This window comes from Cavia porcellus, unplaced genomic scaffold, assembly GCF_034190915.1.
Source record: "Cavia porcellus strain 051 isolate PalLab524CR breed Dunkin Hartley unplaced genomic scaffold, mCavPor4.1 scaffold_3, whole genome shotgun sequence".
NCBI classification, from domain to species: Eukaryota; Metazoa; Chordata; class Mammalia; order Rodentia; family Caviidae; genus Cavia; species Cavia porcellus.
The window spans coordinates 77,432,862-77,504,950 of record NW_026947486.1 but is presented as its reverse complement, the minus strand read 5'-3'; the positions used below and the strand labels follow the sequence as shown (position 1 = coordinate 77,504,950).

At 32.7% G+C, this 72,089-nt stretch overlaps 2 protein-coding genes across 3 annotated transcripts; one reads left to right on the top strand and one right to left on the bottom strand.

Annotated features, from left to right (window-relative positions):
- The first annotated feature begins 25,615 nt into the window (after nt 1-25,615).
- On the top strand, nt 25,616-26,769 carry Ct83 (cancer/testis antigen 83). Its single transcript, XM_005002715.1, has 2 exons — nt 25,616-25,696; nt 26,428-26,769. The coding sequence occupies exons 1-2, from the start codon at nt 25,616-25,618 to the stop codon at nt 26,767-26,769; spliced, it is 423 nt and encodes a 140-aa protein (XP_005002772.1).
- Nucleotides 26,770-28,229: 1,460 nt separating this feature from the next.
- Nucleotides 28,230-56,118, bottom strand: Slc6a14 (solute carrier family 6 member 14). 2 transcript variants are annotated; one of them, XM_063246304.1, is made up of 14 exons: nt 55,611-56,118; nt 54,493-54,658; nt 51,684-51,815; nt 49,845-50,009; nt 48,941-49,067; nt 46,777-46,909; nt 44,805-44,945; nt 39,652-39,880; nt 37,385-37,510; nt 36,081-36,199; nt 35,502-35,601; nt 35,132-35,241; nt 30,391-30,558; nt 28,230-29,352 (listed from the first exon to the last, which is right to left on the bottom strand). In XM_063246304.1, exons 1-14 carry the CDS (start codon nt 55,656-55,658, stop codon nt 29,197-29,199), a joined length of 1,920 nt encoding a protein of 639 aa, XP_063102374.1. In that variant the 5' UTR covers nt 55,659-56,118; the 3' UTR covers nt 28,230-29,196. The 2 variants fall into 2 exon arrangements, with proteins under 2 accessions (XP_063102374.1, XP_063102375.1); XM_063246305.1 differs by lacking the exon at nt 55,611-56,118 and adding an exon at nt 55,374-55,549.
- Between the last annotated feature and the right edge of the window lie 15,971 nt (nt 56,119-72,089).

Here is a 72,089-nt window from a genome sequence, read left to right as displayed (position 1 = left end):
AAAAAAAACAAAGTTATCATGATAAAAACAGTATAGTACTAGCAAAATAAGTCTGAAGATCAATGGAACAATCCATATCACCATCCATAGATGATGCAGATACAATCCCAAGGATACTCAGCCACCTTATCTTTGACAAAGGGGCCAAATGCATTCATGTAACAAAGATATTTTCTTCAATAAATAGTGCTAGAAAATCTGGCATTTGAGGTGCCAAAGACTAAATGCAGACATATGTCTCTCACCATACAATAGACTAAAATCAAAATGTATCAAATTTTAATTATTAAAACAGAAATACTAAGTCTGACCAAAGAGAAAATAGGTAGATCTCTTGAAACAGATTTAGGAAAATATTTGAAGGACAAAACACAAATTGCATGGAATATAACCCAAAGAATCAACAACTGGGATCCCATCCTATTAAAAAGTTTTGAACAACAAAACAAATTAACAATAGAATGAAAAGACAATCTATAGAGTGATAAGAAATTTATCCAGTTTTCCCTGAAGCAAAGAACTTATATCTAGTATATATAAATAATTTTTAAAAATCAAATCCCCCCAAACTTAAAGACCCAATCCAAAAATGCCCATCAGAGATAAATACTTTTCAGATGAAGAAATACAAGTTGCATATAAATATATGACAAAATGTTCAACATCATGGTTTATTAGAAATCTGCAAATTAAAAAAAAATTCTGAGATTCTGTCTCACTCCAGAAAGAATGCCTGTCATCAAGCAATCAACCGTTAATAAATGGTTGGATGGCTGTGTGAAAAAAGGAACACAACTCCAATGTTGGTAGCAGTGTAGACTGGGGCAAACACTGTTAAAATAACTGTGAATATCCCCTTAAAATTATGATTAGATGTCTCACTTAACTCAGCTATACCCTTTCTGGTTGTCTTCCTGGAAGAAATAAAGTAATCATATAATAACTATATATGTGCACCCATGTTTATTACAGTACAGTTTGTAATAGTTTAATCTTGAAAAACAACCCAAATGCCCATCAATAGAAGACTAGATAAAAAAGATGCATTTGTTTTTATTCAATGGCATACTACTCAGCCATAAAGAAGGATAAATGAGACATTTCTAAGTAAATAGATGCAAAGTGAGACCATACTCTTCACTGAAATAAATCAGACTCACATGTATAGGTATTTTACTGTCTCCCTGGTGTGAGAAACTGAAAGCGTGAATAATATCCAAAATGTATGACAGACATTGTGAAATGGGAAGAAATTTTTTCAAAATAAAAGAGATACTGGTGGTGGCAAAAGACAGGGGAAGGCAAAAAGGAGTAAAAAATGATAAAATGTAAACAAAGATTTGTAAATATGGAGGATAAAAGTTGAAGGAAGCAGATATATTTTGGCTTCTCTTGTTACCCTGTCTTAGTTGTTTTTTACTCATCTCTGAGACAAATTACCTGCAAAGGAAAGTTTTATTTCTTACAGTTTTTGGAGGTTTCAGTCCATACTCAGTTGGCTCCAAGGCAGGGTGGCATGGTGGGTCTGCAGTTCATGGCAGCTGCAAACAGCAAGGCAGAAACAGACAAGAGAGTGAGAGACACCTTCTTCCTGCCATTACATTGTATGTTGGCTCCACTCCTATGTGGGTGTAGCACTGACATCATCAATCCAAGCTCTAGACAATGAACCAATCACAAATGCATAATGCAAATGCATGGGGTGTGGAGGCCACAGACGTAAATCATGACATACCCCAATCCCCTGTCTTCCCTCGATGATAAATATTGTGAAATTTTATATTGTCAATTTTAGACAGATATACAACTTATTATCTAATTTCAATACCTAACACTAAAAGCATTTTTCATTACAGCTCATCATATTAGAGATACAGGTGAAAAACTCAGAGGTGATTTAAAATAAACTGTGGAAATCATTCAACGTAAAACAACATCACTTAAAATAACAGTTGTAATAAGCATCATCATTCAGATTGATCACTTTTTATTTTCCTATATGATGCAGTAGTATAATGTGTAAAATGAGGGAGAAGAACAAAAAATGTAATGGATTAGATTTGATTATAGCATTTATATGTTTACTCATTTACTTTTTAAAAACAAAAATGAATATAGTTTAACAATATTAACTCAGATGCAATGAATTTTAAATAGTTTGTCTCCACAAAATACTAATTTATATGTAATGATTTGTGGATTATAGTTTCATAAATTAATGAAGTATGGTATATTTTCCAAATATAATATACCAATTTTTTTACCATGAATTAAATGGTACAATTTCAAATATATGGTGATTGTAATTAAAATATAGATCAATCAAAAGTAAAATGAACTCACAATAACTTTTTAAAGTAAAATCTATCACTACAAAATATGTGGTCCAAAATATGTCAACATGTAAATTTTTAATTCATTTTTATCTTGAGTTTAAGTCCATTTCTCTAAAATTTGCCCTAAATTAGCTTCATAGGATGAAATTAATACACTTTTGTATCTATCAGCTAAAATTATACAAGTTAAAAGGGAAATATCAAATATATATGTCTAATGTGGTACTTCCTGTTGCATGAACTTGAAAAGTGGAGATTTTCTCTGGCCTTGTTCTGGAAGAATAGCAGTAAGAAGGCAAGAGTCATTTTCAGACAATCTTAACTAAGTCAACATAACTGGATAGTGTTATGAACAAACCAGCCTTCTATTTTTCTGCTTTTTTTCTGATCTTCAAATTTCAACAGACATACTCATAAATGATTGTGTTTATTTGTATTTTATGGGTGCAGAAACTGTTGAAATCCTGAGACAAAGCATCCATCCCCTTTTATAGATGTTACAGCATTTTACAAGTATCCCCATGATCACTTTTCTCTCTCCCTTCCTTTGCTGCATAACCACATTTTGTCGGCATATTGGTCTATCACTACAGTAATATTTCTTAGCCCTCTTTGCAACAAGTCTCACTCTATATAAATATATCCTGGAAAATAAAATGTAAGTGGAATCATATGAAAAGTTTTGAAAGATCCGTAAGAGATACATTCTTCTTTATCTTTCACTGGCTTAGTAACTGAGAACAATTTGGAGACTTTCTTGGACAATGATGTAGAAGATATACTTTGAAGAAGGCAAAGCAGAAATCCTGAATTTCTGAAATGTTTCTGAATCTCCCATCCCTTTGCTGGATATTTTGTCTCCTAATCACTACTTCTGTTTGTTCAACTTATTGCTATTTTGAACCTCTGTGATAGCTTAATGTAAACCTAAATGAAAGAGAGGAACTATTTGGGTAACAATTTTCAAAGGAACTATGACCACAGAGCTCTCAAAACACGAGCATATTAGTAGTCAATAGAAAAACTAAGCAAAATTTCTAGCTATTTCATCTACCTGTAAAATCAAAATGTACAAAGAATAAAATGATACAAATTCCCTTTACCAACTGTTTACATAACCTTTACTGAATTATTCAAATATATTGGTGTAGGATTTTCATTAAATGTGTTAAAATATATTTCATAAATATTAGCATAAATTTTATTACTACTGTATAAGATATAAGTTACATAAACATCTACCAGGAACTGCAGTTTGAGCTAAAGATGTATGACATTCTTTATAGATGTGTTTAAATATGTGATGGTGTAGACAAAAGAAATACCTGATCAATGAAAAAACCTCTATTTTGAAACTAAAATAAATAAACCCAAAACTTAAGTCACATAAATATCTTAGTGTGATTTCTGTCAGTTTTAAAACTAGAGAAAAGATGAGTTTTTGTCTCTGTACCTATGCCAAACACAGTGGAATAATGTGTTTGTAAAATGCTGCCAAAGGATCTGCATTTATTCACCTTTTCAACAAAAGAACAGAAAAACTGAAAACAAAATAAGTAATGTTTCTCCTCTATTCAAGTATAGATGGAGGCTGGGTAATGACATGACCCAGAAACCAGAGACTATTTTTATAATTAAATTATTCTGAGGTTTGAATCAAAACCAAAAAATTATTTATGCCAGTTTCCTATCATATTTACTTACAGAGTTGTTAAAAAACATTAAATCATGCAAATAAAGATGCTTTGAAAATCATGAAAATAGGAAACAAATGTAATGATATGAGTTGCTATGTACATTACTAGAGACACAAAACATTTTTTCATAAATAAGTAGACCAAGTGACAAGACACACTTATCTAACTTTCACTACCATTAAAAGCACTGTATATTATACAACTATATTGTACAAATCATATATATTCAAACACCAGCCTCAAAAACATTCAAGTTAAGTTCAAATATTCAATAACAAGGGGTAAATGACTGAGGAATATGATATTTTCAAATTAAAGTTGTTATTATATATGGCTTGGTTGATGTATGATTGACAAATACAAATACAAATTGTATACATTCAAGGTGTGTGATGTGATATTTTGCTATACATTGATACTTGTATTGATTACAATTTTAACGCATCATTAACATCTAGTTACCAATTTTGTGGACCTCAAATCAATAATCCAGTGTTACTACTCATGTTCACAATATTGTGTGTTATCTCCTCAGAGATTATCATAACTGAAAGTATTTACATTTTAAGCAAAATCTTTCAATTTCCCTCAACCCCCAAGCTGGCTAACCACTTTTTGGCTCTGTTCCTATGAGTTCCACAATTTTAGGTTGCACATAGATAGATTATATCTTAAGGTTAATTCCATGTATCATCTATTGTGAATATAGCTGCAAAGAACACGGGGGCTCAGATACTAATTTTAGTATCTTTGAGAGAATATTAACCAGAAATGGAGTTGCTGCAGCATTTCTATTTTTGATTAGTTTTAGGAACTTCCACGCTGTTTTCCATGATGGTGGTGCGAGTACATCACCATAATAGTGTACAAGGATTTCCTTTATTTCACATCCTCAACAACACTTACTAATTATCTATGTTTTTTATCACATTGACTCTAAATTTGTGAAATGATAGGCTGGAATTTTGATTTGCATCTTCTTGATAATCAGTTATATAAAGCAGCTTTTCATGTACGTATTCAATGTTTGTGTATCTTCTTCTGAAGCATATCTGTTTATGTTCCTTCACTATATTTTAATTGGGTTGCTTGTTTAATATTCAGTTTTATGTGTTTATATATTTTGGATACTAACTACTTCTAGGGTGTATTTGTATGGATTGCAAACATTTTCTTCAAATTTTTGAGTTGTATTTTCATTTTATTCTTTATTTTGCTATGCAGAAGTATTTTATTTTGATGCTTTTGCTTTTCTTGCTATTACTATTAGTCCCATGTCCACATTACAATTAAAAATGTCAGTGAACTTTTCTCCTATGAATTCTTCAAAGAGACTTTCAGTTTTATATCTTCCACATATCTCTTTAATCTATTTTGAATCAATTTCATGCATAGTGCAAGGCAAATATTCAATTTTTCAGCTTCCATAACACTGTTTATTGAAGCAAGTATACTTTCTCAGGTGTGTGGTGCCATTATTTAGTGAAAAATTATTTGATCATAAACCTCAGCTCTCTTAATTCTGTTCCATTTGCCTATTTTTCTCTTTTCATATCAGTACCATATTGCTTGCTTCTTTATAATTACAGTTTTGCAATAAAGTTTGAAATCAGGAAGCATAATGCCTCTGATGTTGTTACTTTCTTACAATTTCTGTGGCTCCTTAGGATTATTTTTTGTCCCACATGAACTTAAGTATTTTAAAACTTTTTTTCTGTGTAATACTTTCTTGGAAGTTTGGTGGCAATGTCGTTGGATTTGTAGATTTGATTACAATGGGCATTTCAAAAATTCTGAATCTTCCAACACATAAGCATGGAACATTTTTCCAGCCTTTTGTTATCTTTGGTTTCTTTCAATAGTTCTTACAGTTTTCCACATTGACATCCTTTCTTTGGTTAAATTTATTGCTATGTATATAGTCTATTATTGATGCTACCAAAAATTGTTTCCTTGATTTCATTTTCAAATACTTTAGAATGTATAAATGCACGACTAAATTTTAATATTAATTTCATATCCAGAAAATTTTTATTAGTTCTAACAGTTTTTATAGGTATTTTCCGCATATATAATGACGCTATCTGCAAAAAGAAATAATTTAATTTTTTCCTATTGATTAGGATGCTTTTATGGATTGAGAACCGGTGGTCATCTTAATAGCAGCTGGATTACATCAGCATGCATTGAGCAAAGATGCTCCACCTGAGGAGGGTTGCCAGGATAAACAGGTGGAGAAGAAGGGAGGTGTTGAGGGTTGAGGCATTAAGGCATTGTCGGTTCCCCTACAAGTTGCTGTCTGAGTTGTTGGTTCTCCTGGAGAAGCTTTGGTCCTCACATCAAGCATTGCTTCCTGGCTCCAGAGGGGAAGGCATGTGCTGCCTGGTCTCCAGGATGAACTCATCACGCTGCTTCCTAACACGTACCGGAATGTGCTTGTCATTGGAGGAGCTCAGGGCCTCAGTGTTGCTGAGGACAGCCATGGTGCCTTTCAGGATAGCCCTGGTCTTTGTTGTGAGTGTGACTTCTCAGCTGCAGTGTAGAACTCTCATCCCACTGGCATAGACTTTCTAGCTTCCACCGCTGACCCTTAGGTCTTCCCAGCATGGATACATAAAAGACACTGGTGTGAGTCCTTCTTGTGGGCTCTAGATCTCCAGTTGAACTCATGGGAGGTATTGTCCTGAGCTCTGGGTTTTTATCTGGACTCACGTGGGACATTGCCATGGGGTTTAGGCTCTTGACTAAATAATTATGTCTTTGGTGTTGTGGATAGATTTCCTGCATTTTCCTGTGTTAACTTCTGGTGACCATTATAAAAATATAAACTCCATGTCCTAATCCTAGTTGTTCGCTGTGTACAACCCCTGACTACAACAGAAATTGGTACCGAGAGTGGGTCATTGCTGTTGTGTTGCCTGGCCATGTGACTTGAGTTCCTTAGAAATTAATTTAAAAAGTTTTTGAGAGACTGGCCAAAGATACAGCCTTTGTGTGCTGTATTATTTTGGAAATTAGACCTTGGTGTCTTCAGGTCTCACCAAATTGCAGAGTAACTCCAGTAAGCTCTAACAGCATTAAAGAATGCCATTGTTATAATTTTGTTTCTCTAGGACCACTCCCAGTACCAAAATCTGTATTGGTCAGGGTTTTACAAGAGAGAACAGATATAACCAGGGATATACAAAAACAACAAGATTGGCTTACGATAGTCAGTCACAGAGTCTAATGAGGAAGCGTGCAGAGGGTGTCTATGCACTGCAGGCCGAAGGATTCAATCCAAAGTCTGGAGTTCACCCTAGTGTCTTGTGCAAGTCCACATTAGCCGGCTGATGGGTCTATGACAGAAGGCTAAAGGCTCTGTGATGAAAGGCTAAAGAGTCTACGCTGGAAAGTTGAAGAGTCTATACTGGAAGCCAGGAGGGGAAGTCAAAACCAAAGGCAAAGACTGGAGCTTCTCCCAAGAATGGAATGTATTAGTCCTTCATCCTCCCCTTTTAAAACTTGAGGTGGTGACCCACCCTAGGGTGGGTCTTCTTCTACATCCTTGGGTTTAGAATTGCTAAACCCATTTAGTTAGCTTCTAACTATCTCAAGTTGACACAATCAATCAACCACTACAGATGCCATTTACCTTTCTTGGCTACTCTGGGTATAATTTCTAGTACTATGTTAAATAAAAATGGCAAGAGTGTGGATATTTGTTTTGATCTTAAAGGAAATGCTTTCATTTTTTCACTTGTTAAGTGTGACATTAGCTGAGGACTTGTTCTTTATGGCCTTCCTTGTATGAAGTATATCCTTCCTAAGCTATTGCCTTACCATCTCTTAATATTCATAATTGTTCTTATTTGGTCTAACAAATAGGTATCCCAATGTTTAATTTTCATTTATCCTGAGTTTCTGTCAATGTTGTCAACCTTTATTAAATGTACCCCATATTTTCATAATATTTTTGAAAGTCATAAAATTAATTATTTTTATGACAAATTTAGTAATTTATAATATTCAGAAAATCTAAATCATTTCATAGGTCTTATGTTTTTTGATATTGTCATAGTATTTTGATGCAACAAATGGTATGTTTTACTGATTGCATTGTTTTCCAAAGGAATACACACTTGTGAAACCATATGTTTCATTGGATAACATGAAATAAATCATCAAAAGAAAATAAGGCCTGCAGATAGATAACAACTGGCTACAGAGGCTCCCTGAGATAGTCAACTTAGAATTCAACATAATACAGAGTGAGAAGCCCCTTACAGAGGGAGATGAATTCTCTCATCCCAAGAAGAAATTAAGGTGAGAAGAAGCAACAAAACATACAGTCCCAAGTGCTATTATTGGAACAGCTAAATGTTCAGTGTTTCTGCCTCAGCTGGCAACTTGCTGCGCTGTCCAGAGTCCCACTGCTTTGACTCACTGGAGGCGCAGTTACACTGAGATCGGGGGTTGGAGAGCTGAACAGAGAGAACTGAGTTAGCAGGGTGCCTGCATGGACCTGTAGTGAGTGATGGAAGTGGAGCCATTCCACAGAAAGGGGGGCTCTGGTGAATGACTTTCTGGGACCAGGCAGGACTGACAAGCACATGAGGCAGCAGTGACTTCAGTCAGTTGTTCCTTCCTGAATGGGATTGGTGGAGTGAGCTAGGCCTGGGTCACATGACCTGGATGAGACCCTATAGGTTATCTGAAATCAAGTCCCTGTGGCAGTGGCACACACTAACCCAATGAAGCCTCAGAAATTTGACTGACTCAGAGGAGAGGCAATGCAAAGTAATACAGTGCAGGCCACAGCAGCTCCTGAGGGGAGGGGCCAGCATATGCTGTCCCTGTCGGCAACTCACTAGCACAAGGCAGTGGGAAGGGTCATCTAGCCAGCGCACTTCAGAAGGATTTTGACCAACAAAGAAAGAAACTGGAACCTCCTGGAAGAAGCCAAAAGATGGGAAGAGGAAGCAACAAGAAAAAGTCCCCAGGTCCCAACCCTGAGAACATTTACCTGACAGGTAAATACAAAAGAGAATGAGAACAGCAAACATGCAACATCACATGGCACCAGTGGACATAAAGAGATATCTTTGGTACCTCATAGATGAGTTCAAAAGTGAGATATTTAGCCAAGTATAGCAAGATATAAGAAGATTAATAAAAGAGATACCAAGCACCTCTCAAGCAGACACAGACAGAAGAAAGGAAGAACTCAAACAAAGGAGAGAGTCATTTGATGAAGAATATAAAAAATGTAGAATACATGAAGCAGGTTCAAAGAAATTACCAGGAAATTAAAAACTCTATCGAAAGATGGCAAAACTGTTTGAAAAAAACTAAGGATAGATTATCCAAACTGGAGGACAATTTTGCAATGTGGTATTATGAAAAGGAAATATTTTTAAAAATAACAAAGAAACAAGCAGTAACAATACAAAGGCTAAAAGATGACAAGAGGATCTATAATTTGAGAATAAAGAACGTGAATGAAGAAGCAGGGGTACAAACAAAGAAGCAGGGGTACAAAGGCTATTCACAGAAATAATTAAGAAAAACTTCCCAAACATAGGAAAAAGAAATGATATTCTGAAACATGAGGCATACAGAACTCCAGCCACCTATAACCAAAACAGAGCTACACCCAGGTGTATAATAATTAAGATCCCAGAAATTCAATATAAGAACAGAATATTAAAAGCTGTTAGAGACAAGAAACAGATAACCTATGAAGGAAGGCCCATCAGAATAATGGCAGACTTCTCAACGCAAACTATCAAGCCAAGAAGAGCCTGGAGTGAAATAGTCCAAACTCAGAAAGAAAATAACCTCCATTCCAGATCCAGATTGATATACCCTGCTAAACTGTCTCCAGAAATTAATGGAGAAGCAAGATGCTTCCAAGACAAAGATGAACTTGGTAAATTCACAGCCACTAATCCAACTCTACAGAGAATATTGCAGTGCATTCTAGAGAGAGAGAAAAGTAGTAGGATTCCAGAACAGTGGCAGAGAGGCCTCAATGAATGGAGCAGAAAGATAAGCACGCAACTAATGGCAAAAAAGAGCATAACAGAAATGAGGCAGAGAAGGTTGGTTATAATCTCTAATATAGATGGCTTTGATACACTAAACTCAAAAAAATAAGAACCACACATGGAGTAGATCAGGAGGCAGAGTCCACCAAGATTCTTTAGGAAATTATAAGAAATATAATTAGCATGAAAAAGAGTACATTGACTGAAATCAAATGTGATAAAACAATGTTCTAGGTGACAGAGAACCAAATAATAGGGGCAACTAGACCAGTATTTGTGGATAGGTTGGAAAGACAGGCTTCAATGGTAAAGGAATACAATTTTAGAGATCAAGTCCAGGACACAGAAGGTTTGGAAACACTTAGGCAAACAGCAGGTTGCCCTCCCACCCCAATTTAAAATAAAGGTCTTGGTCAGACCCTGTGCCATGGGGAAGTTAAAGGAGAGGGAAAGTCTTAAATAAAGACAGCAGAAGATATTGTTAATACTGTATCATCAGGATTTAAAACCCCCATTACACCCACCACTCTGATTAGATTTTATTATATTTTCTTCTGAAAGATTTTATTCTTTCCCAGTTTGTCTACTTGTATTAGATTTGAGGGCACAGACAGCTATCCCAAAAACATCAGGATATAGCACAGTAATCCTCTTTAATTTCCTATTATCCTAATCTGGAGCCCTGTATGACTTATACTGTTTATCATGACTAATCTTAGTTAAATCTGGATTGTTTGATTGCTGTTTGGTATCAACAGATTTTATTCAAAACTGATATGATTGATAGTATCAAGTCTGAGAGTATAGGCAACTATACTGAAGATGACAAGACTCTGTAATACAAACTCTGGTTTGATAACTGCCGGTTTTTGAAGCTCTATACTATATACAAAGTTGTGTTTTTATTAATACTATTATGTACTGATATATTCAATTATACTATGTCTGATGATATAGCAAATTCTATTGGAGATAACAAGAGACAACACAGGAACCATGGTAGAACTCTTTGTACAATGGTCTTATATGGTTTTTTGTTTCATATGTTTATAGGAATATGTTTTGTTTTGTCTTGCTTTGTTTCATTTCTCCCTCTAATACAGAAAGGATAGAAATATATGTTAAGACTCATGCATGTGTAGAATCTATAAACAGTTTATGAGAACTGATCTTATGACCCATGATGAAATGAGCAGATACTTTGAAGAAAAAGAGATACTAAAATACCCAGTGCTGATCCTGGAGTGTCATAAAGTGAAACCTAGCAATAGTATTATTCTTTGTTCAGAGTGATATCAGCCTGCTTGGGTTTGTTCAATCTCAACATAATTGAATATATGGATAACTGCATGTATGTTTAAGTGTATAGTACTGATAACCATATTTCTAAGTATATGTTGGCTAGTTGGACAGAACTGGTTGCAATCTCACTGTTTGAATCCCCACTTTATACGCTCCACTTTAGTATCTTGAATAACTATTTGTAAGAAGATAATCTATAATCATCAACTAGTGATTTCTTACTATTTTTTTCTCTGAATGTATGTATTATTTCTACCTACTTTGTGTTTTGTTTAGTCTTTCTTTAAATAAAATTTTAAAAAAGAAAATAAGGCTTGGGAGATATCTCCCTTTTATGCTTTTTCCAAGGTAATAACTTTCCTGTATATGTACAGAGAACAAGTCACCACCAGGAAAAAAAAAATTTTTTCTTGCATCTCAGGTTTCATAAAGATAACACATTTGTCAGAAACATTATATAACATCCATAAAGACTTTAAGTGAGAAGTGGACCTGTAATTTGAAATATCATGATAAATAAAATCCTCAAGAGCAAGGAAGTACTATATATGTACAGAAAAAATTCATTAAATAAAATGAAAATCATGACATAAAATAGTGTATCACATACAATTGAAGCATCATTTTATAATAATGTAAGCATATTCCTTTAGACAAAAATTGAAGTTTGAAACATTCACAGATCATATTTTGAAAACACAGTGACAAAAAGTAAATATTAGAAACTTAGCTTTTCACAAAATAATTAACTAATGAACTTCACAAAATGATTTGACTGTATTCCACAAGTGGAGAGAGGACACGCAATATTTCATGATAAAAAAGTAACTGTTTTCTGTTGACAAAATATTTTGGAATTTGAAGAGAAAAATATCCACCTCCTGATTTTACTTTTGTATATTATTCAGACAATTTCCATTTAAGGGTTGTTAGGGTTTGGTTATTCTAACCTTATGGCAAACACAAACATACACATAAATGATCTATAATACTTAACAATGTGAAGTTTCAGTTTTGTTTTCAAAATGTAATTAACATTAACAGCACATGAAATAAAGTTTCTTATATTGAATTTATAATATGAATAAAACTAACAGTTGCTTTAATAAACAAAAAGAAATCATACCCATTATCTCAGATATGCCATTTTCAAAACAAATAATGCAACTTGTTTTAATTGACCCATTTATCTTTACCAGAATCAACCAAATAACTAAATCTTGCTTCTTTACAGAGAAAATTGAAGAATAGGGGATCAAGAAATATCTGGATTTTTTATATGTCATCATAGATTTAATATTTGTTATACAAAATTTGTAGCAACAGTAATAAACATTTATATCAATATTCAATGAGCCTAGCAAGTACAAGTCATGAGTTTGATCCCTGGTACCCCCCCAAAAAAAATCTTAAAATATATAAGTAAATAAAAATATTCTACGAATTTATGTTTTTAATTTTCAACAATTAGACAAGGAACAAGGAGAAATTAAAATTATAATAAGTAGTATTCTGTGTAATTATCTTGCTTAATTACTCAGAAGGCCAATAATATTCAGTATTTAGGTTAATTTACTATTACTAAATGCAAAATATCAATGCACAGTATGGAACTCACTTTTAAGGCAGTGTATTACCTTCTCAAGATTTGTACCATTATAATATGCACAATAATAAACTTCAAAATATATCCAAACCAAAGAATACAAAAAGCTGTTAAGAAAAGCATGAAGTAAGATATATAGTCAAGCCCATCAGAATGACAAAAAATTTTCTCAGTACAAACCTTAAAGGCAAGGAAAGTATGGACCAAAGCTGTTCAAGCTCCACAAGAAAACAACTTTCAATTCATATCAATATATCCTGCAAAACTATCTTTCAAACGAATAAAAAAAAGACTTTCTACTAGAAAGACCATCTTAAAAATTCACAACTACTAAACCAGGAAATAACTCCAAGGCATTCTAAACAGAAACAAGTTCAACAAGATCAAAGATCCCAAAGAAAAGAATGCAAATAGCAGGGTGATTATTGAAGAAAAAAAAGGAATAAGCAGTGGAACATAAAATGCAATTAGAGGTAGAGTAAATACCTAAGCAGTGGGACATGAAATGCAAATACAGGTGGAGTAAATACCTTTCAGTAATAATTTACCATGTAATTGGCCTTAACTCCCCAAACAAAAAACACACTGACACATCACAATAAAGTACCAAATCTAAGTATCTGTTGCTGGCAAGAAATACACCTGGTCCATAAGGAAACAGACTAAAAATGAAAGGTTGGGAAATAATCCTCCGTAACTGGAGTCCAAACACAAGCAGGTGTAGCTTTCCCATTTTCAAAGTGGACTTCAAGCCAAGCTAAACAGAAAAAAACAAAGAAGACCATTACATGTTGGTAAAGAAAACAATTCAGTAGGAAGAGAGAAGTATTGTAATTATATATGAACCAAATGCCAACTCACCAATTTTTCACAAACACACACACACACACACACACACACACACACACACACACACACTAACCTGCTACTGGACATAAAAGATCAGATAACCGTGAGTATAATCACAGTGGTGGTGGGGAAACACCCCATACCAAAGTAGGTCAACCAAACAACAAATTAACAAGGAAAGATCAGACTTGAATCACGTCACTGAAAAAAAATGGAATTAACAGACAGATTTCTGCAGTCTTTCATCCAACAACAGACTAAACTTTCTTTTTCTGAGCAGTACATGTAATTCTATCCAAAATATACCACATCTTAGGCCATAAAGCATGTCTGTCATCAATAATTTAGAAAATAACACTTTAAATTTCTTATACTAGGGAGACAATACAGTATTTACACATGTGAGTCTGGTTTATTTCACTTACGAGTGTGGTCTTTACTTGCATCCATTTACTTATAAAAGCCTCAAGTTTATCCTTCTTTATAGCTGAGTAGTACTCCATTGTATAAAAATTCCATACATATAGTGAAAGGGAAGGAAAAACTGGGACAGGGGAAGAAATAAAGAGGAAGAGAAAACAAAATAAACACACACACACATATATGAAATATATATATATATATATATATATATATATATATATATGATAGCAAAGATAAACATACCACTAATTCTATTAGTTCATAAATGGAACGGTTAACAGTCATAATGTTTGATCAAGTTTGCATACCTGTATCTGGTAAAGTGAACAACTATTTTGAGGAAAACAATATGAAATATAACAACCATTGTTAAATTCCGATTATCTTGTTTTTAAATCCTTTCAAATTATTGGTTTTTTTTTTTGTTTCATTTTGTTGTTGTTTGCTTTTTGATATTTCTGTGTTTCTATTTAAAATAAAAGCATTTAGAAAACAACAAATGCTACCAAGTTTATGGGGGAAAATGAAACTGTCTGCATTATTGGTGAGAAAGAAAACTAGAGTAACTATCTTAATTATGAATACCAGTATGAAGATTCTTAAAAATAAAAAAAAAAAAAAAGAAAAGAAATTCCATTTGCTCCAGCTACACCTCATTGGAATATCTTCCCAAAAATGGTAGCAATCATATCAGAGTGATACAAGCATACCCATATTTATAGCAGCACAATTCACAATAACTAATTCGTGAATGTGGCCTACATGCCCACCAACAGAGGAAGGATAAAGACAATACATTTTATAGGAAAATGTATGGATCACGAGATGATAATTCTAAGTGAATAGATTAGACATAGAAAGTTAAATATTGCATTGTTTTGCCAATGTGAATCCCAAAGTATAAATAAGTTAAAGAGCAATATATAGAGTGATGTTAAGAAGCTGGGAGACAGGCATTCTGGAGAAGGAAAGCAGGAGGTAAATGGGAAGGCTGGGGAAGCAGAGAAGTAAAAATGATTGGCATATGATATGAATATGCACAGATATGCAACATGTATACAATATCAATTCCCCCAGTGAATGTAATTATTGTGTGTGCAATAGCACACATATATTAAGAAAAAATTTAATTTAATTAAGTCATTCTGATTTGTCTGTAGTCACCCATTTACTGGGTATAGTATATGAATTATACTGTAACATAATTCATGAAACTCTTTACTGTTGAAATCATCCACAACTCTGAGTGTTTCCCTTTCAGGCTTATTTTGTTACTTATGAAATTGGAGCATAATTCAAAGCCAGTTTTTTTTTTCATTTTCTTTAAAGTATTAGTGAGAGAAAACATTGATAGCATACATATTTGACATGATAGAATATCCACAGTTTAATTTATTTTTCATATAAAAATGATTCTCAGTAAGATTATGTATTTCTCAAGACATCTGGGATAATTCTCAGTAAGATTATGTATTTCTCAAGACATCTGGGGTAATCTATTTAAAGCACTCAGCGAAATAAACTATCAATTGAATAATTTGTGTTTGTAAAAAATCATTGAAAAATAAGGGAAAAATCTAGAAACTCTGCCCCAAATTAAACTTACCATCAGACCTGCCATACAATAAATGCTAAATGGAATTCTTTGAGTTGAAAGGAATTAACTGTATTTTGCTAATTTGCTATATAAAAAAATAAAGGATTGTAAAATTATGGGCAAGTGTAAAAACCCAGTGGTTTGTTTGTTTGTACCTCCTCTTCCTATTTATTAGACCACTTAAAAGACACAATAATAAAAAAAAAAAAACTGAAAGTCTGTGTCATTGGGCATATACCTAATATCCAAATATGTATTTTGTGACATTAATAACATAAATTGGGATTTAAGGGTTTATAAAGATGCAAAATGTAATATAATTAAAGTTAAGTTGATGTCAATTTAAAATAAATTTAAATCAAATTGAAAAAATTCTTCATATAAAAAAATAACTAACAAACTACAGAAACAACTGACAGAATGGAAAAGATATTTTGTCCACTTCTCTTTAAATAGAGCAGTAGTATCTAGAATATATAAATAATTCAAAAAAGTTAGACATTCTCAAAAAAGAACCAGTCAAAACATGGGCACTTGAAATGAACAGGCCCATCTCAGAAATAGAAACACAAATGTTTAATAAGCATATTAAAATTGTTCAATATTTTTGGCTATTAGAAAAATGCAACTCAAAACAACATTGAGATTCTCTTTCTTCAGTAAAAAGAGATATTATCAAAGACTCAATAACAAGGTTATTGCGGGAAAGGAACATTTTTAACATTATCTGTGGGAATGTGAACAAGTACAACCACTGTGGAAATCAGTATGACGATTCCTCAAAATGCTAAGAATAGAAATTCCATTAAACAAATTGTACCTATTGTTGAAATGATCTGAAAAGAGTTAAAGTCATCCTATTATAGAATATGTGCATAACTATGTATATAACAGCACAATTCACAATAGCTAAATTATAAAAGCAGTCTGTATGTTCATAAATAGATAAAGAAAATGGGATATAAATATACAATGGAGCACTGCTCAGCTATAAAGAAAGATAAATTTTGTTTAGGAAAATAGATGGATCTTGAGAACATAATGCTAAGTGAAGTAAGTCATAAACAGAAAGTTAAATATGTAATAGTTGTTCCTATAAGGAAAACTTTAAATATAAATAATTTAAAGAGAAAATGAAAAGAAAGATGGTGGGGAACGAGGAGGTAAGCTTTGTGAAGTTGTGAGGTGATCTTATGGGAGTGGAGGAAGTGGATATGGTAGTAAAAATGATTATGATACAATATGTATATATGCTACTTTCCTAAGGTGAATGTAATTGTTTTGTATCACAATGACATACTGATAATAAAAAAATAAGTGGCAAGAAAAATGGGATAAATGTGTTTTAAGGGATAGGACGTACTTTGAGTGGAGTTATTGCAATGTGTATTTTATTGCATTAATTTAAAAAAAATTTTTTTTTTTTTTTTTTTTTTTTTTTGTCTTTTTCATTTTTATCGGTACTGGGGATCGAACTCACGACCGCCTGCTTGCAAGGCAGGTACTTATGCCGCTGAGCTAAATCTCCAGCCCCAATTTTTAAAAATTTAACATTCACTGTATATGTGATCATCTCTTGGATATGAATAGAAATATATACATGTATTTGCCAAAAGAATGTACTAGAATATTCACAAGAGTAATATTTGCAATAATAAATATTAAAATTAACTAATGCTTATTTAAAAGGAAAATTAATTTAGAATATTGTATTTAACCCCTGTGATAATCACAAGTTAAATATCTATAGAAAATCTACAAAAGGAAATGAAAAAGATCCATAAAATTTGTCAGTACAAAAATCCACAAAACAAAGTAAGGCAATCATGGAAAAAATGAGGGGCAACAACTAGAAGACATGGGAAAATAGCAATTATACAAGCAAGTACTTTCTGTATTAGTCAGATTTCTTGTTGTTGAGACACAATACCCAATGTCCACAACTTAAAGGAGGAGGTGTTTAAGTTGTTCAGTTTTAAACTATGATTATCTGCTCCAAGGCAGAGACATTATGGTGGAAGAGAGTGACAGACCTAAACTGCTTAGTTCTTTGGAGCTGAGAAGCAGAGTAGGGAGGAGCACTAAGAGCAAGGGCTGAGGTCCCACACATGGAGCCTAATGCCATTCCTCCATGATCTGCCAAGACATATCTACAGATATTCCCCATACATCTGTATGACAGATTCCTAGACTAATAAAATTGGAACTCCACACTAACTGCTACATTCACTAATAAAAATTATTGATTGTAAATGGACTGAAGACTAAAATCAAAGTACACAGATGGGAAAAATGATAAGATGCTTTAAAAACATCATCCAGTTCTGTGCTGTATATAAGAGAATCTAGTTCTAAAGTCTTTTATAAGTTGACAGTGGAAAGATGAAAAAAGTGATGCTATACAAATAGTAATAAAGGGAAACTGGTGGTTAATATCAGACAATGTAGATAGTTCAATAATATATACAAGAGATAAGTAAGAACTTTATACAGTGATTAAAGATTCAATTACCATAAATAAATAAATTATAATAATATATGCATCTCACATTAGTGTTTCTGTGTATGTGAAACAATCATTTGTGGAATTAAAAGATTTCTGCAATAGAAAGATTTCATTATGCCATTTTGAAAATTGGATAGAAAAATCAGAATATCATTAAGAAAAGTAAGGATTTAAAGATATAGATCAATTAAACAGGCATAAAAATTTAAAAAATAGTAGGATATGCATTTGTCTTACATACACTTGGAGCACAGGATATAACAAATGACTAAGTCGGAATTAGATGGCTTTAGTTGAAAATTCTATAAAAAATTTAAATTAATAACATCAACCCTTCTCAAACTCTTCAGAATTTTAAAGAGGATGGAAAAAAAACCCATTCATTCCAAAAGTTCAGCATTACTTTGATACCAAAGGCAAAGATATTACAAAAAAAACTAAGCACCAGTACCTCTTACTAAATTCCATGCATAAATCACTGCCAAAATGTTAACAAAGTGAAATTATTTGAGATGTATGGTCTTTCTGGCATATAAGAAGTTAGGGAGAGATCCTAAAATGGCGGCTTGCTAGGGGATCGGGCGGAGAGTCTCTCCAGAGAAATCATATTAGATGCTAGAATATGACAACATAGAGAGGGCCAGATGAATGGATAACGATTCTTATTAACCAAGACAGCACGGCTGGAGGATTAAAAGTGGTGCTGAGACTGCGAAGGTTGATAACAGGAGGCTGCAAATCCCATGCCTTTAATGCAGCAAACTGACCTGTGGACCCAATAGGAAAAGCTGGGTTGGCTTTTGCTGACTGCTGGAAATTGAGACCCGGGACCCAGAGAAACAGTCATGACTGCCCCACTGCACCAGAGGAGATTGTGAAAGGCTCTGGAGCTCTGAAGCTGAACACTGTGCAGTTTTCTGACCATTCCATGCTGTGCTGGGAGCACAGTGAGGGCAAGTGGTGTGGTGTGCAGTAGACTCAAGAGGAAGACCTGCACCAAGCCCTGGTGAGTACTGGGGACTGGGTCCCACAGCTGCTGGGGTTGGCCAGAGAACATCTTGGAACTGGGCAGAGCCCGCCACCATGGGGATAACACAGAGAGTCTGGTGGAAGACATCTTAGAGTTGGGCAGAACCTGCAGCTCGGTGACATCACCGAGTCGCCCTATAGAGAGGTCTGGTGGAGGACATGTTGAAATTGGGCAGAGCCTCATGCCGTGTGGGCTTCAGTGTGATACAGAGAACTAGTGGAAGACATCTTGGAATTGGGCAGACCTGCTGTCCTGGTGCTCCTGTCACAGAGAGATCTGGAAGAGAACAGCTGAGATTTGGGCAGAACCCTGTGCCATGGTGACATTAGTCAGCTGCTTCTGGCACAGAGAGATCTGGCATGATCTGCTGGGGCTGAACCAAACCTCTGCTTGGGGCCCAATAAGCAGATACAAAATAGTCACAACTCTGTGACATCCAGAAAGTACAGCCCAATTTATGGATTGACTGGCACAGAGGCTAGAGGCTAGCCTGTACCGCCCTGCATCCCAGCCTACCCCAGATAGCAACAAATTGGGGAGGACAGCAAAAACTCAAGTCAGCATGCTTCTGATAGGCCCTAAGCAATACGGAGAGGGCCAGAGACCCCCAGGACACTACAGTCTGAAAGAATCCAGAAACATGACAAGAGATAAAAATTAAAAAAAAAAATCTCCAACTGCCCAACATGAGAAAATAAGCCCAGGAGAAGTAAACACTGAAGAGAACAAGCACAGTAACCATCCAATACTGGACACAGCATCAGCCGAAATTAAAAACATACCTCCATGATCTCATAGACAAATTTAAAGCTATACTCCTGATCCAAGTGAGGCAAGATATAAAGAGATCAATTAAAGAAATGACAAGCCCCTCCCACGAGAACACAGATGGAAGAACTGAGGAAATCAGAAAAGAAAGAGAAACTTATGAAGAAGAGTTTAAACATAACTTAGAATACATGAAACAGATCCAAAGAGATTACCAGCAAACTAAATTCTCCATTGAACACTGGCAAAATATCCTGACAGAAACTAAAGACAGCCTTATGAAACTTGAAGAGAGATTTATGGCATATGATCGTGAAAGAAAAAGTCTCTTAAAAATAACAAGGAACCAGAAAGAAGCAATTCAAAGGCTAGAAGATGACAAAAGATACATAACTGAAGAATAAAGAATGGAGTGAGGAAGTAGGAGCAATCAAAAGTGAAATACAATGAATATTCACAGATGTATTAAAGCAAAATTTCCCATGTATAGCAAAAAGAAATGATATCCAGATAAAAGAGGCATACAGAACACCAGCTACCTTCAACCAAAACAGATCTACGCCTAGACATATAAAAATCAAGATTCCATAAATCTACCAAAAGAACAGAATATTAAAAGCAGCCAGAGAAAAGAAGCAGATAACCTACAACGGGAAAATTATCAAAATAACAACACTTATCAACACAAACTCTTAAGTCAAGAAGGGAATGGGGAGAAATATTTCAAATCCTGAAAAAAATAATATGCAACCAAGGCTCATATATCCATCAAAACTCTCTCTCAAAATTAATGGAGAAATAAGATGCTTCCAAGACAAGGAGGAACTGTGGGAGTTCATGGCCACCAATCCAACCCTACAGAGAGTGCTGAAGGACATTACAGAGAAAGAGAGGAAGGGATACCAGGATTCCAGCAACAGTGGCAGAGAGCCCTCAATGAACAGGGCAGACAGTGGAATGAGGGAATAAGGTGGACAAATTATAGCAGAAAAGTGGAGTAGCAGACATGAGGCAGAGATGGTAAGCTATAGTCTTTATTATAGACATCTCTGAAACACTATAAAAAAAGGCAGAGGTCATTGTTAATAGTATATCAGGATTTAAAAGACACAGTAGTCTTATCGCCATATTTAATTTGAATTTAATTTGTTTTGGTCTGTCCACTCATGTCAGATTTGAGGGCACAGACATCTGACCCAAAAATAACAGGTTATACCATGGTAACTATCTTTACTTTCCTATTAACTTAAACTGAAATCCTGTATTACTTACATTGTCTTACTATGACTGATCTTAATTGAATCTGAATCAGAAGACCATGGGTTGGCCTTGGCTGATTTTATTTGAATTTAGTATGCTATTTAGTATCAACCCTAAAAGTAGAGGCAACTACTCTGAAGATGACAAGATGTAAAGGATATCCATACTGGTATTAACTATTAACAGCTCTCAAATACTACAATGCTTTCAAAGTTGTGTTTTTATAAAAATAGGTAATACTATGTTTAATTATATTAAGCCAGTGTTGTGGACAAATCTATTGAAAATAACAAGAGAAAACATAGTAACTACGGAAGATCACCTATATTGTGTTCTTATATGTCTTATCCATTGCATGTTTTTCTAGGAATTTGTTTTGCTGTCTTGTTATGACTTGGTTTTCTCTATAATACAGAGAGGATAGATATATAAGAAGAAATTCACACATGAGTTTTTTTTTTAATTATTTACGGGAACATATTATATAATGCAAGATGTAATGAATAGATACTCTAGAAGAAGAGACGCTAAGAAACCCAATGCTAATTTTATAGCATTATGATATAAATTCTAGCAATACTATTGTTTGCTGATTAGAATGACATTGGTCTGGTCTCTTGAGTTCAATTTCAGCTTATGTAGAGATGGGGACGGCTACCACAAAGAGAATGAGAGATGAGGCGATGGTAGTTATTATTGCATTCCCTAATGTTGGGTCTTGAAGACCTAAATAACCTTCATCATCCTGTAATGATTTGATTAGTTCTATAATATGCAATAAGTATATAAAGTGGGTGAAGATGGGGGCAACTATTTGTAAGAAACTAGAGACAGTTAGATAGACAGTGAAGATCTCCAGTGGACTTGCTTTGAAACCTGTATTTCTTTAAATTGTTTTTTAACTGTTTTGTTCTGTTTTGATATGTTTAATCTTAACTTCTTTGAGATGTAAAACAAGTGTGTAGGACTGACAACGATATAACTGAGTTTTTGTTCGATCATTGAGCAGAACTGTTTGTAGTGTCACTTTTTGAATGTCATTCTAAATACTTTAATTTTGTAACCTGAGCAGCTATTTCTTAGATGACAATATGTAACTTATCAACCAGCAATGTCTTACCGTTTGTTTTTCTGTAATTTTGTATCATTTCTACCCTTTTTTATTTCCACATATTTTTTGTTTCCTTTTCTTTAAATAAAAAAAAAGTGTAAAAAAAAAAAAAAAGAAGTTACGGAAATCACCATACTATATTTAAACAGACAAAAAGCTGAACTGTAAAAATAAAGGTGTCCTAGATATAACAGAAACTGAGTCATCAAAATCAATGATCAATATTAAGGAGACCGATTTATGAACACAGAGAATCACAAGATACAATTCAGAAATCCAGAGGCAACAACCTCCTCAAGAACCAATGCTAGTTCAGGAAAACATAAATTAAGTGCAGAATTGCTGGAATCTCACTGTAGATAAATCTCAGTGTTCAATGCTCCAAGCAGACCCAGTCATATGGAAAGTTTACAAAGTTAATGAATTTTACGACCTGGAGCTCTATCAGGTTGTCATAGTAAATATTAGAAATAAACCACTTATATCCCCAAAAGGAAGAGGAATTATACCAATTGGAAATATACTAAGACAATCTGGCTTTCTTAGCAAGACTTACCTCTAGAAAAAACTAGGCAAAGTAAAAATAAGTCAATATAATCTCATCAACGTACTAAAGAAATATCATTTAGTCATGTCAGCAGATACAAAAGAATTGAAAAAATACATACACAGTAAAATCTTTCAATAAACTAACATTAGAGGGAAATGTCTTCTCTTTTCAAAGAATACTGACCCAAAAACCCTACAGTTAACATCATACTTAAAAAGACAATGTTAGAAACTTGACTACTAAAATCAAAAACAAGGTAATGAGATCACTTCTTACCACTAGTCTCAACATTTTACTGGAAATCCCAGACAGCACAATAAGACAAGAAAACGAAATAAGAGGTACATGCATTAGGAAGAAAGAACCGAAACTATTTTTGTTCATGGATAACATTAATAACTGTGTCAAAAATACAAAAGAATCAATAATAACCAGAAAAAGTCCTTCTGGAAATGATTATGTTACCACAGTCAGATTGTAAGATTTAAGAGTTAATATACAGAAGCCAATTACTCCCTATAATAGCAGCAATAAACAAGTAAAATTTCAAATTTAAAATACAGTAACATTTATATTAGACCAAATTGAAATATTTAGGTGCAAATCTTTTAAAATGTACAAGACCTAAATAAAGTAAATTCTAAAACTATGATGACAGAAAAGAAAAAAAATGATGGAGAGGTATCTCAAAGTCATGTATAGGAAAACTCTTTATTTCAAGAGTGTCAGCTTCTTCCAGACTGAATTATATATGCAAAGGAATCTTAACAAAAATTTCAACAATCTATATTGATTTAAAATCAACAAACTTATTCTAAAACTTTACAGAAAGACAAAAAGCCCAGAATAATGAACAGTATATTCAGTGTCTAAAACAGATGTAAAGTAATGATTTTTTCCAACTTCCAAAATATAGTATAAAACCCCAGTATTCAAAATATGGTAGCATTGACTAAAAAAAAGATAGATCAGTGAAGCAGACTATAGAGCCAAGAAATAGACCCACATGCATGTAAATATAATTGACTGATATTTAAAAAGCAAAGTTAATAAAATGAAGAAATTATACAGGTTTTTATACTGATGGGGCTGAAATACCTGGACATCCACAACTAAAAGTAAGAGTGAAGTTGCAAAACTCTCAGAAGAAAGCTTGTAGGAAAAGCATTGAAGCCTTTGAAATTGACAATGCTTTCTTGGGTATGACACCAAAAATATAAGAGACCAAAAATGAAAAGTTAGAATTGATTTTTAAAAAATCTTATGTATTAAAGGAACCTAAAAATAGCTGAAAAGGCAACTCACATACTGGGAGAAAACATTTGCAAATTAAGTATCTAATAAGCAATTAATGATATTCAGAATATATAAAAGCTACTTCTACTCAACATCAACTAAAACCTAGAAGCAGGATTGACATTTGTACCTCAACATTGAAAGAATAATTATTTACAATCCCTAAAACATGCCAGCAAACCAACTGTTCATAATAGATGAATATATATGCAAAACACAATACATAGTGATATTCTTAGCCTTAAAAGAGGAAGAAGTTTATTTCTTTCAAAATTTAAAATTTTATTATTGAAAATAACTTGGCTTCACTCAATTTTATTAAATAAAAAATTTACATATAAAGACAATCATAATTTTAGAAGTATTGATTAACCAGCTATTAAATACTCGATGCTCACCAATCAGAGTAGAGGTCACTAGGAAGTGAATGAAAGGGACAGAATGGAAGAGTTTATCTCAGGACTCAAACTCCACTATTAAATTCCTGTTTTTTGCTTACTAGTTACTCAACTGAGTTTAGTACCTGAATTTCTTTCAGTAAAAACAGATTCAGTATTAAATATACCTATGGTACAATTTTTGTGAAAATTATATGAAGACATGTCTCTGAATTATTTTTAAACTTTAAAATAACAAAAACATACATAACTACTCCAATGTGACTAAGGTCGGAGTAAATTCTAAAACAGAAGTAGAAATGTGAAGAAGGTAGTTTCTGATAAGGACTTATGCTTAGTAACTATTGTTTTACTGTGCATTTCCACCTTGTTTTTGAATTGTTCTTGGAGTGGTTGTAGCAAAGACAGCCATATTTTTAAAAATCAAAAAGGGTGAGGAGTACTTTTTAAATCATATATCTAAGCAGTCTGTTTGTAGTCTGTACTTCCATGTAGTTCAGCTTCTTGGGAATACCAATTTCTTCAGTGTCTCTCTCTTCGCAAAGGATCTGCTGCAATAAGTAATGAGGTGGGCAGTTACACAGTGCAGCCTGGCATCCCATGAGCCTGTTTCTGCTTCACAAATTGCATCACAATGCCCATTCTTGAGTGTGCCATTATGAGGTCCATGCAGTCTCCTGTGTATAAAGCCCCGAAGCCCAGCTCCTCCGCACAATACCAGTTGCACCAAAAAGTGAGCGACACCCAGCGCCCTAGACGGCGCCATTCGCCCTCAGCGTGGCCAAGAGCGTCCCTATTTCCCAACTAGGAGCCCAGAACCTCAGGCCTAAGAAAAAACAATAGACTGAAGAGGAACGATGATCTTCTCTTTGTTCCTAGTAAGCGGAGTAGTCATTGCCTTTGTAATTTCCTTCTGGAAGAACCACTTTCAGACAAAGGTAAGAGAAACTGAAAGTACATGAAGCTAGCTGAATACAAATTTGAGGAGTGAGTTTGTGGAATGGTGGGAAAATAGTAAAATAAAAATATGACCTTTTATTTCTCTCTTCAAAGAGCCCCAGACATTACCTACTATACTCTCCCCCTTAAATACATATTTTCACCAGAGATTTCAATGTTGTGGTCCCTTGTAAAACAGTCCCAAGTCACTAAGTGATACGGAAAGCTTTTCCCCAAATTTGGAGGGGGGAAAAAAAGCACAGCAAAAAGTACCCATTGCCCACCACCATGTCCCATTTTAAGAATCTCTAATGCTCTCTCCTTTGACTTGTTTTGCCCATGTTTCTGTTTGGTTCTCCTGCCATGGTATGGGAACTTTCTGGATGCAGTGTTCACAAATATTTCAGGTACAAATGTATTTTTCCTGGTCTAATTTATATTTTCAAGTGAAATTCTTTCAAAAAAGGGCCAAAGACAGGTTCTATATGTAGAGTTACTGGACTGCTGAAGCATGTAAACAAAGGATAAAGCACTTTGCTACTACAAGGCTACATTCATGTATTTTTTCCTCATTCTTGTGCCTTGGCAGAGCATACTACTGAATGCACATAGTGTTTCACATTTTTAATCTCCAATTCGTAGGAAAAATCAGTCCATTTTTGAAACCAAGCTGTTATTTGATAGGATTTGGAAATTCTTAAACTTAACATTTGTATAATTTTCTTTACAGGATGACACTGATGAAACGCCATCAAATTCAAGTTCTCCTGATCCAATAAGAACTTTTCCCTGGTCAAGTAGATCTTCTTCCCCAGAAAGTAGTAGTTCTACTCAGTCACTCAGCAGCAGTACTGATAGTGTTTCAGTTGACAGTGTTTCTCCAGATATCTTTAATAATTTCCCACACTCAGTGGCCATACAAAATCGAATATTGGTAAACCTCAGAATTGTGAAATACAAGCTAGCTGAATTGGAAAATTACCTAATCATCAAGGGTTTCAGAAGTTCCTTAATTATTGAGAGATCCATTGAAGAGGTTGCAAGATGCAATGCCAATACAGGCAATCATTAAAGGCAATTGAGATGATTCAGTTAAATATGTGTGTATTGAATGAATCATTTAAAAGGGTAGGGGCTGCCAAGTCATATACACAATCCAGACATTTATTAATTTGCTTTCTTGCATTTCATTTAAATAATTGATTACCTGCTGTTGATAATATATATTTTATTGGGGAAGCGATAGAAACACCATATGTAAAAGAAAATCGGTTAAATGTCTTTTTTTTACAATAAGCTATAGTAAAATATATACTTATATAGTGATTATAATTTCAATCAACTGAAAAACAATTTCTCTAATAGCTTACATTATAATACTTCGATTGTCTCCAAGTCTGCATTACAGTGAAAGACAATTTCTCTAATAGTTTAAAATATAATAAAACAGTTATCTCCAAGTCTGCATTAAAGTAAGTGGAATTTTATGAAACTTTTTTGCTATTATGCAGAATACTGTTTCTTGCCATTGTTCAATCTGTTAACACAAGAGCTATCACTTAGCAGCCTACAATATGTGAAGCACTTCATAAAGATTTGTGTTATTCATGCTGCGAAAATAGTGACACAAAGTACTCTTTTTGCTCAGCTCTTACAAAGGATTTTTTCTTCATTATACATCTCCTCTCTCAACTATACACTTTTTCATTTAAAATGTGTCTACATCTTATGTCAGAGTCACCTACATAAAATGGTCCTTTCTATTTGGGGAAAACTTGACACCCCAAATAGCACCAAAATAGAGGGACAGAATGCATGTAATTGCAGTATAGGCTAAAATTACAAAAAGCAGTTCTGATTTCTAGTCAATCATCTCTTTCAAACATGTTTTATAAAATCCAGTATAGCTAAGGAATTAATCTCATTCAAATCTTTCAAATAATATTATTAAAATCCAGTATAACTAAGGAATTACACTCTTGAAGTTCACTAACAATATCTGACCTACCCTAAAAGAAAATCTTCAAATGTGAGTTTATCTTATGCATATATATATTATGCATATATATGTCATGCTTATGTACATTAATTCTACTTTCAAAATAAAATTTTAAAAGACCTGAATTTTTACTTTTAGTGTTTAATCAAGAAGTGAAAAAAACATTTTAAAACATATAAGAAAAATCATCTCTTGTATTTTCACTTGCCAATCCTAAAAAGCCAGCTGCACTATATATAGTTCTCAGATATTTTTGAGTTACAGATCAAATTGGCATTGCAATTAAACTATAAACTCTCTCTCCTAAAATGTATGTACATATACAAATATAAAATGTTACATATAATTATAGTGTTGTAATTCTTGGAAATAAAGTTAAGAACTTTATGAATTGCTAAAATGTTTCTTATATATTTACACAATGTTTATCATCCTAGGTTGTGATATTTGAATCAAATGGCAATGATAATCAAGTACAAAGCTATCAGTGATATATTACAATATCATTTGTAAGGAAGCTAGATCACAAGACCTTCATTTTTGACAAGTCTGGCAAGTTTATTTCCCATTATCATATAAATAAGCTGTCACCCATAAGCAGTAACTTACATAAGACAAAATCACTTTTCTTTATCATTCAAATATAACCATCATAAAATACTTGATGCCATTATCTCTTTAACATTTTATTGGTCTCCTGTGTGAAATTTAAATTAAAATTTATACAATTTAAAGAAGTACTCTTAATTTTGTGAAACACAATAGAAACTAGTTGTGTAATAGTATTCTTCAAAACATAACCTAAGGAAGAAAGAAAGTAATATAAAGAAATATTCAAAACTTCAAAATATTTGTGTTTGATTTCTAGATCTTGTTAAAGGATATATATTTCCTTTCTGAATTGAGTCTTTGTAAATAAAGAACACAACTATTATGTTTATAAATAAACAGCATGACTCACATAGAACTATGAGTCATCAACACATTAGATTTTAGACATATTTGTGTCAAAAGTATTAAACTATATCATTCATACACCATCTATTTAGTTCCATATATATAATTATTTCCAAGTAACTAAAACCTTAAATTTGTAATGCTTACATTTACATGAACTGATTCATTTTCCTTCAGCTTGAGAAAGTGTGCAGTGTGCATTAAGAGAACAGAATCAAATAGTATTTTTTAATTTGCATAATAAAAAACTTTACTAATAAAATTTTCAATGTATTAGAAAAAACATTACTGCAATATTTAAAAATTTCATTGTGAAACAGTTATGTGTGTATTATACAGATAACTAATCTAAAAAACATAAGAATATTGCTAAAAATTAATAAATTCACATTATATATTACATTCCTGTTTAAGTGGGATAAACATCTGTCATATTGTGAATATAGTATCTTCATTTTTCTACTCAATATACAAATAAATAAAAATTTCTGCTCTTCTAAAAAATCACATTATACAACAACCACATTTTTTAAAAATTATATTTCATTCAGGTGTTTCAAGTGTTTCATTGTCATTAATAGTAGGTATTTCGTGGTCAGTCATTGTATTAGGTCCCACCATGTCTTTATATCTTTCCCCACGATGTTGTTCCAGGTACGGACCCCAGTTAGAAGCAGGTCTAATGCAGCTTACAATGCGCTGAAATGCAAAAAGAAATTTTTTTCCTAGAATTTAAATTCTATAATGTACAAACAAGCTAATATAGAATTGTTCTGTCATTTAAAAAATTTTTAATTTCTTCGTTAAAAACATTAAATTAAGAATCATAGAAAAGTAAAAAGTGATAGTCTAAATTCTTTGCAAGGCATAGTCTACTAAGAAAAACTGTAATTAAATAGTTACTAATTTTCAGTAGAATTATACTACCATGTCATAATAAATATGAATGTCAATTATTTCAGAAGAATGGGTATATGAGCCCGTTAGAGTACCTGTGTCCCTATACAGTTCCTTCATGCATTCTCAAACATTTAAGGTGAGGTTGAGGTGAGAATTTAAAGTAGTATGTAGTGGGATGTGCTTCTAGAACCAGAGAAAGGGAAATCCACTATCAGACCACTGATTTAAATCCATGCTTAGGTGGGCCAAACCATTAATTTAAATCCATTCTTTGATGAGGTTGGGAATGTATTTTAATAAAATCTCCTGCACCTACCTTGTTATTTTTCTGGCAAAAAGTCATAACCAACTCCACCTCTCTAGGCCTCCATGGAAGAAGAATAATTATATTTTATACAGCTCATTTCAACCTAAACGCACCATTACGACTTGTATTAAACACATCATTAGAACTTAGAATCAGATAAGACATTAAAAGTAGAGATTGTAGACTTAAAAAACAAATGACTCATTTGCTTTGTGACATTTTTAAGGACAACTCAGTACAAAGAGTTAAAACTTACAGAGTAAGCACTATAATAGAGCCTGAAAATACTGCAACAAGCAAGACTAGATTCCTTGCAAAAGTAGCATATAGCACACGACAGGCAGACACACACATACATAAAGAAAACAAGGTTATGCATTGGTAACAGAAGGTTATATCTAGTATAGAAGTAGTCAGAAGAAAGACTGATTAATTTGATTTCATATAAACTCATATTACTGCTATATATATAAATTAATCATTTTTATCAAAAGTACTTAACAAACTACTTAAAAATGTAAATTGCTTACTTGACAGATAGTTCCTTTGGCTTGAGTTATTTTTATGACAGCCACAATTGGAATCCAAATAGTACAAAAAGTAATAATACACCACCCTATGATAACAGCCCAGTCAGGGTATGGAATGTCAGCATACACAGGATTATGAAATTTCACCAGTGACCAGATTAAAATTGCCTATGAAAGTAAAACATGAAATCTGATGATTTGACTATACAAATTACTAACAATTTGATTTCATTCCTAAGAAGTAATTTATCAAAACAATTAAAATGAGAATACAAAAACTAATCATATAACAAGCCAGAAGTTAACAAAATGAAATGACTTGTTTTTTCTTTAGTAAATTCCACAAAAATGAATATTTTACATACCTATAAAAGATCTGAATACTTGTTTAACATTCAGTATATTTCAATAAAATGCTTGCTCATTTAGCATATTTAAAGTAAAATAAATATTAAATATTTTATTAAGCCTCTTTCTCTTTCCTCTTTATTATTAGTATAACATATATTTGTGATATACAATAAGCATTCATATTGGAGAACTAGGCCATATACATATGAAATCTTGGTTCCCTTATTTCCCCTTCCACTCTTTCTTGTCTTCTTCTATCCTGCTATTGAGTATTAGTGAGCTTTCAACTTATTTTTCCACTTAAATTGTTTTTATTTATAATTTTTAAAAAGCATAAAGTATACATATTAATGAGAACATTGTGTGTTATTTTGATGCATGCACACATTGTACAATGATTGATTGAACACCTATTTTTCAAGCATTTATCATTTATTTATGTTAGAATTTTCAAAATTATTTCTTTTTGAAATATGCAGTACATTGTTGTTATCTCTGATAACCAGACTGCATAATAGCACACCAGAGCTTTTTGATTCCACGTAACAGTAACTTAGTAGTTCTTAGTCAATATCTTCCTATCCCTCTTCACATACTCTCTGCAACTTCTAGTAACCACCATTCTGCTCTTAAATTTTATGAGATCAAATTTTTAGATTCTACATATGACAATGACTATGTCATACTTGTCTTTCTGTACTTGGTTTATTTTACCTAGGATAATGATCTCCTATTCTACTCGTGGTTTTGTAAAGGACAACGTTTCCTTTTATCTGTTTTCTGTATATGTAACATATTATCTTTATCTGGGCACTGGCAGTTTCCATTTTCTGGTTATTGAGAATAGTGCTGTAATAAATAGGGAATGCAAATGTCTCATTGACGTACTGATTTAATTTCCTTGTGGGATATTTCCAGGAATATGATTGTTGGCAAGTATGTAGTGAAAAAAAAAAAACCCTGGCAAATTATTGCTAAGAAATGTTAATTAGTATAGCCATTATGGAAACTAGTATGGAAATTCTTTGAAATATTAAAAATAGAACTAACACATGACTTAGGAACATCACTACTGAGTATATATTCAGGGTAAATGATCTTTCATTTATAATAAAATATTTTAATTCTATACTATACTATAAATACCCAGCATCAATAATTGTAATTATTATTATAATTATTACAATTATTAATGTAATTGTGCATTTTTCCTGGACATGCTTGTCTCCTTAAGGTTGTTTCTATTATTTTTCACTGAACAGAGCACCTCTTACATCACTTCAAAGTATATATGCATTTACAAATTTACTACTTGAGCATTTCTACTGAAACACACTTAACTTTCAGTTTCTTATTGGGAAATAAGAAAAATAAGTGCATGGCGCAACAAAATATGAACCTTAAAAATGAAACAATTTTAAATCCAGTGTAGAAAAAAAAATGTTTTAGGAGCCGGCCAGCTGCCATCAGGGGCCCTGTACCAGCATGGGCAGGACAGGCCGCTAGCCACACCCTTGTCACGTCATTGGGGGAGTCTCTGTATAGTTTCTCATGTCTAAAGAAGTCCACCCTGTACCCTCTTGTCTCCTTGGGAATCAAGGTTAAGCAAAACCCAGCTGTATGGCCAATTCCCTTACACTGTGGACAGGAAGCCAATGTGGGAACCACCTGGGACCCCACAATCAGCTTATCTAGAAGAAACCAGGAAAATGTCCAGATGAAGGAGCAAAAGGCACGCACCTGCACTTCACACACAACAAGTGCTAAAGGATATTCTGAAGAGAGGTAAAATTGACCATGGTTCCAAAAACAACAGCAGAGGGAAATCACTGAGTGGATCATGCAATTGAATGGAGGGATGGTGGCCTGGAGAGATCTAATGAGCCCAAGGAGGCCAAAGAATAAGCAACTCTTTGAGGCCTTACCACCATCAGGGGAGCATCAGTGAACCACCATCCCATACCCCTCTACCACTCCAGGAACTATGCATTGGAGGGAGGAATCCAGGTGCCTAATCTAATGCCCTACATCAGGGGACTGGCAGCCAATTCAGGAAGCATTTGGGATGCAATGATGGGCTGATTTGAAGGAACAGAGGAAAAGGTCAAGAAGAAAATATAATCTTAGACTTTCATCCCACACAGAACAAATTCAAGAGACACAGACATAGTAGAAATTAGAAGTCACATACTTAAAATTTCTGAAAAAATAAGAGCTGAAGTAAAGAATCAACTTAGTTTTTGTATTGATTGCTTAATTTTATATCCCTATGTCTGATGGTCTGGACAGCTATTTTGAAGATGACAAGAGGCATTGTGGTAGCCATGGTTAATTTCCTATTAACTGGTTTTGAAGTCCTGTATTGTTTGCATTGTTTTTTTTGTTTGATTTTAGTCTGTTTTGTTTTGCTTTCTTTTATTATGTCTTACAGTATGGGTAGATTTTTTGACGATAACAAGATATAATCTGGTAGCTATCGTTGATTTCCAATTATCTTCTTTTGAAGTCCTATATCAATTTCATTGTTTTGTTTTGATTGGTGTTATTTTGTTTTATTTTGTTTGATTTTATTATGTCTGATGGTATTGGTGGTTATTTTCAGGATAACAAAGGGCATTATGGTAGCCATTGTTGATTTCCTATTATCTTGTGCTGAAGTCTTGCATCACTTTCAATGTTTTGTTTGGATTGTCTTTATTCAGTTTTATTTGGTTGGTTTTATGCTCTTTAAAATTAAAAATGTTTTTAAAAACCTAATAAGCATAATGAGGCACTAAAACTACTTTAAAATCTGCAAAACAAAATAAAACTCAAAAATCCTCTAGTAATTTCTCTAAATTTAGACACTATCGTTTAGCAAACACAAAAACAAAAACTAAAAAAAGAAAGAGAAAAAAGGATTCTAATAATCTTTATAAATAGATATTGAAGTACAATTTTAGATCTGAATGGATTAAATCCATAAATTAATTTACATATAATTTAAATATATTTCACAGTTATCACAATTGTATATAATAGTAAGAAAATGAATGAGGGAAAGTGGAGTCTATTATAAGTAATTTTATATAAGGTAGTCGGCAATATATATATATATATATATATATATATATATATAATTAATGTTTAATACTTTTGCATTTAAAGTAAACCCAATTGTGAGAACTATGAAATCAATGAAAAACTAGCTGTTTAAGAAGCCCAGTGGACAGAAATGGTGGTACATGCCTGCAATCCCAGCACTTGGGAGGCTGAGGCAAGAGGATCCCTGTGAGTTCAAGGCTAGACTTGGCCACTTAAGTGTATTCAAGCCCAGACTGTTCTACAGAGTAAGATCTTGTATAAAGAAAAAGAAAGAAAGAAAGAAAGAAAGAAAGAAAGAAAGAAAGAAAGAAGAAAAAGAAAGAAAAGAAAAGAAAAGAAAGAAAGAAAGAAAGAAAGCCTAGTGGGATCCTGTAGGTTGACTAAGGGACTTGTTATATATATTTGTCCAATGAGGAAAATGACATGACATTTGGAGACACTATCGAAGATACTGAGTAATATGGAAAATATGAGTATTTTAATTCATCACATCCAGGCCCAAACTACTCATTACTTAACACAGATCTCATAACTCTAAAAACATACATAAAACTTAACATCTAATAAAAGCAATCAAAAGCAATTGAATTACTTAATGGTCTCTTCTAGGAAAAGATTTGAAATATGAAAGCAATGAGATCAAAACATATTTATGAAACTTTGTTACTATCCCAGCCTCACTATTAATTCTAGTTCATAGCAATTTTCCATTCCATGAAGTATTTGTTTTGGGATTAAACTAGTTCCTTTTTAAACTGTTATCTGAATACTTGATGTCATTATACAATCTATTGACACCTGTGAGTTTCTCATTGTAATTTCAGAAACTAAATACATCCTTGATAAACTGAAAAAATATGCTGTCTCTTAGCAATGAGAATATTTAAAATGTACTCTTTAAAGGTGTCATCTAGGTTTTATGTGTCTTAGTATTTTCTGGGAATAGAAGACCAATTAAGAAAATCATTGGCAACTCAGTATATCTTTTAGAGAATGAACAGATACATCATTTCTTTTTATTTAACCTATTGATAAACTTTAACTCATTTGCTACTTTTTGAGGTTTTAAGAACTATACATGCTTCATTGGCTAAATGTTTAAACCTATCACCTAAAAAATAATAATGCAAAGGCTAAATTTAGGTACTATGAAAGCATTAACCATAAATGCTGCAAAACTTGAAAATCATTCCTTTACATTACTTTTTCTTATTTTTTCTAATGTTAATTATTCTCCAAATTTATTTTAGAAGCATTTAAATGAAAACATTATTGTCTGTAAACTAATGATGCATTATTAACTTACAGTCAACAGGACAGGTGTAATCGCAAACCAGCAAACTCTCCACCATAACCAGAATATCCAGTTCTTTGCTCCAATCATCATTTCTATATCTTTGATGAATTTGTTCCCTCCTAAAGAAAACAATAGAAACAGTAATGTTCATGGTTTCCTGAAATAATTATTTTCACTCAAATTATCTTTCTATATCTAAACACATTGTTACCCAGAATAAATCATAACCTACACTTAATTTTCTTCACAATATTCCTGCAAATATATACTTGCACATGATAATAATGTAATTACTGATAATGCAATTATGTAAAGAAAGAAAGTAATAAAACTAAACAATTTTAATAAAACTTTTAATCATTCTCTAATCACCATTTACCATAAATCCAGATGATTCCTATTATTTCCAGAATAGCAGCGATCAAAATACCCCATCCGGCACAAAAGTGGTCAATTAGATGTACCCAGTATATTCCGGCCTAACAACAACAACAACAACAACAACAACAAAATGTTGATTATTTCTAAAAATATTTTAATTAATTTTACATTTGATGATGTATTCAAATAAATAATTTGAATTTAACACATTCTCCCTAGTTTCGGTTCTGTTAAAATATGAAAAAGTATTTTAAGTATCAAATACTTTACACTCTAGAGAAAAATTTAGAAAAGTTGGTTATCAGAAGGGTTTTCCATGTCTATAGGTTTTGTAGTAGCTTCCAAGAAACCTACATGATTAAAGACTATAATCATATTGTATTTGGGGAGATAGTTATTACTGCACATCTTCTTCTACAAAACATACTTACTAAAAAAGTTACAATGAGAGAAAGTTAAAACCTGGAAAACCTTAATTCATCTAGAACATGGACTTTTCATTAAACAGCCTTTTTTTCTTTTAGATTCTGAAGTATTTTTCTAACATTCTTTATGAAAATAAAAAGTTGCAACATACCTGAGTCACACAGATGAGACCAAGGAGAAATAAAACCAAACAGCAACCTGAAGTTATTATAATTCTCATTTTCTTCATGGCTTTTGGAAATAAGTCTTGAATTGTTGTTGTAATTGTTTCTTCAGAAGAAATAAGTGGCACTTTATTATCACATCAATAAAGTTAATCATGCAATTCAACTTTCAACTTCTATTACAAATTACAAATAATTTCAACTTGCATTACAAATATATACAGAAAATATACTGATTTAAAACAATGCTTAGAGTTCTTTCTCTTAGCAGTGACCACTTGTTGATTTTGCTAAAAAGTCAAAGCAGCTCTATTTGTTGATTTAAGTCCCCTTTATAAAGCTTCATACTAATTGTAACTATAAGGTAATCAGTGGCTGAAGTAGTTTTCCAAAAGAGTTAATGGGAAGGAAGATTCTCATAGGACTTATATTAAGCAACTATTTTAATCAGAGCCATATAGAAAATAACCAAATGACAAAACAAAATAAATAACATAGAGATAGAAGACATTCTATGTTTAAGAAATGTTTCTGTTAACTAGGGAACAGCCTAAGAGTAAAAAGACTTATAAGTGAAAGTATTAAGAAATATGTTTGTGATTTTCTAAGGACTTTGAAAGCCAATCAGAAGAATGTGGACTTCATCATATAAACAGAATAAACCATGGCAATTTTTAATGTATCAATAATATGATGGAAATTATTTTAGACTTTTCTAGTTTTGTGTCTTAGAGAAAACTGTATAAATATATATAAATAGAGTCATGAATTAGACAGTCATTCCAGCAATATGTATAATTAACAAAAAAGGATCCCAAATACCCATCAATATGGTACCAAGTGGTGTATATTGATTTACATGTTTATGCATAACATCAATCCACAATGCAAATAAAATAACTGTCAAAGTAATGTGTATGCTATGTAATGTCACATTTCATATTCACTTAAAAATGAAATATTCAAATTTTATATTATTCATGAGTATAAAAACAATGTCTACAAACATGTACTGAATAAAACATAATCCATGATTAATGATTGACTCTAGGAAAAAAATATGAATTACATTAGTGAAAGAAATATAGGTGACTAAAGAGATTTCAAATTCACCTATTACAATTAATTTTCTAAATATATATGAAACAAATGTAAAAATATTTCTTTTTAAATTAAAAATTCAGAAGGATTCTGCGAATAACAGCTATAGGAAGTGATAGCAGTAACAAAAGGGTTTTCAAGAAACCATGATCTGAAGGTTTTGTTAACACTGAAAGTATATATTACTTACCAATGGCAGCAAACTGTGAATCAAGACCCAAAGTTAAAAGCATTAAGAAAAATAATACGGACCAAAATGGACCTCCTGGGATTTGAGCTAGAGCTTCTGGATAGGCAATGAAAGCCAAATCAAAACCTAAGAAAATATACAGCATTTTAAGTTACTTGCCAAGAAATTTCACAACTTTTATTTGCATAATTATATTTTTAACACTTTTATTAGCACATTTTCTGCACATAATGATTACATTAATCATGGGGAGTTGTACATGTGCATAACACAGTTTAATTTATTTTTCATATCATCTCCCTCCACTCTTTCCTCTCTCCATCGCTTGGTTCTCCCTTCCCTTCTACAAAAGGTCTGTCTGCCTGTTTCCTATTATCTGTCTTTTACTTTTCTATTTAATTTGCTTATATTTTGGGTTTCTCCTATAAGAGAGTCCATGCAATATTTAAGCTTATGCTTCTGGTTTACTTCCTTAGTATTATTTTCTTGAGGTACACCCATTTTCATACAAATTATTCAAGTTTATCATTTTGAAAATTAAAATAATAGAAACATGTTATCTTTCTTGCAGTGTAATCTGTGACATACAATCTTTACCAACTGTCTCCCTTTTTCTTCTTAAAATATTTATCTTTGTTGTATTATGATATGATAATATAAACATATGACATAAATTAAGCTAGTGAGATAAATTTTACATGTGGAACATTTCTCACATAAGAAATTCAACTATTTTAATGGTGTGTAACCAATTTTGTTTTTTCAGGATTGGTGAAGAACAATGACTCTCTTAAACACTAAAAACCTAAATTAGGTCACTTGATCTTAGGCTAAAAGTTCTACAAGAATTAGAATATCTGAAAAGATATACACATCTAAGTAACTTCTTAGTCTTCATCTTTCTTTTCAAATGTTTACATAGAATCACTAGTGTCATTTTAGCAGTTTATGGATGCCTGCAAAATTTTACACAATAAAACTATAAATTTAACCTTCTTTTTTATTTGCTGTAACCATTAGGGATCTTTTTTATGTTCTAGTTTTTATATGTTCTTCAGTTTCAAGTATTTCATTTTTGTAACTTTCCAGAGACCTAACCTAAGATTTATAAAACTAAGCTTCTAATCTAAACTCTAACACTTAAATATTTGAGCTTATGAAAGACATAGGTAATATTTATGTGCATCAAAGTACTATGAGGAATTGGAAATTAGAATATCTCCAAGATTCCTCCTAGTCTTGACATTCCATTAGCATTCATCATTACTTCCATCAAACAATACTAGCTATAATAAAATTTGCTTAAGGAATTTCTATTTAAAGAATCTTATGATTCTTTTCATGGGAATTTTTAGCCAAATAATTCAACATCTTTAATGTGCTTTTCCTTTACTTTTTTGTTCAATATTTATTTTTATTAGTACATGTTTGTTGTTTATAACAATTACGCTTATTGTGGGATGTTGCTACATGTACACAACACTCAATTAGTTTTCCCTCTCATGCCTACCCTATGCCTCCATCTCTTGGTCCCCTTCCCTTTTGGAAAACATCAATCTCCCTATTTCTTATTATCTGTCTTTTATTTTACTCTATTTTGGGTATCTCATATAAGAGAAATATTGAGATACTTAAACGTGTGGGTCTGATTTATTTCACTTAACATTATGATTTTGAAGTGCATCCATTTTTCTACAAATGATTCAAATATGTCCTTCAAGACACAGTATTAAAGTTAGGAAGTTTATTTATGAGATTCCTTGAAATCAGAACACAGTCAGTGTCATGTGTGATTTTAATATATTTCAAGATCCAGATCCATATTTTGTGTTCTTTCTATATGACTGCAAACATGTTAGTAATAAAAAATCAATAAATAATGTAAATAAATAAAATTCATATCTAATGCTGGAATAGTACATAAGAGAAATTGTATACTGTATATATTATCTCTCTCATAATTCATGATGTGCATAGCATAATGCCAGAACTTGTTATTATGTCATAGGAAGCACATATTAAAAATCAAACAAAATTTTAAAAAAATTTGGCTTGCTAACCAATTATTCTCCAATATACACTTGCTTGCCAAGAACATCTAAAAATAATTATAAGAATAATAATATTATTAAAATAAATTATGTAAGATGAAGTGAAATGAAAAATATCTCTTAAGTCATGAGTATAAATTGCTACAAACTACACGAGAGTTTTATAAGTGAGCTACATTGAATTAATGCAAGTTGAGAAAATATAGTGCTAGATACCTGATTTTACAACCTGAGAGACTTCCTGCCCGGATACATGTGCCATATGTCCCAATATAGAAAAAATAGCAAAGCCAGCAAACACGCTGGTGAGACAGTTTGTTATGCATATTACAATCGCATCTGAGAAGCAGTTGTTATGAAACTTATTATATGATGACAGTGCTACTAAGCCTCCCCATGCCACTGAGAGGGAATAAAATATTTGAGTAGCAGCATCCTTCCAAACCTGTAAGAGAAAATTAAGATTTTAAAACAATATATTGTTAGTTTATTTTTATAAAATATTAACATATAATTATGAATATATATTATAAAACAATGAAGAACTAATTGCCCACTACCCAGCTTAAGAAATAAACCAGTCTTTTAAAGCCTTCCATTCCTCCTCCTAATTATATTACCCTTCTATCCTCCAGGGGTAGCTCTAATTTCAATTTTTGTGTTTACTTTTCCCTTATTTTTTATACTTAGTTTGGCGTATTTTTGAATTTATAGAAAAGTTATTTCATTGCATGTAAAGTTATACAACATGCTTTTCCATTCACTATTATGAGATTTACTCATTAGCTAGTTAAGCCATGTAAAACTTCAATTTAATTAAAAACTAAAACAATAGGCAAATTCATATGGTTAAATTAACATGTGTAGTTTTAATCATTTTTCCACTTTTATAGTGTCCCGCTGTATATTCACTACAGTTTAGTCTTTCCCCTAATAATAGGTATTAGACTGCTTAGTACTTTGTTATGTATCTTTGAACATTCTGTACATGTCTCTTTATCATGTAGATGGGGAAGTGTGATGTCGAAGTTTATAGGCATCCTCTCTTTGCTGAATCTTTCCAACTTGTTCTCCAAACTGATTGTACCACTTTGTACTCCCAATTTATGGTTATGAGACTTTCCCTTTATCTATATCCTCATTATGACTTAGAATTTTAATTTGACCCAATCAAGTGGCTGTGAAATGAGATTTGAATACTGTCATTTTCCATAGGAATATTCCCTGTGGAATTCCTGTTCATATATTTTGCAATTTTTTGAGTTATTTGCACTGACTTCAATAATTATTCATGCATTTAAGCTATAATTGTTTGTCTGTTTTATCTGGTGCTGTTTTCCTCCAATTTGTGTTTGTTTTTCACTTTTTTGCATTGTGTCCTTTAATGAATCAAAGATTTTATTTTTGATATAATATAGCTGAAGTTTTATTTCTTCACTTATATATGTGATCCGTGTTACTTAGAAAATACTTAGACAAAGGTTGTAAAGGCATTATTCTACATTTTCTTCTAAAAGAAAAAAAAATTGCTTATTGTGTTTAAACTTCATTTTAAATCGATATTGTGCATATTAATATTTGGATTGCCAATTTATGTTATTATATCAACTGAATAATTCAGTTCAGTTGTGTTTTCTCCACATTTGCCACATATAAATTTCCATTTGCTCTAGAACCTAGTACTGAGATTACTATTCTGTTCACTGACCTATATGTTTATACCTATGCTAATACCACTATAACATTACAATATTATTTAATATCTGGAAAAATAACTCCTCCATAGTTTTTACGTACTAGGAATTTAATTGGAGTTTTCTTCATTCTTCATATCAATATGGGGTTAACAAAAAACACTAACAACATTTAGCAAGAATAATATAGAAGATACCCCTTCACATCCTTAACGTAATTCCATGTTTTTATTATTCCTCTTTCATAATTTACTTCTCCAATGTTTATGTTAAAGGTCAATAATTATTCTCACAAACCAACTTAATTCAATCCATTTTTAAGAATGAAGCATATACAATTTTCTGAAAGAAAAAAATTAATTGTTCAAGTTTCAAATAAAAAGGACAGTTAAATTACAGGGAAAAGGTGTCATTTCAATGCTTCATAAATTGGATTTATCAGTGTAAAACAGACAATAAAACATCAGGGTGACTATGAGTTCTAGCTCTGGAGTAAAAAAAAAATGAAGTTAATATCAGGCATCTCTTGCTTCCTTTCTTTTGGATATATCTGTTATCTTTAATTTTGGTTCTCCACTTAGGTTTTCATTTTTTATAGTATATATTCCTATGTATATGTTCTCCATAAGATAGAAACTGACAACAATAATCAAACATGCACCAATAAAAATGAATTATAACACCAATAAAATTTAATACTACTACTACTAATAATAATAATAATGTCCAAAAAATGATGTATAAAGAAATGAGAATTGAAATTTGCAAGATACTTAAAAATGGCTATTATTGTTATTATGGGAAGTAAACATCAATTGATGATCCATTTCTAACATTAAAGTTAAAAACAAAGATTTGAATATTACTTCCATAGAAACAAAGTTGCTAAGGACCAAGCATACGGCAGGTCTTCACAATACAGTTTGAATTTAGGCTGCAGGAGGCCAGTATGAAGCAAATTGGATGAAAGGGTAGATAGATACATGTATATATAGATACATCCATACCTAATTCATAAATTAAGGTTATTTTGTTTATGTATAAAAAATGTATGTTAGAAATACAGTATCACCTTATTTCTTAGATTGTTGCCTGTATTAAGAGATGAATACCATGGATATGTTGTTCTCTCAGCCTCCTTTACTTAATGTCTTATGCATGCATATGTGACTCAATGGGAGCTGGAGTTCCGTCTGGCAGTTTTGGATTGCATACAAATCTTACTACACAGTTTTCCAAAAAGCATTGACCACAGTTTCAAACACAATGTTAATCTCTTTAGCTATCAATTTTATACCTATGCATAAGATTATTAGATTAAGATTTAGGAAATTTTAATTCTACTTGCACTAGTTGGCTGCGTACACTTGTTTACCTTTGAAACTTTCAGTGTCCCAGTTTCATCAGTTTCACTATTAAATGAAAACATTAGTAAAATAACCTCAGAAGACTACTGTAACTATAAATTTGCATGGTTCTTTACTTTCCTGAAGACCTCAATAGACAACCAATAGTCAAAGAAAAGGAAAAACATGCACTTGTGATTTCACATTTAAAATAGGAAGAATAAAAAAGATCTAAGAAAAACAACTCTAATTACCAGAAAACCCAAAAGACAGAGTGGGGTGGTATAATGGACATGAATGGGTGGCAGGATTAAATTTCAAATTTTATCTGGATGCAATTTTAATTGTTGAGTTGTATGGAGCTATGGTATTCTTAATTGAGGAACTAAAACGTAAAGCTCTATAAAATAGACATGTATTTCTCAAGACATTTTTAAGAAAATACAAAGTCCAGAGGTCTGAGGCTTGTAATAGTTATTTAAAGAATATCAAAGGGCTTATATTTTTCTTTAATTCTTATTTTTATTGGTACATGTTTAAAGTACAGAATGATTATACTTTTTGTGAGGAGTTGATATGTACACACAATACATCTTAACTTTTTATTCATCCCTGTCTCCTCTTTCTATTTCTCCACAGCCCTATTTTTTTAAGAAAAAAGAGGACCAGGGATTTAGTTCAGTGACATAAGTGCCTGCTTGGCAAATGCAAGGTCATGTCTTTGCTCCTCTGTACCAAAAAAGAGAGCACACACAGAGAGAAGAAACTCAAAAAGCAAAAGAGACAAACAACAACAATCCCAATATAATAACAATATGTTTTTAAAACAAAATGATAAGAATTTGACAATGGTTGTAATCCTTTTGCAAAAGGGAAGAAGACTAACGGATTTTTCAACTGTGTTCAAAATAACTAAGTTAAAAGAAAATGGTGGGACTATTTCTTAGAGAAAATGTAACTATGTTAGTAAAATGACAGTATTTAAAGTAATTATGTATTAGGTCTAGTTTATATGAAGTTAACATTTCCAAAGTACATGAATCTATTTTATTTTATTCAATAACCTCACAGAATCTCAACTTATAATTTATCTGTTACTTACCACTAGAAGTAATGTTTGACTTGAGAAAAACTAACAAACTTAACACAAGTGAGGCCCAAAACAAATAAGGAAATGTACTAAAATGGCCAGGAACACATCAGAGCATTAATCACAAGACAATAACAGCAGGTTATGATTCTAAATAATTTAGCCTTATCACGAATAATCATGTTTAAAAGCTTTTGAGCACAATTAAAGAAAACAATAACCAGAAATAGACATTTCAGTTTTCAAAAAAATGTTAACATCAAATTCCTGTGAGTAAAGCTGATAAATTTGACATCAAACACCAAAAAGATTCTACAACAAATATTCAAGATATCTGACTATATTTAGAAAAGAAAATATCAATGGCTGGAAATTATTATAATTTCCACAAAGAATACCATAACAAACTGAAATTAATATCATTTTGGTTACCATTACTAATATGGAAGTAAGTATTAGCATAGTTTTTCTTGACTTTAATATAATATTGTAAGTTTTTAACTGACTAGATGATTTACATGTGCCAAAAATGTGATTTCACTGACTACTATAAATGTAAAATATACTTAGGCCATATCAATACAAGAATAGCATCTGGGTACACCTGTTGTTAATCTGCTAAAAAAGTTTTTAGAAGATTGTACGTTCTTAAAACACACAGGAATTATCTGGAAATAGGCTAAATTTACAAGAGAGCTATCCAGTTCATATTAATAGTTCTTGTTTATTTTGCTAGTATAAGAAATAGTTTTCCTTATGGAATATTTAATCCATGTTTGTGTTTTGACTTTAGAATCCATTAGGTCAAATTGACTTTTGGTATACTGACTTTTGAAGATAATTAAAAATAGATTATTAAACTTTGAACAACAATTTTATAGCTACTATGAGTTTATTCAATAAATCACATAGTCCTAACCAAAAAGGTGTAGGTATTTATACAGTATTCTTTCTCAAAACAATATAATCCAAATCCTGCTCATCAAAATAAAACAGATATATAAATAAAGGACTTCTGAAATCCCTTTGTGAAAAATGATCTTACCTCCAGTAGGAAAGCATCAGTGTCATGTTATACAGGTAATTAGACATCCTAGTGGACAGAAACTCTAATGAATTTAACTGCTTGATCTTTTTGCCAACTACTGTATCCTGATACTCAGATTAAAACAAAGAGCTGTGGCATTTGATTATAAGGCATATCTCCTCAGATAATTTTAAACCAAAGTAAAGTCTTACTTCAGCTTCCTGAAGTTTACTAAAGTTTGAGTTCCCTCCAATGTAATATGCAATTCCTTTCGAGGCTCCTTCCAGAGTTGCACCACGTATCAAAAGAATGATTAAAACCACATAGGGAAAAAGGGCCGTAAAATATACCACCTGTGAAGAAAAACATCAAAAATTAGTGTTTTTCTAAATCATGGTATATACTTGTAGACAAATATTTTAGCCAGTTCAGATAGTTAAAGTACTGGAGATTTCATAATGCTATTAATAAGTCTGCTGATATCCACACCAAAGTTGGTGCAATTTCATATTTTTGTTCTCACTACTCATAAATGATCCATTTCCAAAATCAGTTGGATGCATTCAGGAATATTTCCTGGGTTCATATTGTAAATAAACAATATGCCAGCAGTGATAACTTTGTATCTAGATAAAATGTTTCCTTAAATATAGTCTTATAGCTGGGCGTGGTGGTGCATACCTGTAATCCCAGCACTCAGGAGGCTGAGGCAAAAGGATCACTGTGAGCTAGAGACTAGTCTGGGCTACAAAGTGAAATTCAAGACCAACCTGAACTGCATAATGAAACCATGTCTCACAAAGACAAAAAAAAAAAAATAGCCTTATAGATGTCTGACTGAACCTAATGGAAGGTCTTTCAGTTTACTATTATATCAAAGTATGAAGGAAAATTATTTAAAAACCTGCAACGCTTAACACATCTTAAATCTCCAAAAAAAGGAAAATATCTCCTAGTATATACCCCAATCCCATGAAAGCTTTATTAAACTGAATACTGAATACTTGTTATTTAAAGCCCCCATTATGAGCGTTTGACAGCACATACTCTAGTGTGATACTTCTGAAAACACTAAGTTCCAGGTGAACAGATTGCCTTTCAGGCTGGTTTTTCATTAATATGGATAGTTTTTTGATTCATAGCTGTCCTGAGTTTGATAATATCCCCAGGGAGGTAATTTAAACAAGTTGTTCAGAGACCAATAAAAAATAATTGCCTACATAAATGGCCTTCGGTGGATTCTTTCAATATTAACATCAAAAAGGAGCCAAAAAGCTTTCAAAAATGTGCAACTGGAACATGTTGGGAAGTTTCTACAGGATTTGCGATGCTCAAATTATTTTGGTGATATAATAGCACATTTTATTACATCTTAACGTTAATAATATTCTAGAAACACAAAGTTAATATCCCCAGGATTTTTGTCTTCCACCTTTCAGATAAATTTACACTAGTAGTTAAAAACACATACACACAATCCAGAAACCCTAGCTCTTGAGAAGCTGAGGTAGGAGCATTACTGAAAGTTTGAGGTCAGCCTGGGTTGCATAGTGAGTTCAAGGCTTGCCTGAAATATTTAGTTAGACCCTGTCTTAAAAACAACGAGCAAACAAACAAGACACATAAAAATTTACTCTTCTTATACTGTGAAACTTCTCAAAGAGAAAATTTCATGTTTTCTAAATTTGTCATTATGTTCTCTGAAAGTGTAATATTAAAACAATTAATAAACAAAATACAATATTTTTCAGAATAGCAGGTTCGGTGAGAGAGCATATATTGAGTCAATTTTGGAAAACTTTAAGAGAATAATCGCATAGGATTTTCACTCTCTCCAGCAAAGGAAATCCTGGTACTGTTACTTTATACAACATCAGTGTAGACTTTCCAGTAGTGGGTCAGAGAGTTTAAAAATGTATCTTCAAGGCTCAATATGCTGAATCAATCATAAGCATCTGAATTTTGAGTAACAAACAAATTCAGAATTAATTTTTGTTTATTTGCTCTGTTTCTAATGGTAGCAGTGATCCTATTTACTTAAAACTAAGATGCCTACTTAGAAAGCTTTTAGTATCTGGAAATATTATCATTATAGATAAACCATGCATTTGATAATGCTTGGCATTAAACTATGATGAAAGTGGAAGTCAGTTATATCACTACCTAATGTGTTTTACTAATTACCTTCCCAGAAGACTTGATGCCTTTAATTAAAGCTGCTCCAACTATGATCCAAGCCAGTAAAAGACAGAGTGCCAAATACCACACAATTTCTCCAGTCTCATCTATTCCATTTGACCGTTGAAGTGCCACTTTACTGAAACATATAAACTCTTTTATGAATACAGAACTGTTTGTATAAAAAGTAATAAATTCTGTGATATGTTTCATCCAAGGGGAAGCTCTATGACTATTATATATTAACATCAATATTCTTTGAGTCCTTTATTAGTAGAGGCTATTGTATAAATGAACAAAAACTTGACGAAAAAGTCAAGCTCTGAACCTCAAAGATAACCAGAGCCAATCTAAATTTTCAAAATTGCTAATAATCCCCTAATATGTTAAGCTCCTTTATCTAAAAAAGTTAACTTTAAATCTAATGGCTACATTTGACTCAATACATTACTTTTCTCAGATTAAAATAATGAGTAAAATATTTAAAATTATGTTATTTAAATTATGTTTTAATAAAATATTTAAAATTATGTTAAATTTTATACAATTATCCTTTACTTGTGTATATCAACAGGCTCAAATGGACCAATTATTTACATATTTTTCAGTCTTTCCACAAAACTCCCTCTTTTTCACTAGCAATGTACATGGACATATAATCTTAATTCTTACCTGAATGGGAACATTTCAATCTTCAAAAACTTTTAAATTTACATCATGGAATATAGTATAGAAGTTCCTCATAAAATTATAAAATATATCTACCATATAACCTAGCATCCAATTATTGGGTATACATTTAAAGAAATGAAATATGTACATCGAAGAGAAATTTGCACTCCCATGTTCTCTGTAGCACTATTTGCCATATCCGAGACATAGATTGACAACAACCTAAGTGTCTGTCAACTGATGAATAAAGAAAATATCACACATAATGAACATTTCCTGTCATATGAAGAATGAAATCGTATCATCTGTGACAACATGGCAGAACTGGAGAGTGTTATTTGAAATCAAATAAGCCAGGCACAAAATTAAAAAAAAAAAATACTGCATGATTCTAAGAAAGGTGATCTCATGTAAGTGTAAAGTAGAACAATGATTACCAGAAGCAGGAAAACTGGAAGATGGGAATGGGGAAAGGTTAATTAGGAGGTACAGTTAGGTTGGATTAAGAAGTTCTGGTATACTCATATTCTATCCTGCTCCTATATTTTCATTACAATGAATGACTGAAAATAATAAAAGAAATATAGAAACAGTTATGTATTTAGTTTTAAAGGATTACTTTCTTGGAATAAAGTTTCAATGATAAAATTTTTAAGCTACTGTCTAAATTGTTACTTTGTGAAGGCAGAGTAAAAATAATTCACAAATATAATAATACTGTGCAATAGCACAGTAGAATGACTATAATAACTACATATATTGTACATTTCAAAAGCTACAAGAAAGAATTTTTAGAAATTTTTCACAAAAAAGAAATGATAAATGTTTAAGTATATAGGTATATTAAACATAAGTGTATTAAACCTGATATAAACACTGTATAATATATTCATTAATATGCACAAGTTTTACATTATTAGTTAAAATAAATGAAAATGTTATAAAAGTTATAGAAGTGGTTAACATGTAGATGAAGGAGAGTTCATTCAGTATTAGACACAAAGATATTAGGTAAAGGTAAGAGCTGGCATAAAGAAGGACGATTTAAAATTAGTACAACATAAATATAACCTTGAATATCTATTCTTACTATAAAATGGCATTAGTGTACAAAGTAGATATTGATAAAATATTGCCTTAACAATTTTGCTCCCTGATATTACCCATTATCCAACTGTTTATCATTAAATTTTTCTCCTATACTTGAAATGTTTTCTTATAAACAAACTCCTAACATAGGAAGTTCTGAAAAACTCATTACAGTTTTGCGTCCATTGAACAACCATTTTATAAAAAACACATTGTTGACAAAGTCCTAGTCTTTCAAATAATTGCTGTTTACCTAGGATACATAAATAATTGAGTCAAATGAAATATAATTCCCTACAAGTTCCATTTTTTCAATTTATGTGAGTTAAGGAAAGAAATGGCCAATATATCATTGCCACTTATAAAAAATACTTTTTAATAATATGTGTTTAAGAACTGAATCACTTACTTCCAATACTGTTCACTGGGAAGTTGCCTTGCTGCGTAAAATTCAGAGTTATTGATACATGTAAAGTTGTTGTCATCTATCCAGCTCATATTCTCTCCAGCTCCTATATTTTCATCACAATGAATGACTGAAAATAATAAAAGAAATATAGAAACAGTTATGTATTTAGTTTTAAAGGATTGCTTTCTTGGAATAAAGTTTCAATGATAAAATTGTTAAGCTACTGTCTAAATTGTTACTTTGTGAAGGAAGAGTAAAAATAATTCACAAATATAATATGATACTTTCATCCAGTTCTTAAATATTCTCCACACTGAACAATACTTCAATCTTCATCTCTAAACCACTAAAAGGTAAGAGTGAGTATAATGCGATCTGTCCTTTTAAACTGTAATTGTATTTATAATGATAACGGTTGTATAATAACCACTATTTCACTTGAGGTTTGGTACTCTAACGAACTTTTTGTAGGTGGACTTAACATATCTAATCTACATAGACAAATCAATGTTTTAAAATTTCTCAAAAGTATTAAAACTTTACACTTTGATATGTAACCTGGTAACATCCTACAATATTCATGCTACAGTATCTCAAAAGTTTGTCAATATATTGACATTGGCAGCATTCATTGTTTCCTGAAATACACCATTCTGTGATTATAGATAGTATTTCTCTCTCTTTATCACTTTGTCGTATTTCTCTCCTGGCCAAGACTTAGGCCTAAAAGATTTTACCCTCAAAAATTCAGGTTACATATGCTATACTTCGCTTTAGGTAATGACCTATGAATTATTTAAAATTTCACCAAAGTTGGTTAGAAGATTATTTAATGCTTTAAGCTTATCTGGAAAAAATGATATGGAGTTGATAATACTTTAAAAAGTAAATCAATGAAGTTTACCTATAGGTGATCTGCTACAGTTATTATCTGCCCAAGGAGGGGAACAGGTTTTCCATGGCAAAGGACTTTGAAATGATGCAAATAAGTAGAAAATACTATACGCAATTATGACATTATAATATATTGCCACAAAAATGGATATCAGAACCATCGTAATTCCCACACCTGGAAAAGAGAACAATTAAAATATACTCAAATGAAATTTGTTATGCTAATTCTTTATATAATTCCATCTCAATTTTCACAATATCTATTTAATGATAAAACAATTTCAAAAACTGTTTTCTTGTTTTTGTGCAGGAAAATCAGGGGTAGAAGGAAATGGTACTTTACAAGTAGCTTGCTTCCCATTTTAAAAACTATTTTGACAATTGATTTCCTAAGACAATTGTTCAGTTAATTAGAAAACATAAAATTTCCAAGGAAAATGACCTGATTCAAGGAATCAAATTTATGTAAAGCCTGTATCAATTTTTTTAGTAAGTCTGAAAATTCTTATCACAAAGGGCACATTGGAGAATTTTTTAAGTCAAAACTTATATCTACTGGGACACTGATGAACACTTCAATCTTTATCTCTAAATCAACATTTTGGCAAGGAGAAAATAAAGCCTTTGAATTAACATGTTTAAATGCCACAATAGAATATTTTCACAAGCATACATAAATATGACTCAGTAATTCAGTAACAACCTGAATGTAAACATCCAAAATTTAATTCATTAGTTTCAAAATGAAGTTTTATATGTTAAATATAATTCCTAAACTTAAGGCTAGCCTTTTAGGTAGCTTCCTCAATCTTGCAGTACAATGTTCTATTCACCTCACTAGGAATTTATTTTTATGTCACACTGAAATTTTTCCAAATAGTTTTTAGCAGGTATTACATTCCAAAATGATATTTAATCACTGGAGAATGGAAGTTTGATGTTTAACAACAGAGCTATTTTCAGTTTTAGCTGTTTCCTAGTCTATTAAGAGCATACAAGAAAAAATGGTGATCTGATTTTCAACTTTTCTGAAAGAAGATTTTTTAAGATGTGTAAAGACAAAGACTATATATGAAGTACTTAAAAAGCCAGAGTACCAATAAAATAAAAGTTCTTGAGAATCAGAGCCAATGAAGTTAATGTACAACAAACTGTCAAAATAATTTAAATATGAAATTAAGAAAATACATAATGACACTCTTACAAACATCTCTAGTGTCCTTCCTAACCCTTTCCATACCTTCAATCAGGTTAAACAAATAAAATTAATATCCTATTTTCAAATTCTATGGAGTCAAATTATAAAGAGAAGCAATTAGCAAGCTCTATTGCCTTATAATAGAATATTGTCAGAATACTGTTTTAATTTTTATTTTCAATTAACAGATAATATATTTTCACATACACCATGAGTTTTGAAGTATAAATACATTCTGGGATGTGTAAATTTAGCTGATTAACAAATTCATTATCTCACAGACCTATCATCCCAATTTTAGTATATGTGCTGCAGAAGCTAGCACACAGAGCTCTCATTCAATTGTTGAAAACACTTTATACCCCTATTTTCAAGAGCAAAATATGTTGTCATAACTATAGTTACCATACTCTCACTCTTGAGCTTATAAACTTGTAGATTATAAGTATTTTGAAGTTATTTCTCCTATATAGCTTAGCGTTATATCCTTTGACCAGCACCTCACCTTTCTATAAAACTACCCCATCCTCTGGTAACAGTTATTCTGTTTTTAGCTTCTATGCAATCAAACATGTTAGAATTGTAAACATTTCTTAACTATGTGGTGAAGACTTCAAGCAATGAACATTATAATAACATTTTAATACTAACCTTGAAACAATGGCAAAATCCTCCAAACAAAAATAGGTCCCTGACTTGAAAATTGCCCCAAAGAACATTCTAGGAAAAAAAGTGGTAAACCAGCCAAAGCCAGCATAGTTGTATATGGTATCAAGAATGCACCTAGAAAAGGCAAAAAAGAATAAAAATACTATTACATTTCAAAATATTGATGGACTCTTTACAACAAGTGTGATATTTTTGAAGTCTCCTGATTGCAGTAAAGTCAGAACGTAATAATATTGGTTCTCAAATTCATATTTTCCGTGACACAGTGGCTATTTCTCATCTAGGGAAATGATGATGATATCATTACCTAATGAGATTGTTGCAAATATTAAAAGCAACATCTTAAAAAGTAAGATATAGGATGTGAATGTTCACAATCTGTGGAGTTGGAAGGGCCTAGTTTAAAATGCTGCTCTATTATTTGCTAGTTATATGACCTCAGGTAATTTCCCTAACTCTTGAACATTATGTTCCTCATAAAGGGGGAGAATAATACAAACTCATCAGTTTCTGGTACAGGATCAAATACTAGGCCTATATGAAAACACTTAGCAACTTGCCAGACACTAGCACATGTTCATTCTTAATTTCTTCTCCTTCTTTAAAAATAGAGGTCCATTTTTAAGACTGAGGGTCCAAATACTAAACAGACAGAGTAGAAGTTATCGAAATTGCATTCACTAATTTCCAAATAGTTACAAGACTACTCAGTGTGAGTAAGTTTGTAATAGTTTTGATGAAATAATCTGAAATTTGTAGGCATGCTCATAGTTAACTCTCAATTTCAGAAGGATCAATTCCCCTTTCTCTCCCTTTATTCAGTTCCCTTTCCTTTAAATTAAACTTATATCATTAATCATCTTTTCTGTGCACTCTTAGGTATACGTGCACTCTTAGGTAATAGTGCTCACTGAAACCCTTAGCAGATAAAAAATTGAAACAGGGAAGAATTTTAAAATCATTAATCTAATATTCTGGAAGTCTTGGTAATGGTTAATAAAAGTGATGTGTGAATTAGTAGATAAAACATGTTTTGAATTATGTATGTGCTATTTACTCATGTTAAGGTTTTCCTCAAGTATTTTTCATATTATGGAACTGTATCACTGCATCTAGGAATTCTGTTTTCCAGCCCTTAAAATAGATTTGTTACATTTCCATATTTAAGTGGCTTTGCTTGAATGCTAACCTTAGAAGAAGTGATTAGACCCATAGAGAAAAAAATATATATACAGATGTTACAATGTGCACAGCATCATTACTATAACTAAAAGGAGTGTAAATACTATTAATATGAAGAAAAATAACACAAAATATCCCTACCTGTTACTATAAATAAAGGTTTATTAGCCCATAATTAGAAGGTGTCTTCAAAATGGTGTTTCCACAAAATTATTTTATTATCAATAACCTTATTTCATTAGTAATAATAACCATAAATGACAAATAGTTAATACAATTTAGTGGCCAATGATGACATTACGGTTAGTGGCCAGTGTTGACATTAATATGGTTTGACACTTCTTTTGCATAAACTACTAAAAAGTATATATAAATACAATTGTTTCCAGATTTTATCAATCGTTTTTCAAACCTGATCATATTTTTAAACCCAATCACAGTCAATAAATTTGAATTTTATGTTCCTCTTCTTGAGTAATGACACAATTTAAAAAATCTAGATCTTCTATTATCTATTACCTAATGATGAGACACTTAAAAACTGACAACCAATCTAACATTAACTTTCAGAGGAAATGAATGGAAAAAAAAAAAAAAGAACAGACCAAACAATACTGTTTCATTTGAGATGTATTTTTAAATTCTCAATAAAAATAATTTAACATCTTCCCTAGAAATTTATCAGAAATAATGGTTGTTTTCTCAAGGAATAAGAATTCTAAATATTAGAAAAAATGATTTGAAGGAAGTCTAGGTGCTGTTCTCCAAACTGAATCTTTAGACATTGACCTCAGAAATGATTGTGATTTCTACGTTCTTTAAAAGCTAATATTTACACTACACTCATTACTGAATGAGTTACATTCTCTAAGGACAAGTAAATAAAATACCTGCAAGTGAAATATTACAACATTACTTGTGGATTTTGTAATTCATTTTAGTTCTCTTAGTTAATCATCTCAGTTATTTTTCCCCTTGTTCTCACAGAACCTACCTTAGTGACTACAATGTATAACAGGATTATTTTGCAAGAACAAAAAGCCTAGCCTTGACATAAACTCTATTGTATTTTAGAGGGATCTTCTATGTGGTCAATTCCTTTTGGATATATATCACTTAAAATATTAATTTTTAATTATTTTAATAATTTTATTTTATTATTTTAATTATTTCTTTCTACACTGAACTATACCAAAATGTAATGTCTATTCTAATAAATCAAGCAATTTATGTGAATTTCTTAACAGAACTGCATTTACCTGCTTTTCCCTTGGATTCAGCTATAAATTAATTAAACAAAGTATCACTTGAGTTTGAATAGATCATCACAGGAATATGCATAATTTTCAAAAATCCTAGGTGAAAATTTCATGGGGTGTCAATCAGAAGTCGAGAAGTACTAAGTCTAAAGCTTTTATGAAGTTTATGCATGGGAATTCTTTGAAACCAGATTCCTAATTGAGATAGTAGTTTACAGTCTACTCATAAATGTAATATCCTTGCTTCTCTTCTTGTACTGTTTACCTTTCCTTATCTCCCAAAATATCCTCAGAGATCATATGGTACCCCAAGTATTACTAGGGGAGAAAGAAAAAAGCCAAGAGGTTACCTCCACCATTGCTGTAGGTCAGATAGGGGAATCTCCATACATTTCCCAATCCCACTGCATATCCGACCATAGATAAGAGATAATCTGATTTTTTTGACCAGTTACCACGGTCCTGATTCTCATCATTTTGGTCAACGTGTAAATTCTCAGATATACTTGCCACTTTCTGAGGAGAAAAAATAACATATTGTCTTTCTATTATCACAAACCCCAAAGAAGCAAATTTTACAGAAAAAGAAGAGGAGAAACAACAAAGCCTAAACACTGTATTCATGAGGAAAGAACCTAAAGTTGGGAATGTTTCTGCTTTTAGACATAACTCTTTCTTGAAATAAAAAAAATTCTGTTGGTAAATATTTTTACTGTCTCTTCATCTGAGACCACCAAATGTTAAAGAAAAGGTTAAATGTTGCAGCAACACTAAGGAAAAGCAAAAGTGGACAAATCAGTTTCAAATACAAAAGTTTTAATGATGAATTAGGAAAAATCAACACGCTTTAGATTGTAAATGATCTTTGAGATGAAGGATAAAATGTACCTTCCAGTGGAGTAAAAAAAAAATAATTATACAGTCATTTTCTTATGTGCTGAGACTTTTGAATGTTTGAGATTAAGGGAAGTTTCACTGCCTTCCTATGTTGGAGCAAAATAAATCCTTCTCTAAAAGCCACAGAATCAAATATAATGGCAAATTTTTCTGTTCCATCAGGTGAAGCAGCTCTCACTCCAATTCCGGAGGTGGGAGGAGATGGGATCTCTCCCAAACTGCTAGCTGCTTCCAGGAATGGAAGTTTCCTCAGGTAAGGTAAGGACAGTGTTTCCCTGCAGCACATGGGTAAAGTCTAAAGAAGAACAGAGAATAGGATTTTGTGGGTACTCACCAAGCAAGGCTGAGATGGTCCTAGGTCACCTAGTTCCTAAAATAAGAGCTGTTCTCTTTTTTCTCTACTTTATGAGGTGATTTCAGACACACTTGAAAATAGTTAAGCCAAAATTTGAACAGGGAGCAGCCCCAGGAAACAAAAAAAAAAGAGATTAACCCTCCCTCTTAAACGTCCTCTTCTTGGGCTCTCCACTCCTCTAGTAGCTCCCAGTCCTCAACCTGCTGGTCCACCTACCTCCTTTCCCTTGCACTTGAAGAAGCTCAGGCACTTCAATTTGTCCATGGTTTACTGACACTCTCTGTTTGCTCCACCTTGTGTCTCCTCACAGTCTGGCTGAGCTTGACAGGTGGCAGGTGCACACTCCTCAGTTGTTACCGGCCAGAGTGAGCCACCTTGCCTAGGGGTGGAACTATTTATGGAGGAAAGTTCTCCCTTCCCCCCTCCCGGAGCCCAGTCGTGTCAATTACCGGAAGGGACTAAAGTGAGGCTCTGGTTTTTCCCCAGGTAATCCTGCATGTAGCAATTCCCTGCCTTGGCCCCAGGAAAGGGCTGAGCTGTGGAGGAGTGGAGCAGCCAGAACCCAGATGACAGACAGCCTTTGACTCAGAGCTGTTAAGGTGCCTTAGAAATCTTGTCCTTTTCCTGGATTTCCTACTTCCTTCTCACCTTGCCTCTCACTGTAATCTCGGTTCTGAGGTTACAGTGATCTCCCCTGGTGTGGGAGTCCGTTCTGCTCACCAAGATTCCTCTACACACACCATACCACCCTAGGCCCCTTTCCCAAAGTTTGCCCCTCATTAGAAACTCTGCTCCCAGAAGGAAAGCCTCTGAATTGAGTACCTTGCATAACAGCCAGCCGAGATAATATTACTCAGCTGGCTCTGCCTGAAAAGACTCACTTTGAGTGAATGTCTCAGGCTTTTTTGTCAGCCTTCAGGACAGTTTTGCCTTTTACAAGGATTTCTTTGTGTAGTATTTCAAACAAGCCAAATACAAACAAATTATTGAGCAGGTTTACAGGAAATTCTAACCCTAACAAAGGACTGTACTCTGCAAGAATGTCCAGACTTAGGAAGTAAACTACAGAAAATTCCAACTTGACCAGGGAAGAAATATTCATTATAGTGCTGTTTACCTATGTAGTACATTCTCTTGAAAAACTCAAAGCATTTAAATTCAATCTATGCAGTAAGAGACAGTAGTAATTCTATGCAAATATTATATATCCATGCACACAGAAGAATCAGCAGGGAAGTAAATTCCAAATCTTATGTATAGTCCCTTTGTTGCATACTGAATGACATGAACTTTCCATTTGCAATATAATGATGCCTTCATGAATCTAGGCAGGTAGAAAGTTCATGAAGGAATTATGGAAGGTTGTGAGAAGAAAGTATCAGTAAGTTTCATTTAAGTAGGTCTTGAATATCAATGCAGACTGATCTGTGGGGGGAAGAGGGAAAATGAAAGGAGAGAGAGAGGAAGGGAGGAAGGGACGAAAAGGGGAGAGAGAGCAAGAGAGGTCAGGGTGAGACAGAGAGAGAGAGAGAGAAAGAGAGAGAGAGAGAGAGAGAGAGAGAGAGAGAGGAAGGGAGAGGGAGGGAGAAGAAGAGGGAGAGGGAGAGAGAGAACTATTAACATGTGAAGGAACTATTAGCCCATCATTTTACACATGGAAGAAAGGGAAAGTGAAGAATTTATAAACCTATTTTTATAAAAGGACAAGCTAAGAAACAAATCCAGTAATAACTATTAAACTATCAAGGTCCCATAGAAAGGACAGAAATCCACCATGAACCACTTCAAACAGTTAGTAACTGAGGGAACAGATAGAAAATAGAGAGAAAGAGGAAAGAGAGAGAGAGAGAGAGAGAGAGAGAGAGACTGTAAAGATGGAAACCTCAAGTTTGTAGTAGGTAGAGGGAAAAAACCAGCAATTTTCCCAGCCCATAATACAGTTGCAAAACTTCAATTACTGTTGAGACTAGAGAACGTGAGGATAATATTTAACATAAAAGGCTTCTAGAGAATGTGCTTTTGTTTGATGAAGCATTATTCCCATTGTCATTGTCACACGTGGTTTTTCATGGCATGGCCACTGCCTATCATTTATCATCTTTTGCTGTTCCTCATATCACTCTTTATCTTGTGTTTCCTGTCCTGTATATGTTGTTTCTCCCCCTCTGTGCCTTTGCCCATGCTATTTCTTGTGAAAATTCCCATTCTCCTCTTAATTTGGCTAAGTACTACACATCCTTTAAGAGTCTGCTTACCTGTCCCCTTCCCAGGTCTTTTCTTTCCACAGTTTGTTAAAACAGACTCGGTTTTAATTCTTCTCTTCTGTATTCTTATGTTACCTTACATTCTTTCTTTCTACAGTGAGTGAAATTATTTTCTCAGAATCCTCTAGACTGTGAGTTGTTTGAAGGCAGAAGACTATTTTTAAAGATTTTTTTAAAAATAGAAATTGTACATATTAACAGGGTATTACATAATGTGTGTAACATATATACATTTAAACGTTAAAATCAGGTTAAACATTCTTATCTCACTAAATATTAATCCTTTGTGGTTAAATCTTAAAAATTAACTTCTTCTAGCTTTTTAAATATACAATATATAATTATTGTCTATAGTCACCATAGTGTGCACTAGTGCTCCAGAATTTCTTACTCTTATCTAGTTACAACATAGCACAAATGTTATCAATCCATCCTCTTCACTGTCCCTAGTAACCACTATTCTATTCTCAGATTTTATGAGGTCAACTGTTTCAAAATAATACAGTATTTTTCTTTTTGTATCTGATTTATATCACTTCTTATATTAATCTCTAGTTCCAGCCACATTGTCACAAATGACAGGATTTTACTCTTTTTCTGGTTGAATGATACTCCAAGATGTATAAGTACTACATTTTCTTTGGCACTTCATCAGATGGTACACATTTATGTTGCTTCCATTTCTTGGCAATCATGAGTAGTGCAGTAATAAAGACAGGAGTACAAATGTCTCTTTGACATACTAGTTGCTTTTCCTTTGGATATATTCCTAGTGGTGGGATAGCTGGATAGTATTACAGTTCTATTTTCTATTTATTGAGGAACCCAGTTAGATTTTTTTAATACTTTTTGTATTCCAAGAACCTGTCTCAGAACCTTATACACAACAGGCACTAAGTAAACACAATGAGAACATTTGAATCTCACTATGTAATGACTTTACTGTCAAAAGAAAGGACAAAAGATCTAGAATTCACCTCCCAGAGATCATGTAATACCAGCCAGTTTTCTGCTTTTTGGGTCTGATTTTTTAATTAAAGAGCAAATTGGTTGGTGATTTTTTGTTTGGAAACTGAAAGAAGTATAGAAGTTTAGTGAGCTAAAGAATCACATAAACTCAGTCACAAGAATATGAATGAGTTGGTGTAGCATATGATGAGAACAGTCTTCTAATTTTTAGAATTACAAGAAATAAGCCTGGAGAGAGAAAGCATGGTCATTTATGGGTCTTTCAGTACAGGCCTGACCTACTGTCTGATAGTCTATAATAAAGTGATGGTTAACTTGATAATAACACATGATAAGCTGTACTTTAATTGTGCAAAAACATCTTGAAATTATAATTAGTGACACCATTCACTGAGTTGTACAATGCTAGATTTTTAACTTTAGGCCCCTACTTCCCTGACAAACACTGAACCATAAATCTAATTAGAATTCTTTTAAAAACAAATGCACTTTCAGTGATTTAGAGATTTATTTAAGAATAAGTCATCAGCAACTAAAAATCAGCTTATTACTATGATTTTATTGAGGAGACAGTTAAAAAATGGTCCAATTGTTACATCCCACAGCTTTTCTACATTTACATTATTAACTATACAAGTACCTTCAATCTTTTTAGTGACTAAAGGATACATTATCTAAACCTTTACTTGTAAATATTTGTGGAGAATTTGTCAAATGAGAAGGCATTTGAACACTCTCACTAAACCCAATGCCTTCTTGAGCAAACACATTGTTTTTTATTGCCTCTCACAAGAACTCCTTTAAATTCACCAGCTGAATGTCTGAATGAATGCCACTAGTGTACATTAAAAAATAAATACTGTAATATGTTTTTAAAATCCTGATAATAGTAAATGTGTATATGTGAATTATGTTTTTACAGTTTTAGTATCAGACACTATCAACTTCATTAAATTGCTATATTCTACTCAGTCATAATATTAATGAATTATTTCTGGAATTTTTCTTTCATTTCTAAAAAGCTGCACTTATTCAAGAAAGAAGTCACGGGTGGGGAGTAGTTCTGTGGTAGAATGCTTGCCTTAAATATGCAAGGCATGGGCTTTCACCCCTAGTTCCGGGGGAAAAAAACTAATCACATAGGTTTGTTTGTTTCTGATCAGAAATTTCATACTTGTGCTTTCTATGTAAGAAAATTGAATTTGTTAAATTTCATAATTGATTTTACATTGGCTGGAGCATACAATGAAGCCTTTCTTTGAAATATTTAACTTTACACTGGGGTCTGAAATGCATACAAGTGTACAATCATAAGTGTACAACTTAATAAATTTTCCAAAATGTAATCCTCTTGAGCAACAGACAAGTTCAAGAAAAAACACTATCAGAATTCTAGAAGACCCTTCATTGCCTCCCAAAGTTTAACCCCTATATTAAATGTAAATACTATATTTTTTGAATTTTAATAAATAGAATATTATGATACAAGCCGTTTTGCCTCTGACAACATTTGACTCAGTATTGTTTTGGATATTCTGTGATATTGCTATATATACTTGTAGGACATCTATGATCATATCATGTCGTTTTACAATGCATGAGTTTACCACTACCAATGTACTTTTTAGTTATTCATTTTAATGATGAACATTTAAGCTATATCCAGTTTACAGCAAATTTTAATAGTCTCACTATGTATTTTCTTGTAAAATATTTTCTCTAAGTATCACTGTTAGGTATAGACCTACAGTGGAATTTCTGAATCACAGAATTTAAATTCAGCTTCAATGGAGGTTACCAACCACTCTTTCAATTTATTTTCCCATCAGCAGTATCACATACATTTTTAAATGCACCACAGAATGGTCTACATGAAGAAAAGAAGGAAGTAGGAGGAAAAGAGGGGGGAGGCTTGATGAAAAAGAAAAGGAGCATACCATACACACTAAGCTAGGTATTGTGTTAAGTGCTCTATATTGTAGAACTGCTTTGAGGTAGTAACTATTATAATCCTCATCTTACTAATGAAGTAACAGAGGCTCAGAGATGTTAAATGACTTGCTCAAATTCAAACTACTAGTCAGTGACAGATCTGTAATTTGAATTCAGGCTGACTTTAAAACCAAGATTATTATACCAGTTGCCTGTAAGAAACTAAAGACAGCAAGTTACAAAAGGTTTTGTGGCATTCTTGATGCCTAGGGCTTGATGTCTCATACATATTAATGATGACATGAAATAATTAGGCATTATTTGACCCTCCATACCCTGTTGAATGTAGAACTTCTGTTAAAACTGCCTGTCTTAGTTACTTTCTCTTCACAGCAACATGACACCCAACATCCACAACTGTAAAGAGTAAAGGTTTACTTTGGCTCGCAGTTTGTGGAAGTTTCAGTCCACAGTGCACTGAATCCATGGCAGAGGTGTATGGCAGAGGAGAAACATGCCAGAGGAAAACAGGGAGAGATCAAGGGAGGAGGGAGGAACATATACTCTTCCAGGCCACGCTTCCAATGCCCCACCTACATACACCCACCAGGTTGCAATTTCCAACATCACATTTCTTTTTTCAGTCTCTGTCTCTGTCTCTCTCTCTCTCTCTCTCTCTCTCTCTCTCTCTCTCTCTCTCTCTCTCTCTCTCTCTCTGTCTTTGAGACAGGATCTCACTGTGTAGTTCAGACTGACCTTGAACTCACTGTGCAGCAGGTCGGCATTGATCTAATTTGGCATTTGGGTTATTTTTACAAAGATATAAATATTTTCTCTCCTAGTGCAGAGACAACTTTTCTTCAATATAGAAATAGTCTTTCTTTTTATAATGCTGAAATATTTAATTTATAATCACTAGAAGTACTCTTTAAATCATTAATATTAATGATATAATATTTTAATTTGATATAGTTATCTATTATAATGATGCATTAAAGAAAGAAAATACTTAGTCTTCACTCTACATACACTAGTTTTTTTTTCATTTAAATACATTGTTTTAAAGTATACTTGTTACTGGTTTTAATATACAATAATGAACTTTGATAAGCTATGTGACATAGCTTTTAAATATCAGTTTTTCAGAGAAATGTGTGCCTAATCTTTTGCTTTCACATCTAAAGAAATGATTCATTTCATATAATCCATAGAATAATTGTTCCTATTAACTTCTTAAAAGGAAGAATAAATATAATTTCATTCTGGAACCTAACTGAAATCCACCCACAGTCCTATGAAGTCATAAAATCAAAGAATAGTTATGACAATACTGTCTTCATGTACAGGTATTTTCAAAATCTTTTTCTAATTAAAGTTAAACTATATCACTACATGTTCTAAAAAGTGGAAAAGGAAGTGCTACAAGCAAAACCAACCATGTATATTATATTTATTTTTCTTTGCTTGGCTGATGCTCTTTAATGTTAAAATAACATTCAATAGAATATCTAATATGTGAATATTATTTTGCAATTCTTTTCAACTTTGCCATGCACAATAATGCTAAAAGTGACATCTGGAGGGTTTTCTGAGGCTATTTCATCCATGCACTGTCTTTTGTTACTGAATATCATGACAACTAATTCTTTGTATTTTATTACCATCAAATAAAATTGTTCCTAACAATAAAAATGTCTATAACAATAATGACAACCATCACCTAAATAACAGCTCTACATTTTTGAGTAGCTACTATATATTATGTCCTCTATATGTGTTATTTGCAATCATCATAATAACTCTACCGAACAATCATTATCCTCATTTTTGTAGATAAACCAACAAGCAAAGAGAATAAAATAACTTCTCCACAGTCATCTGACTTAAAAATGTAGGAGCTGGTATTCAGATATAGCGTGGTGAACAAAATCTGAGGTTTCCTCAGGTATAATATTATGGGAAGGCTCTTCCCCACCTCAGCCTTTCTTACTCATTATTTCTTTGGCTCTTCACAATATTCTTCCTTCTTACTGTTTACTTCTGATTCTTCCTCTTTTGTCAGAGTCTTGCCTCACCCAGTCCTTCTAAACTGTTTTCCCTTTCCTAGTAGGTTTCCATCCACTCTCTTTTCAGTCAGTCTCTTCTTAAAACACAAAGACTAATAAATATGCACTTCTGTCCTGAACTGATAACTCTTACCAGGTGCCTCCGTGCTGCACTATAAGGATCCCTCTCAGGAGACTGCTCAGTGGAACATGGGTGATTCTGCACAGAAGCCAACTGGATGTATTTCAGAGGCTTTCCTGCATACAATCAGAGATTAGTTTATAAACCAGCACTAGATTCTCTGCCAATAACTGTTAAGGGATCAATTTCAAATAGAGTCATGTTCTTTAATCAGTGTTCATGTAATTATTAACATCAGTAGGACGCAGCAATCAGTTACTAGTGCTCAGAATTTCAGGCTGCCATGACCCTGTGTTATTGGAATACTGTTGTTTTCAAGCTTAGTAGTGGTGATATACCTGTCCTGTAATTACACAATACCTCCTAATGCCTCACTGTGGGTTACAGCCTGATTCATTTGTTTAGAGATTTGGTGTCTAGAAATGAAAAAACCTATGTGATTACTGCTCACTGGGAAGTGTTATTTAAAAATACATAAAATTAAATCATAGCTTCCTACATAATACCTTTCTTTTAAATACTGCTACCCACATGAGTTTCGCATTCCAATTAAAGTACACAGACTAAAGTAGGTGCAGTGTGTATTAGTACTATTTTCTAAATAGCTAAGAATAAAGGCAAATTACAATTACACAACTTCTTAATGAAAAGAAGGCTATGACTCTAGACAAATAATTTATACTGGCACAGGTATCAAATCCTATTACTTCTGCCTTGAATATGCTTTGGGGAATTTTTAAAAACACCTATATTGATATTTATTTTTGAATACTACCTTACTAAGTTGTGATCACCTTTTTCCTACCCTCCAAAAATATCTCATGCATATTACCTAGCTTTGTGGTCACTTTTAGGCATTAAAAAATTCAAATAATCTTCATTTCTTTCAGCCCCACCCTCCTGCCCTTACCAGTCTCAAGCGACCACTGTTCCAATCTCTTCTTCTAGGAGAGTGATGGATAACCTTTTACAGCTTTTAATGATACAGATAGCCCACTGCTGAACATGAACCATAGGTATGCCACCATTGTTCTAGGAGATTGATAATTGTTTTATTTTTCAACTTTGATTTTTTAATATTTTTTATTTTATTTTAAAGAGATTAACACAAAAAGATAGACCAAAGCAGATCAGAATAGAACAATGTAAGCAACACAGCACTTCACCACAAGACAACCGGACATTAACAGAAGCTACTATAATGTCTCTTTCTTTGAAACAGTTTGAGCATATTTTCACATACAATAGTATCAAACGTAACAAAATAGTGTGAAACCACTCAAGAGAATGAAAGTATTACAGGGCATTGAGAACCAAATAACAGAAAATGAACAATGGCTACTATATTATCTCTTTTTCCATAAAAAAATTGTTTGTGCTATCACACATATTAAGTTCCAATAAGACAACATAATAGAACCAATAGAAACAGAAGTCAACTCTGATTTTTTAAAATTTTTTTGTCTACTTCTCTATTTGTGATAGTAAAGTACTGAGGTCTCCCACTATAATATTTTCCCTACCGCTATAATTGTGCTTATGTTTATCTGATTTTTTTATGTCCAGTATAACTTGTTTTATGAAATTGGATGCACTATTTTTTCATGCACATATGTTAATATTGTTATCTCTTCCTGTTGGAGTATTCCCTTAATGCATATGTAGCCACTTTTTTTGACTTCTGATCTGTTTTGGCTTGAAGTCCACTTTGTCTGAAAATAGCATGACTACATCTACTTATTTTTTGGAGATTCCTAATGCATACAATGTTGTTTTTAATCCTTTGATTTTTAGTCTATTAATTTTTTGTTTTAAATGAATTTCTTTTTTGTTATTTTTCTCTTTTTCTTTCTTTTTTGCAGTTCATGCTGGCCTTGAGCATAGTATGTACTCCATGTTGGCCTCAAACTTGTAGCAATCTCCCTTCTTTGGCCTCCCAAGTACTGTAACATACATAGATTTAGTTTCTTGATCCATCCTGCCAATGCGTGTCATTTGATTAGGGAATTGAGACCATTCACATTGAGAGCTATAAATGATAGATATAGATCTATTCCTGTCATTGCCTTATTTTCATGTTGCTGATTCCTTATTTTTTCCTTTTACTTAATTACTCGCCTTATCTTAACTACTCATCTTATTTTATGTATTCATTCTATTAGATATTGTTCAATATAGCTTAACTGTCTCTAGTATATCCTTGTGAATGTTGTACTGCTGGTTTGGTAGTAATGAATTTGTTTAGGTGCTCTTCATCATGAAAATATTTCACATTAATTTTGATAGTTTTGCTCAATATATAGTAATATTTCATTTCAAAAATGCTTCTGTATGCAAGCAATTTGGCTTGCAAACAAAAGTGTACATCAAAATTTTGCTTTCATTTGCAAACTCCACATCAGGTGACAAACACAGCCATGGCCATCTTTCCTTCATGGACACAAAGGTATCCACTTTCCTCAAACTCAAAAGACAAATTAAGTTCAACTGAGATACCACTGTGTAGCTTGGCTAGGAAGTTATTTTCTTCTAGCGCTTGAAATAGTTCACTCAAAACTCTCCTGCTTTTAAAAGTATGTGTTGAGAAATCTGCTATAATTTTAATGAGGTTACCATCATAAATGATTCATTACTTTTCTCTAACTACTTTAAAGATATTGTTCCTATGTTGCGCTTCCAAGACTTTTGAGTATGATGTGTCTTTTTTGATTGTGGCTATCAGAAAAAATAGATTCTACATGGTTGATGCTCTATATGCCTCACTTATCTGTATATTATATTCTTTTCCCTCATTCAGAAAGTTTCCTGTTATTTAAACAGATTTTTGTGTGCCATTTATCCTGTCTTCTGATTTACCACTAATTTCAACTAATCTTAGTCTTCTTCGCCTGGATCCATTTTTTTAGGTTTTCTCTTTTTTAAAGGTATCCCTCACTCATTGGTCACTGACAACAGCCTTGTCATCTAATTCTTTTTAAACATTTTTATTAGCACAATGTTCCAATTCATGCAGTTTACAATCATTTTATAAATTAAATTAAATTTATTGGTACAATTTAGCTATGTACAGTGATCACAAAGAATTTATGCCTGTATATGATATACTTTGTCTTTTTTTTCTCTCCCATCCCCCTGCCATCCTTTAAAGCCCTTTCCCCTTCTTTATTTAGAAACCTTTGTTTCCCTTTTATCCTACTTTTCTCATTTTTTTTTCTTTTCACTTTCTTCCTTCCTTTCACCCTGCACTATTCAGTTCAGGATGACCTTGAACTCATTATGAGGTATGTATAATTTTGCCTCAAACTCATGGCAATCCTGCCTTAGTCTTCTTGTTCATGAAATCTTTCCCTACACCAATATCTTCAAGAGTTCTAACTATTCTGTCTTCCAGCAGATAGTTTCTGTTTTAATATTTAGATCTTTGATAAACTTCTATTTTATTTTAGGGTATAGTGAAAGATACGGGTCTAGTTTAATCTTCAGCATGTTGAAAGTCACTTTTTCCAAAATGATTTATTAAAGAGGTTATCTTACTTCCACTGAAGGTGTTGGCTCCTTTGTCAAAGATAAGATGGCTGTTTCTGCATCTTCCAGTCTGTACCACTGATCCTCAGGAAATTTATTGTTTTTTGTGGAGATTGATAATTGTGATTTACTATCGCACAGTAGGGACAATTATTGTCTCTAGTCATCTGTGATATATTTCAAAATGACTATAAAATTACAAAAGTTCCGAACACAAAAAAATGCTAAATGTTGGAGGAGATGGAATTACTTATTGCTCTGATCTGATCATTATATATTGTATGAATAAATCATCTGATCATACTATGCCCCATAAATACCTATAAATATCATGTATAAATGAAAAAGTATACACAAACAGTCCAGCTGTGCTAGCATGTTTTAATACAAGACCAATTTGCTGTCACCTTTATTCCTCCTCTACAGTACTGCTAGACTTCCCCTTAAATGACTTGGGGTGGTGAAGAAAAGCAATCTGCTATTTCATTCATCCCCTGCCTTTCAGAGCCCCTTTCTCTTCAGCTGGGTTGGAGTTAGGAAGAGTTACTAGTGTAGTCTGCATTCAGTTGTCACTACTTTTCTGGTTATGGACAGTTAATCATCAATATCACCTACATGAAAGATATTTAAATCATTAATGCATAAGGGAACTGTATGGAACTGGAACTGGAACTGTATGAAAATGTGACTTTCCCAGAATCATTCTCAGCAACTCTCGCTTCCAAGACCCCCTCAGCTTTCTCCTCTAGTAGATTTTTCATGGTGCTACCAGTTTCTAGGAATACCTGTGTTAATGAGCAGCCCTCTTGGTATCAGACTGACAAGCATACTCAAGCCTAGCTAGCTTTGATGACATCCATTTGACCAATGAAAGATACATTCATACATTCTATGCCAAATTGAGTGTTCAATCTGTTCTCTTGATGTTTCCCTTTACTCTGTAATATTTCTTCTAATATTCTCTCATTTGCTGTAAGAGTCATAAAGAGTAGATACAGGATTCCACCAAATAAGCAGAGGTTAAAACAAAAGTATGCCACTGTCCCATTTTTTCCAGGCCCTGTAATTTCTGGCAAACAGTTATCTTGATGTCTCCTCCATCGCTGGTTTTAGAACATTTTTCTTCTTGCTATTTAAGAAGAAAATGAAAAACTATAACATTTAACATATATAACATTTCCTGAATATTTTTCACATAATATTCCCAATATTCTGAAATAGGTAGCAAAGTCACTAAACCTATTTTACAAAAAAAAAATCTAAAGCTTTAAGGAGTATAAGATGCTCCAAGATACAGTGTTGTCTAAGTTCCCCGATGAGAATGGCAAAGCCAAGTATAAACTCTAGTTCCCTTATTCTAGGCCCATACTCCCTACTACAGCTCCACTATAAAACTGCCTTCAGGGATTTTGCCTTATACTTCTAGCTAAACTAATGTGAAGACTTTCAGAACATTTGCAATGAAATCTCCTTGCGAAGGTTTGGTTCAAGACAGAGAAATCATATTCAGAATCTCATCGTATTTTATAAAAGGAAGATAATAAAGGTATTTTATAAAAGAAAGGGCTACCTAGTAGGAGTTGTGGGGAAGAAGCTTCCAATCCTTCTCAGAAGGGTGATAGAGCCTTAAGTAAGACAATGAATAATCAAGTAGCAAAATTAAGTACAGATATAAATGTTCAGCTATTTTGAATAACTGGAGAACACTTTCTAGGAGGTTTAGGATAAGCCTTGACTGATAAAATTAGGGTTAAGGACACAAGATTACTATCATTAGGCAAGAATGAATATAAAAGAGCATGATACCAATAAGATTATAAATGAAATTTTCTGGCAGGGTAGTGGTAGAAGAAATCATTGACTCATTACAGTTGTATTACCAAACTGCAAGCTTCAAGGAAGGACTCTGTATTATTCACCACGGTGAATCCATTGCCTTGGAGATCAAGAGCATAGAATACTCAATAAATATTTGTCGTTTGTTTGTTACACATAAGAATGCATGCATTTGAATCTGGATTTTACCCTGTAGCTAAGAGACATCCTTCACATTATTATCAGGACAAGTATGCCTTGGGACTTTCCTAAAGCACTTGTCTTATTCCACTTTATGCTGCAAATATATATATATATATATATATATATATATATATATATATATATCAAGCAAAAGAAGTTTGTTTAGTTAATGATTCCAGAGGCTGGGAAGCCAAAGGAATAGCACTGACATCTGGAAAAAGGCTTTGTACTGTGTCACAATGATAAAAGAGCAAGTGAGTAACTATAAGACAGATAATCAAGCAGAACAAATCCTTTTAATCAGCATTACACTCCCAGAGATAATGGCATTACTCTATTCATGAGGGCAGTGCCCTTGTGAACTAATTATCTTTTAATATGGTTCCAGTTTACAATGGCAACTAAATTTCAACATGAGATTTAGAGGAGACATTCATATCATACCATGCCATTAGCACAATTCCAAATTTTGTTTGATATCCAGTCTCATTTTACATTCTTATTCAATCTAATGCTATTCAAATAGATAGAGGCAAACTGCAGTGTCAACAGATGAAATAAACCTGAAAAATGACAAAAGTAACACTCATTTCTATTTCTTTGGCTGTCATAAGAATTGAAATTTATTGTAGTACTTGTGTTATGTTTGTGGTTTGAAAATTTAGATTTATATTCATTTTTGTAATTGACAAGAGTATAAAATATTTGTATATATTGTGGAAGCAGCTGGACTTGGTAGCACATGCTGCAATGTACACTCTAGGAGGTTAAGGCAAGAGGGTCCATTCTGGGGAATTTAGCCACATACCAAGACCTTGTCTCAAAATAAAAATTATGAAAGACTGGAGATATAGCTCAGTGTGAAGGACCTTTGTCCTATTCCCAACACCAAAAAAGAAACAAAAGGAAAGAGAAATCAATTTGGTAACATGTATCAAAAAATAATTCATCTTCTTTGACAGGATACTTCTTAATTCTAAGGTTCTATCCTAAAGTAACAATGATGTGGGCAAACACTGAAATAGAAGGCTATTCATTGTAGTTATTCAAAATAAAAAGCAAGTAATATAACAAATGAAAATTTTGTGTCTTTAATATGTATATTGTTTATCTGACAAAATGTCAAGTGTAGAATATCTAATGACATGAAAAAGTGCAAACATATGCACAAATATGTTGAGAAAAGTCTGAAAGAAATCATACTACAACAATGAAACAATTTTCTCCAAGTGAGATGTTTAATAATTTATATGTATTTTTAAATCAGAGGCAAAACTACACTTCATTAGTTTATTTTCATCAGTATTTGATCTTCTCATCCCTTCTACAGAGGCAAGAAAAATGAGAGGATAGAGAAATAGAAGTGATAATGAAGCCAACGCAATGGAAGAACATATCAGTAGGTTTTTATCAACTGTGTCTTCAACACCTTAAACCCATTCTTGGAATGATCCTGTATATTGTTTCTCTATTTAATATTCTTGCACCAGTAGGGATGTCCATATAAATAACAGAAAACAAAAATCAAACACCAAAAAGCACAGAAATAATAGTTACCCTCTGCTTTCTGGTGGCCTAGGGAAAGATAATGGTTTGTGTAGCTCTAAGCCTGAGAATATCCTAGAGTCCTAGTCTGCATGTATAGTCTGCATACTGCCCTAAATATTGCCCCAAATTTTAAAGCAAGTAAATAAAGTAAATGGAGTGTAGAAACTTTGACTATTTACCAGACTTTCTCTCAACTTTTTGGTAAGTAGACTACTAGGAAATAAGGCTCCTATCTTCAGGTGAGTACTTCTTTCTGGGTTTCTGTTGATATCATTCAAGTTAATATGAGGGTTGTGAGCAAAGCATGGTTCTTTTCTAAACTCTGTGCTCTCAGCCATTCTGATTTCTGTCTCCCTTCCTTTCTTCCTTCCTTCCTTCCTTCCTTCCTTCCTTCCTTCCTTCCTTCCTTCCTACTTCTTTCATGTTAACTGGTTATATATCCTCTGTCAGCCAATTTGGGGCATCAAACTGCTAAAACAAAGTGGGGCAATTTCAAGAAATAAACTGTACTGATTAGATAACTTGCAGGCTCACATGCTTACAATTTATATTATCTAGGCACATTTTACTTGTTAATGAAACCCCTTAAGAAGTTATTGCTTTAGATGTTGTTCCAAAGTTAGGCAGCTCATACATTTGAGTCCTTTTGTTTCTATCTACTCAGGGATAAGGTGAAATTTTACTTTCTTTAAGCCTCTATCTCTTGCTTTTCTCTCTCACTTTCACTGTCACTGTCACGATCCTTGCTCTTGTTGAATTTATATTGAACTTACATTGTTAAAAAGTTTGCATAGATAGATAGATAGATAGATAGATAGATAGTACCTGGGATTGAACTCACAACCTTGCACTTGTCAGGCAGGCCTTATGCCACACTATTATATTTTGATCATTTTTTTATGTCAACATCATTTAAAATTGCTTTATAGCATCCTATCACGTAACTTATTTGACCTACTGTTGGTAAGTTAGAATTTTTTCAATTTCTTATTGTAATAAATAATATTTAGACAACCATCTTTCCCATAAATTACTGCAAGTAGTTTCCTCGTGCTTTCCTATAAGTGTGATTATAAATAACAAAGAATGACTATTTTAAGGTTTAAGATATATTGCTAAATTCCCACCCATAATTGTGCCAACTCACACTACTGCCAGAAATATATTGAGGACTTTCACAGTTCTTGATATGTGACAACTATAGGGCAATATTTTCAGTGTGGTTGGGGAACCCTGACACTCCCAAATATGTGAGAATCATACCTATTTATTTAAATTCCACAATTACTGCAACTTACTATTCATAATCAGAAAGATTCTTTGTGGATGTCTATGGGTCTTTACAGAAAGTGACTTGTTGATATAGCCATGAAGTAAAATTAGTAGTTTTGTTGTCTGGCATCTCTATATCCTAAATATTACCAAAATGTAATACAGATTATCAAGTAAGTGTCTAAGTGAAAATTCTTACAAAGGTTATTGTGAGCACTAAGTAAATGTAATATGTAACCCCAAATGCTCCTGTATATTAACTTGCATATCTTTAGTCAATTACTGTGAAAGTTATATGGGAGATATTATGGTTTGTGTCTGGGTGTCATTCCCCTAAAGCCTCATGTGGTCATGGAGCTTGGTCTTTTCAGAGGTGGCTGAATCTGGAGTTTTTTATTGGTTCATTGTACAGTGCTGGGATTGGCTGTGTGAGTGCTATATTCGCCCTATATCAGGTAGACTGTTTAAAATACAAGGGAGGAAGAGAGACTTGCTCCTGCCCTGTTGCTCTTGTTTTCGTTATCTTCCACAGCCATGAACTGTTTACCCTCTGCCATGCTACCCTGCCTTGCAGCCAGCTTATTATGGACTGAAACCTCTACAAACTGTGAACTAAGTAAAACTTTCCTCCCTTAATGTGGGGTGTTGGGTATTCTGTATCAGCAACAAGAGAAAATAACCAATATGAGCGGTTAACATTTATTAACAAAGTGTGTACTTCTTAATTTATATGCATGATCCAGATTAATCCTCACAAAACCCTTAGGCGAAAATTCTCAGTGTACTATTTTACTGATGAGAAAACTGAGGTTTAGAGACACTAAGTAACACTACTCTCATGACTAAAAATTTGCAGCACCACAGGTGAGGTCCAGGCCTGTCTGGCACTACAACCAGATTTCTTCACTACATAGCACTTGGAAATTATTAAGTTGAAATGGAGATATCATTTCTTATAATCAATAATGTATGTTTCCCC

Coding starts and splice junctions, on each gene's coding strand:
- Ct83 (XM_005002715.1), top strand. CDS start 25,616: ATGATCTTCTCTTTGTTCCTAGTAAGCGGAGTAGTCATTGCCTTTGTA. Junction 25,697..26,427: donor AGAACCACTTTCAGACAAAG/GTAAGAGAAACT, acceptor TTTTCTTTACAG/GATGACACTGATGAAACGCC.
- Slc6a14 (XM_063246304.1), bottom strand. CDS start 55,658: ATGGACAAATTGAAGTGCCTGAGCTTCTTCAAGTGCAAGGGAAAGGAG. Junction 44,946..46,776: donor GCATCAAGTCTTCTGGGAAG/GTAATTAGTAAA, acceptor TTTTCTTCACAG/GTGGTATATTTTACGGCCCT. Junction 35,242..35,501: donor AGGAATCATCTGGATTTATG/GTAAATGGTGAT, acceptor TGTTTTCTTTAG/GAGGGAACAAATTCATCAAA.